The sequence below is a fragment of the Gouania willdenowi genome, chromosome 4 (genome assembly GCF_900634775.1).
Source record: "Gouania willdenowi chromosome 4, fGouWil2.1, whole genome shotgun sequence".
In the NCBI taxonomy this organism is placed as follows: domain Eukaryota; kingdom Metazoa; phylum Chordata; class Actinopteri; order Blenniiformes; family Gobiesocidae; genus Gouania; species Gouania willdenowi.
Genome location: NC_041047.1, coordinates 20,521,644 through 20,593,732, shown reverse-complemented (window position 1 = coordinate 20,593,732; position 72,089 = coordinate 20,521,644). Strand labels below are relative to the sequence as shown.

At 37.8% G+C, this 72,089-nt stretch overlaps 2 protein-coding genes across 7 annotated transcripts in view; one reads left to right on the top strand and one right to left on the bottom strand.

Annotated features, from left to right (window-relative positions):
• The window catches only part of LOC114462572 (guanine nucleotide-binding protein G(q) subunit alpha-like), a 26,321-nt gene extending 3,226 nt beyond the window's left edge, over positions 1-23,095 (bottom strand). The window contains exons 1-8 of one of the 5 annotated variants that reach the window (XM_028445503.1): positions 22,239-23,095; positions 22,049-22,195; positions 7,891-8,075; positions 7,003-7,157; positions 5,622-5,750; positions 2,768-2,897; positions 873-1,026; positions 532-722 (exon numbers count right to left, since the gene is read on the bottom strand). In XM_028445503.1, coding sequence (XP_028301304.1) covers positions 532-722; positions 873-1,026; positions 2,768-2,897; positions 5,622-5,750; positions 7,003-7,157; positions 7,891-8,075; positions 22,049-22,184 — 1,080 coding nt within the window. In that variant the 5' untranslated portion in view covers positions 22,185-22,195; positions 22,239-23,095. Of the gene's footprint in view, positions 723-872; positions 1,027-2,767; positions 2,898-5,621; positions 5,751-6,268; positions 6,398-7,002; positions 7,158-7,890; positions 8,076-22,048 lie in introns of all 5 variants that reach the window. The other 4 variants (XM_028445502.1, XM_028445504.1, XM_028445505.1 and 1 more) reach the window with 4 other exon arrangements.
• Positions 23,096-37,133: 14,038 nt separating this feature from the next.
• LOC114461450 (guanine nucleotide-binding protein subunit alpha-11-like) lies at positions 37,134-61,020 on the top strand. Of its 2 annotated transcripts, XM_028443523.1 has the most exons (8): positions 37,134-37,435; positions 38,731-38,888; positions 40,607-40,791; positions 47,043-47,197; positions 55,121-55,249; positions 56,627-56,756; positions 57,440-57,593; positions 60,270-61,020. In XM_028443523.1, the coding sequence occupies exons 2-8, from the start codon at positions 38,744-38,746 to the stop codon at positions 60,473-60,475; spliced, it is 1,104 nt and encodes a 367-aa protein (XP_028299324.1). In that variant the 5' UTR covers positions 37,134-37,435; positions 38,731-38,743; the 3' UTR covers positions 60,476-61,020. The 2 variants fall into 2 exon arrangements, with proteins under 2 accessions (XP_028299324.1, XP_028299325.1); XM_028443524.1 differs by lacking the exon at positions 38,731-38,888.
• Positions 61,021-72,089: the final 11,069 nt, after the last annotated feature.

The window sequence follows — 72,089 nt, the reverse complement described above, 5'->3', positions numbered from 1 at the left end:
ATTCAAGACCAGGTTACACCAAGTACCTCACTGCACCCCAGCACTGCCTCATTCACATAATTAGTTCCTCTTCGCAGATGAGCAGAGTCCACCATTTGGCAGCTTGGCCTCATTCCCTGCGGCTGTAGTGTACAACATGCATGGATTAAATAAAAACAGGAGAGAGCCCTTTTGTCTGTAAAAGCTTAAAAAGTTCATCCAGAAAAGGCCCCCAGCGTAGTGTAGAGAAAAAACATGAAGAGGAGCGCTAGAGCGGGCCAAACTCCTCAAAAAGGACGCCAACAAGGCTGGAGTTGATGTCCAAATCTAAGACTTGTGCAAGAAGAGCAATCAGAGAGCAAACATAGACCCCCAAAACAGTTTAATAATGTGGATGAAAAAAAGCAGGATGTGGATTATGTTGGTTTGGTTGACAAAGAAGTGATGCTCGACTCTTGAGCATCAGTGTATTTTAGAGCAGACGTGTGTTTCTTAACTCTGCATTGAAAGTGAGAGGGCTTTAGTTGTCGTGCTCCTTTTTGTCTTCATTCTTCACACCAAGTTGTACTCTTTGAGGTTGAGCTGCAGGATGGTGTCTTTGACTGCTGCAAACACAAAGCGGATGTTCTCCGTGTCGGTGGCGCACGTGAAATGGGAGTAGATGATCTTGTCACTGTCTGGGTTCAAGTCCACAAACATCTTCAAGATGAACTCTCTACCTGCTACGGCGTCCCGCTGAGGACCTAGAACAGGCACAGTGATGGAGGCATTACATGACTGGATTGCTTGCTTTTCTGTACTAGTGGCACATTTGACCTCCAGGTGTCAGTCATGCACCAGAAATGGACAATAAATAGTTTCTCATAATAATTATAATTGATTAGCAGTATTACCATCAAACTCTGGGAAGTAGTCGACCAGGTGAGAATGCATTATCTTCTCCTCCAGCAAATCCTTTTTGTTGAGGAAGAGGATGACTGAGGAGTTTTGGAACCAAGGATATGTGATGATAGTCCTGAATAGAGCTTTACTCTCCTCCATGCGGTTCTACCAGGGCAAACAGAAAAACAAACAAACAGTTCATGTAATGAGATTATTTCTATTTTCCCAAGCAATGAAAATACATAGCCAGAGAGGTTTCAAATTAACTATTGTAAACAACACTGTTTGTTCAGATAAAACAACATTATTACCAAGGATAATGTTTGGGCTCTGCTCCAAAGTATTGAGGCTAAATTATTGAGTCCTTCCACAAAACACTTCAGCATGAACCTGGCTTTTGTCTGACAACCTATCAGCATTTTTTACCCCAGAAGGTCCCCTTTTTTATTCCTCCATCTTAAAGATCCTGTTTTGTCCCAAATAAAATGAAAAAAATGGACCGCTTCAAAGGCATGGTTCCCACACTTTGAAACAATTTTTTCAAAACTTTTCCAAAATGTTTTACCAAAATTCCATGACTTAGTTCTGAACCACTAAGATCTATTCAAGATCATTAGAGCACAAAAATGAGCCGACCTTTCCAGTGTACTAGTGTAACAGAGTGCAACTCTGTTAGTGTGCCATGGTTAGTAGTAAAAACGTGTCCATCACTTATTTATCATATAGCATTGTACAATGGCGCAATTACCTTTGACACTCATTTTGCAATATTTTTTAAATAACGATGCACCAGCTATTAAATGTAACATTAAACTAGAAACTAAGTGCTACCATGTTTAATTATAACATTACAATTTCAAGTAGCAGACACATTTATTAAAAGCGATGTACAACACAAAGCGTTAGGGTTAAGGGACTTGCTTAATATCCAATAGTAATAGCAAAGGTAGCATTTTAAACATAGATATATTTCCAAAACTTTTCCAGGAATTTCATGACCGTGGGGACCCTGAATGGGGCCCAGTAATTAGTCAAACTTCTCTCCTCTCTTCCTAATAGGCAGGGCTGACCCTAGATGCTTCAGTGGAAGGACAATGAGGAAAATATTCCCTTTGCTTCACCAGTTTTGAGTGTGTAATCTGTGATGCCATCCCATAGGAAGTAACATCTTTACAAAAGCATCTGAACCAGAGCTTTAACAGATAGGAAGTGACTTCCAGTGTTCACTCATTGGTCTGGATCAACATCCTGTAGCCTCACCTTCAAACAGAATCATCTTTATTGTTCAAATATCTCATTGTGACAACCTCAGTCTTTCTGCACCATAGTCTATTAAAGATCTATATTTGCTAACAAGTGTGATATGAACATAACTAAGGGATATGGTATGCTTTCACTGGTGCAAGGGTGATAAAGGCCAACCATGGTTAGAATATAGTGGGCTTCAGGGTTGATGTATAAGCACCAGTATACAATACATACTAGGTGATAACTCAGGTACTCATTTATACAAATAAATACATTGAAACTTTCATTTTAAGAAACCCAAATCTTATCGTTTACTGTTAAAAGTGGCATGTAATTATGGTAGTATTTTGGAAAACTGGGAAAACTTAAGATTTTCATTTTAGAACAAATTTCAAACATTTTAAAAAGTCATTTTGTTTTACTTTGTGTAGACATTAATTATTCCATAAGGCTCTGACTGCTATAAAAATGTTGAATCTGACCCCGATACCTTAGGTGGCCTCAAAATTGCCATTTGTCATAAAACTGGAATTTTTTTTTTTTTTTTTTTTTACCACTGAACCTATAAACGCAGTCTCTTTGTGTTAAGCATCAAACTCGACACATGTGCATACAATGGATTAACTTTTCATCCAACAGGTTCTTGTCCATGTCTCACCTCATTGTCAGACTCCACCAGAACCTGGTCGTACTCACTGAGCGCCACCAGGAACATAATAGAGGTGACGTTCTCGAAGCAGTGGATCCATTTCCTCCTCTCTGACCTCTGACCTCCAACATCCACCATCCTGACAGGATCACGATGGGGTTTAAGAAGGAGTCACATAAAAGAAAGTCATTTAGATTTTAAAAGGTAAAGGGTTTACGATCAGAATAGTTCTGATTATACATTTGCATGTTTCACAGATTAGAAGGAGAAAAGGCTAGAGTGTAAAACCAAAGGATTCAATCAAAAACAACAATGTATCGAGTGGAACATTATGAGTGCAATGAAGTGTTTGACTTGAACTGTTAGCCTAAATCTTCAATTTTTAAGTTAGACTAAACTTTATCTGCTCAGTATATTTCAATCGTAGCAGAAGGACAGTTGGGACAGGTTTAAACATCTTATCCAATGAGTGCTGTAGTTCAAACCAAACACTACTTTTGCACTGTAAACAAAGATAGGATGAGTGATAGCAGAGGGGATAGAGCACACTTTCCCTTAAAAAAAACCAAGATAACTTTAAGAAGTGAAAATATGCCTCAAACAATATAATCTTTCACTACATGCTCTGCAAAACAAATGAAGGGGAACCCATGCATGAGTGGCGAAAAGGCACTTCCAAAGTGTAAAGTGATGGAGAAGAAGAAATCGAAGTTGGACAAATGGAATTGTTTTGAGTAAAAGGTGGGGTATTTTTTCCCTCTCACCTTTAATTAAATAGAAAATCAATAAAAGAGAAAATTGGACAAACTATCAAAACTTAATATATATATATAGATCTGATGCATAACCGCCAATTCATAACTTACAGTAGGGGTTATTTACTTATTTCCTCAGTTCAAAGAAATTAACCTCTGTTTAAAGGACAACTGCTCAGTGTATAGGTAGTCGGCTACAACCTCCTCAGTCCTGAATTTGGTTGCATGAGAAAGAAACACAGCCCCTCTAGAAGCCGGCCTTAAAAAATATGTTGTCCTATAGCAAAATGAGTGACCCACTTTCTTCCATGAGCTCCTCCACCCTTCATACACTGGGTTAACATTTCTGATTTGAAAGACCATACAGATAAGAGAAAAGCAAGTGTAATTGAGGCATTTGCCAATGAAAGCTTTCCTTGTTAGCCAACTGGAAGCTCAGGCACTGGTGCATGTTCTTCTTTATCAGAGAGGAAGTGTGCATAAGGTCTACCGACTAAGAACATGACTTCACCATCTTAAACCTTAGAAACAGAACACAATCAATGTCACTCCTGCACCTGAACGGCATTTATCGCCATGTTTTTCATGCTCACATTACAAAACTGATGTCACAGAGCATGAAATGATTCACCATCAGCAGCACAGCTGAGCAGAGTGGAGCCTATCAGCTAGCAGCAGCAGAGCTGTTGGGAACCTCTTCAACACAGCCTGATTGCAAGCAGTGTTATTTCGAGCCATGCCAAGCGTAGGAGGGGGCTGACTTGATGGCTTCCTATCGATTTGCACTCTTCTGTAATGGTTCTCGTTCCCTGGGTTTATCTGCAACGCATCTTTTTACTTTTTCAACAGAGTGAGGAAGCAGAGCTGCTTTGACCATTGGCTGCCAGTCCTGACTCAGTCCTGCAGGCCGCATTCCAGGTCTACAGACTAGTAAAAGCTGTGGTTTAAAATGTAGATCTTTATAAGCCATCTTTGTACACAACAGAAACCTAACCATGCTACATTCATCCGTGATTATAAACATAAATGGATTCACCAATGCTTTACTCTTCAAGGTAGCCTTTAATTATACCCCATGGGCTGCAGTTCGGTGTTACCAAGATTCATCAACTTCTTCAATCTTTATTTCATTACTTTTTGGCAAATGGTTTTAACATTTAAGAAGTGTCACAGGAACCAAGACGTGCACTTGTCTCCTTTCCTGCTGTCTCTGTCCAAACCAAGTGCAGCCTTAGACAGTCAAGCGTGACAAAAAGAAAAATATTTTCTATACATGACATGAAACAATTCCAAACAGGAAAAACTGATAGTTTACAACTTTAATTTTCACCTCTTCACTCTATTGAAGTTACTTGCAGATTCCTAAAAAGACAAACCACTAACCTAACCATGGCTTATCTGTTATATATAGGACAGCTTTTTAGTAACAAAGACCCATTTTTAGGCACTTAGGTTTAGCTAGCAAAGGGAATGGATTAGATGGATCAATAAACTGGAGGCAACAGGAGGTTGACCATCTCCATGTATACCATGTGCAGAAAAGGTGCTACAATAAGTTAAAAAAAAAAAAAAAAAAAAAAAAAAAAGTCAAACAATCAAAACTTTGTTTTTAACCAAGTGTGTAAAAACCCAGGGGCACAAAGTTTTTTCTGGTGTGGCCAGATGCAGCTCTACTTTTGAGACCAGAGGAGAAACTTTACTATTTGCACATACTTTGGGTTTATGCCAAAGCAGAGCATTATTCCACAGGTGGGACTGATCAGCTGTTCCCTGTAAGCTGCACATTGGAATCCTCTATATATTATTCAGTGTTGAGATAATTATTTGATCTAGAGTGAAAATATTATTACACAAAGAAAATGAAATTACAAGTTGTTTATTAACATGTCAAAGATGGAAAAGAAAAGTTTTTTGGGCCGACTCATTTGACTTAATAAAATCTTTAGTATTACTGCACAATGATCACAGCATCAGACCTCGAATGGATTCAAAGTGGAGCAGGATGTAGAGTTGATGAGGACAAAAAGGTTGTGAAGCACAATGACACAATTGAAAAGGATCGGGACACAAAATTGTGGTTAATCAAAATACTTCAGGTCGTCTTCTACCTGAAAATGATGCTTTGCAAGTCGAAAGGGTATTCTATGATACCAGTGGTTGGAATTCGAACCCTAAGCACATCCTGTTGAGTTGGCAGATAGCAGGACTCAGCGATTCGATCCAGATCACTCAGATAGCTGAAGACGAGAAGGAGAACAGAAGGACAGGAAGGAAGGACAGAAAAAGTGAAGCAAAATGGCAGATGAAGCACACCCCCACCAAAAGCACAGGCATCAGTTCAGATGTAAACCAAAGCACATTCCCAAGAGGTATGAGGGCAGTGACATTTCACACTGTTCCCCCAAAGTAATCCAGAAATTCAGCTGAATTTTGATGGCAGCTCCCAATGACTTAATAATTCACAGTAGTAACTCTTTGGTCTGGGAAAAGGCTGTGAACTTGATAACATAAGATAGATCAAATATCTTCACTATGAGAGGAAACTAATGGTACTGCCTGTGCGTGTGCAACCTTATCCTAATGGTGTTTAATGCATAGTCTTTGAGAGTGTGCCATCAGGGAAGTAAACAGGTCTAAAACCCTGCTTTGCAGCAGTGTGAATGCAGACAGCGGCTTCGACGGATTCTAATTGGCCTGCCACTTGTCCAGTAGCAAGCCAATCAATGACGTCATGGGCAGCACATGACACCAGTACCTGAAGACAATATTCTCCAGGTCAAATGGGTACTCAATGATGCCAGTGGTGGGAACTCGAACCCTCAGAACATCTTGCTGAGTGGGCACGAACCCTGGTGATGCTATTCTTTCTAAACTGTCAAGGTAACTGTGGAAGGGGAGGGGACGTGGCAGAGAAACACACAGGAAACCGACAAAGGGGTAGAGATGGACCTTTAGATTCTGTTAATGAGAGTAATTCATCAGTATGTCCATTATAGTATCAGTAATGTGACTATCGCATATTGACAACACTGTTCTCCTTAAAACTAAGATTTTATCAATGTAATATCAACCGAAATTTTGATTTGCTGATCAAAGATGCAATGATAAGAAGTTGGAAATGATCTGCACTTAACATATAAAAATAAATACCGATTTAACTCTAACAAGAGATTGCTAAACAACTTGATATCCAAGAATGTAATTTTTCTATGGCTTTCTTTTTCTTAAGAGCTATCTGAGTTAAGCACAAATAGATCGACTTAACCTGTTAAACCCCAGCCTCATTACTCCAAAAATCACATACCCTTAACAAATATTGAGATTTACATAAAATATAAAGCCAATTCTCAATAGGGAAGGCAAAATAGGCAGGACTTATTGAACTAATGTATGGACAACAACTGCAGCAAGTTCGGTGATAAACAATAGGCCAAAGATAATGTTTTTGTTAAAAAAAAAAAAATAAGGTTTCACAAATGTTTTACGTACTACTTGGTGGAGTCTGAGAGCTGATATTCTCTCCTGCGATCATATGCTTCCTGGATGCCGGGATCAGCCCACAGCATCTTTACTGCACCGATGTACGGCTGATCAAATGTAGAAACCATCTCCACGTCCACTTCGCGCACCAGTTGGGCATTGTTCTGAGAAAAACAAACAATGTTGTGAATATATCAAAGAGTCACCGTAATCTTTATTTTCATTGAAACTCATACTAAAAGTTAAATTGTAACCAATAAATGAGTATGACTGAAAGTCCAAAGAAAATATTGTTCTAAAGTTACAAGTTTTACCTTTAAAGTAACCCAAAGTGTAGCTGCCTACTGTAATCTTAACATCAGGCTGTATATTAAAGAGGATTCTAGTTTTAATTATTTATTCATTTATTACTGTAAAAATGCAGGACATTGAGGAGGGACATGCATTTGTAGATGCTCATAGAATCTCCGCAGAATACAGTGAACCTTCACCTGTCACAAGCTACCATTTGGAATCAGAGTCCTAGAGTTGCACTATGAGTAGCATTTGATTGGCACTTTCTTCAGCCAATGGCAGGAAAAAAGGCAGAAATGAACACAAACAAGCCAATTCGAAGCAGCCTAGCATCCAGGCATGCCATTAAAACAAACATTACAACAGATGTCGTGGAAAGCGACCAAATATACTGAAGCAACATATGATTCGGAATACAAAGAATCATTTCTTTTTGACCTCGTAACTGTTTCTAAATGATGAAAAAAGTAAACGGTATCCAGAGAAAGCACAGAAGGAGTGCTTGCTTCATTGATCGTTTAAATAAGAAGCAATAGGAAAGTCAATACCATTGGTTTACATTTACCGTTAAAGGGATGGAAGTTTATTTAAATGAAGGCACACCTTGTTCTGCTCAAATTTGAAGGGAATCTTGAGTGTCTCCGTTGCACGGATCATGGCCTGCATCGAGGTGAAGATATTCTGGTAGACGAGTTTGGTGAAGCCCTTCTTATCCTCATCAGTATAGCCTGAGCCATGAATTATTCTCATCTGCTTGATGAAGGTGCTCTTTCCACTCTCACCAGTCCCTAAATAAAAGCGACAAAGTAAAGACTTTAAGCTAGAAACATATGGAGCATAAACAATAGCATGATGATGATGATGATGATGAAGTTCATTTCATATTCAAACCACTTCAGGCAACAGTGATCAAAGGAACTATTTCTAGTAAATCAATTTTTGGAAGTTTGTAATTTTTGTGTGTTTTGTCATTACTCTCCAAACAGAATTTCAAATGTATATGAAGTAGTGAAGAACATAATTCTGAATTATTAACACCTTAGTGCTAATACATAAGGCTTTGGGTAATAAAAAAAATTAAACATGCTGTACACAACTCAGGTAATTAGATTTAATTTTACTTTTAAGTTTTACAACAAGGTCAAGATTAATTTGAGAAAAGAATATTTGGTCACATCTTTGTTTCTTGGTTCCTGTGTTGTGCCATGTGATGACTGATTTGGCGAAATAGGAACCGGTTCCTGACGTCCGATTCCGGAACCTTTACGTAAATGTTTGAATTTTTGGTTCCTAAATTCCTGCACTAGTTTGTTTCTGCGGTTTGTATTACCCCGCCCTGCTTGCTCAGTTTGCTTACGTGGGGCGTGTATAAAGGTGCGTTCACACCGAATGCAACTGTAGTTATTTCAATATAGTGGCGCTTTTTGGTCACTCCATCACTTCATTGCTCCAGTGACGTGACGACCAGGGAACAGACTGTGTGTGTGTGTGTGTGTGTGTGTGTGGACCCGCTGACAGGGAAAAAAAGAGTGCTGATCACTTCTTCTCTGGCCGTATCAGACAGCGTTGCTTTTACGGTTTAAATGATCAACTTACAGAGTTATCAAAGCATGAGTTCACACAGAATGTATGCTTATTTAAGAAGTTAACAGCTTTAATTTTTCTTTAAAAAATTAAAAACGCTCAAATTTTTCAACTTTGAACGACGAGGTCGCACAGGACCTAGTTGCCAGAATAATAATAATCTTCCTCAACAAGAACTGTTGATTGATTTGTCACATGACTGCTCCAGGGTTTGAGTTTGTTTTATTTTGTTTCACATCTACCTGGGCTGCAGCTCTGTTTTTTTTAGACTGCTGCCAACTTGTTTGTAGTGTTATTTCAGCAAATTTCAGTTTTACAGTTACAGTCGGGCACCCACAGTACAGCAACCAAATTAAACTGCATCAACTAAGTTCTGCTGCGAAATCTGCGACCTGTTGACGTGCACAACTCAAAGATTAGGAATCGAGATTTTTTTAGAACATGAATCAAAATTGAGAATCGGAATCATTAAAATCTAAACGATGCCCAACACTATCTGCAACCCATTTCCACAACTTATTTTTCCCTCAACAACTCTGTTCAAGCTTTCGATCTCACCTCTTCGAACACTCAAATCTTAGTCACTGTTGTTTCAGATACAGGTTTTCTCCATGAATTTGATTTGATTTTTTCATAAAATTTCACACAATAAAGCTTTGTTCTCCGCGCTTGAATGCCATTTCTCATAAAAACTAACAATTGATACATTTTTGTATTTGGAAAAAGAAAAACCCAAAATGTAATACCAACAAAAAAAATGAGCAATGATGAAGATAATAAAGTGGCAGTATTGCATTAGTCATGTACAAGGAAATTTTTTTGGCAAATTGGTCTGAATCTTAAGAAACTAGCATACAAAATGTGCAGATCTTTTAAAGGCTCTTTCAAAATTCCATGCCCTAAAGCAACAGTTAAGCTATTAGTTTCCCATGGACAAATACAAAAATTCAAAGTTTTTGCTTAAACTAAAATAAATGTTCTGCAGCCCAGCAGAAGAAGGTGAAGCAATTTAATAAAACAGCAAAAGTCTTTAAGCTTATGTTTGGATTTTGTTAGTTCTGTGAGATGTGCGATACAAAACAACCCTATGGGTGCCCATAGTGAAATTGTATTACCAACAAAAACAAATAATTAGCAAAAGGTCCTTTTTTGCACGATTTTATACCTTGTACCCTTGGTAACACTGAGTAAACTACATCTATTACAGCAAATTGACACTGAAAATGCTGTACTGAATTAAAACACCTCCCTAAGCTAAACGTTTACTTTATGCTTTTGTGTAGACGTGATTCGATGTTGGAAGTAATTAATGTTGTAAAGAATAGCTGTTCGGCACAAGCCAAGATGCCTTTAAATAATGAAAAATGATGAGTTTAACTGTGGACTTGGGATTTTATTAAAGAGTTCTAAAAAGACCAGACAGATTGTTTTCACAGAGGAACTTAGCTGAGGCAACATTGGGGACTGTTAAGAAATGGCATAATTGCAATTTGCCAAGACACTGCATTTATGAAATGACTTGTGGATGTTGTACATGATTAAAATCCTGTCTTTTGTGCTCCAAGTTACTGAAGTTTAAAAAGACAAATGTATAAGTGATATTCAGAGGAGAAAAAAAAACCCCTGTATAAACTTTGGGTTACTACTATATTAGTTGCATGTGGTGTGTGTGCACTCATGTTTGTTTGAAAGTACGGCAGAGAAGGGGCATGCCCTTTAGGCATGATCAGCCTAATTCAACAGGTCCTCCCACTATACTGGAAAACCCAGAAGAGCTTTTTCTCATGGACGAGCAACTATTCCCTCACTGCAGCTACTCCTGAGGGGTAGTGCTTGTTCCTATGGTAACTCCAGCACTGGACTTCTAAAAACTGAAGCTGAAAACACGGCAGCTGACAGGCTTCAGTGAAGGCCTGTAGAGCTCAGACAAACAGGCAACTATTTACAACAACATTTATCCAATTCCACAGAATCGTCAGCCAAGTGATCTCCTCTCAGCTAGTGGGAAGAACAAATGTTATGGAGGCTAATATTGGCATCCAGCTCAGTCTTTGCCTGCCTGTGTGAATTTAAAAACAATGCTATTTCCATGAATGGCTCAAAAATTATTTGCCACGCAGTGAACAAGCTTAGACTCAAATCGATTTGTGTGGTAAAGTAGTGATGCACGATATTAAATTTTTGGCTGATAAATATTTTTTCCCAGCACACCTAATTGCAGAAGCTGTGTGTGTGACAGGATTAAAGGCAAAAAACTCAATTTTGAGAAACTCACACATACATTTCCTTCTCAATGCCTGAAATACATATCAGATCTATTTGTGGGTCATTTGGACTGGTAGCATACCTCAATAGGCAGCATTTTGCTTGTATCGCTTTAAGTGATTGATTGGTTCTTAGTGCAAAACTGCTGAGAATTTACCCGCAGCAGACATGTTATTATGTAAACATTTAAGAGCTCTAAAACTTGTTATCGCTGTAAGTACACAAACCAGTTTGATCCAAAAGTGCACACACAAAATCTTACAACTGATAAACGACTGCTACTTACAAATATATCAGTCATATATTTGTGTCACGACATAATTCAGTCAGCAACTGTCTTCAGCTCTGTTTTGTAAAAAAAAAAAAAAAAAAAGAAACATGTTTACTGAAGAGACAAGTCGCGACAATAACGTAAAACAAAAAGGTTTTAGCCAAGCCATATGTGCTAGTACAAACAAGCCAGGCGGGCGGTGACATGAGAAAGAGTTCTCTCACAGGCCTGACTGCCATATAACTGCTGTAACTCTGGGTGTGTCAACATCAGTTTGCTCAACCAACAAAGCCGCCAGTCAAACAGTACAGGGATACAAACACCTACCTGTCTTGCCCTCGCATCTCACTGTGAAACTCAATTTTTCATCTGACAGGTATTAGCTCTCTTAGGGTTACATGTAGTCACCTGCTGCACAGCCAGAGTGGCTCCCAAGTAGACCAACATAATATAGTAAAACAGTGGGTCTACAATGGTTTCCTCGACACTTCATGGAAGACTTGTGATCAAATACTGGTTGGGGATTTTCCCCCGGTACTGGTTAATACTCTATGTTTTAAAACAGTTCTGGTGCTTAAAAGGTACTTGAACCGGATACCTAAAAACCTCCAGTAATACAAACTTGCAAAAACCAATGCTTTTTTTGTTTCTACAGCAAATTGTAACAATTTATGAACTATTATTAAATAAAATGCTCATGAAAATAGGTAATGAATGGTTTCCGCAACGAAACAAGCTGCTGACCAATGGGATTTATGCTCCATTATGGTAGGAAGGACAAGGAAAAAAGGTTTCAGATCAAGGAAGAGGAGTTTGTGAGTAATGGAGGCTAGAAAAAGTATAGTATTTATTTGGTGGTCACATGTTGCAGCATCCCAAATAAATGAAAAGCAAGTTTTTTGTGTCTGATCTGAAGGTGCAGAGGAGAGTCTTATAGCGCGGTCAGTCGTGTCTGCTACAGGTGAGGGCCAGTAAAACCTAAAGAACCGACACGGCAGTTTTACTTCAGTTAGAAGCTCTAAATGTCGGTTTTGATTATTTTTCAATAAATCGTCCAGCTATAATTGATTCTATGCACATGTTACGGTTCACGTACATGCATTCATTTTCAAGTCACCACTGGTGCCATCATTTCCTTAGGTTTACAAAATGTTTGTGCGCCAGTGTCGGAGTACACACTCAGACTACAGTTATTATACAGGAAACTTTAAAAAAAAAAAAAAGTCTTCAACAAATGTCAACCAGTTTCAGACCTGCACACTGCTATTTAACTAATCCATTGTACATACAAACATTAGCATTCGGAGTTTTGTATTTGAGTATCTGAAGTTCTCTTTCCAAATAAAGACAACAGATTTGACAGTTTTAACATTGAAAACCTTGTTGGATGTTAGTGTAAGTAATGCATTAGATAACAGATGTGAATTTATTGCCAAATTACAGAAAAAGACATGTCCCACTTAGGGATGGGCGATATTGACAAAAAAATGTATCCCAATAATTTCTAGAATTTATCACGATAACGATAAAAATCACAATAAATAAAAACTATAATAAAGAAATTCACAACTTAGTCTAAACAGGTTCCTTACAAACACAAATAAATCTGAATACATCAACACGAGACACATTTAAAAAGGCTACAATAACTGCTGACTCAAACAGCTCATGAGCTGATATTTTATGGAATATATTTGTGCATGTGGATTACTATTAGTGTTATTGTATGTAATTCATTTATTTCCTCACTTGAAATGAAATTATATATATATATATTAAAAGCACAAATAACTCCATTAGTGTTTTTACTGCTTGGGATGAATGAATAGTGACAGTTACGTTAATATTTATGTCAACGTGTGACATGTTTAGCTTTTATTCTTCCATACAAGTGTTAAATCTGACCATAAACAAATTGGTGGCTCTCTGTGGTTCCTTATATGCAGTGGTTAGCACTTAGCTCAGTGTGCCATGTGTTAGCTTAGCATAGTTGGCTTTAGTTGAGTTTCCAGTTCATAATCGTTGCTACAGGTTCATCTCTGTCCCTGTGTTTGTGGAACTTTGGGTGGATCTGACAGAGGAACTTGAATGGGTTCCCTTTGTTGGATGGTTAGCTGGTTTTAACCAAGTAGCGGTCCATGATGTATCGCAGCACGGCAGCCATGACAAAGACCTCACACACACACACAGACAGCGCACACCGTGCAGAGCTTCGTTAAACAACGTTCCGCTCCAGAGAATAAGTTGACGACAACAAACGGGGCAGTTTTGGCACGTGGAACGTGGTTTTTTTTGGGGCATTCTTGGCTAAATTGAGGGACAAATGGCTCGTGGTACACGCTAATTTCCAACATGGGAATTTATCATTTATATCGTGGGATGACAAATTCTTACCGGTGAGAACGTTTATGACGATAAATAATAAACGATAAAATATCGCACATTCCTAGTCCCACTGTCTGAACACTTATTTATAAACACTTAGACTTCAATATTGTAATCGGTATATCAAACACTATGTCAAAAAAATGAAAAAGGGATACCAGCAAAAAATAAATACAGGATGTCCAAAGGCAAAAACATTACCAATATTAATTTAAGACTAAATGTTAGTTGGGTGGGAACTTCAACTCAAACACTCATTTTTCCTTTAGGCGTCTGTGTTTATTTGCTCCATCTACAAACCAAACTAAAAATGCCAAGTTTTCCACACTGTACATTTCCTTTAAGGAGAGTTACCTTTCCTCTGTCTTCAGTCTTGTGATGTCAATGTGCATCAGCAAATCATTTTCAACTCTGCACAGACATCCCAAAAAGCAGCACAACTCAGTAACTGCTTTTCGAAGGGTCACAAAAGCTTTCTTAAAGTACTCGTCAGTTAATAATTTGAGGCACGATCCATTTGCGTTTTCCCAGTTTGTAATACTGACACACTGAGAAGCAGCCGTCTTACTTTACAGTAACTACAGCATGTTCCACAGCTGACGTTGCATAAAAAGCTTGCCTTAACGGATCCGCTTTGAATAAAAACAGTTGTTCTACGACACGCTCCCCCAGTTTGAAAGGTACGGGAAGGCAATATTGCCACCCACAGCCATGTAAGCAGCAAAAGAGAAGATGAAATATCTACAATTAGCTGTTGATACAAATAGTTACCTAAGGAACAGTCATCCTCAAATTCAATTGATTACAGTCCAAAACTAACTAATAGAATACAAAAATGTTGAGCTAATGTGATGAAACTTTGTATACATAAGCTTTTCACAAAGGGAGAATCATTACACAGAGCAAAGTGTATTTTGGGATAAAATAACTGGCACACTGTACCAGGTCACACTAAACAAGTTTTAATTTGAGATATTTGGGAAACAAGTTCGTTTAAGAGATGACTTTTACACTCATCTTAACAGTAAGTGCTGTTACAGTTAGAGGATTTGTGAAGGACCTGCAAACTCTGGTTTTAGTATTGTTAGAATGACTCAGAATTACAGAAAAACAGAAAGAATCCCAAAAATTGCCCCTAATGTTGAACGCAAACGCCAGATTCCGAGGTCATTTCATTGTACCTCGTGAGTGGATTAACAACCTGCACGCCACAATATTTAGTCACTTTAACCAAACCCTGCTGTGCTTGTTGTTGCCTTGGAAACAGTCAACAATGATCCAAATAAGAGTGGCAAAGGCTGGGCTTATCTGTTTGGCTTACATTAGGACTTACTGAGGGAGACCATAATAGGTGCAGTTGGGCTCCCTGAACAAGACATCCTTGGGTGTAGTCAAAAAACAAATACTCATTAACCCAAATATAACCAACCCATTTGAGTGCTGTGCACATTGAGAGTTGAAGTATGTGCTAAAAAGGTATATGTAAATATATTTATCCATACCCATCGCGCACACAGCTTAGACCAGGGGTCTGCAACCTTTACTCTCAAAGGAGCCATTTTGCCTAATCTCGCCAGGATTGAAGTCCTTCTGGAGCCGTAAAAAATACCTTGTCAAGGAAAACAATAGTGTATAAAATGCTATGCAGTTAAAATAATATCGAATAATTTTTAGAGTTAATGGATTTGAAGAGCTACAAAAAATAACTTGATCATGTCGTTCAACACATGCTAATTGCTAATTTCTTGCAGCATATCAAGCATACATAATAAACTGGCATGTTGGCAATGAAATAAATCTTTCCCCACACAAATACAATCTCTATTTTCTTTCAGAATAGTCTTTTTGTTAGTTTAGTTATCTTAAAAGGAATTTAAAACCTAGGTTAGCCACAGGAGCAATGAAAGTTGATGGTCTGTAGTGGATATAATTTTTTTTTTTAGGTTAATCAACTGTTTTATCAGAATTTTATTTTAAGTTAATGGTATTAATCATCAATACCCTCTGTAAGAAATACCAATTCATAATTTAATTTTTTTTTTTTTTTTTAAAGCTACAGGGAGCCATTGCAAAAGAGTTAAAGAGCCACATGAGGCTCCAGAGCCGCAGGTTGCAGACCCCTGGCTTAGACTCATCAATTGCAAAACTAAAAGGTAAATATCTAGTAGCCAGCAGCTACCACACAGTCAGGTGTACAAGCATTTTCATTTCGGTGCATCACCACCCAACATAAACAACAGACAAAAATATTAATGGATGACCAAAGGTTTTCAGGACAGGAGAAGAAGACCCATACAATGCAACTGGTGTGCTTTTTACATCTATCGAGTTAGTCATCATAATGAAGTTCCAGATCTACAGTACCCGGACATATACAAGTACATCATTGACTTTATATCGCCCTACTCTGGGTAATCTTTGAGAACCAACAACAAAAAAAAAAAAAAAAAAAAAAAGATGACATCTGGATTGGTAATGTACCTCAGGTTTTGTGTCTACATGCTAAAGCTAGCATCATCACTGCAGGGTAAATGAAAATTGTTCTGCAACTACCTACAGACACATGCCACGGCTTTGTAATTTGGCTCACACATAAGGGATATCTAGTTTTGCACTAAACTAGCAGTGGGCACAAATGACTTGGTTTCATTGATGTTCAGATTTCCAAGAAGAAAAAAGCAAACATGAAGTAAAGATCCATTAAAATTTAAAAAAAAAAAACCTAACATTTGTTGTTTTGCATCGCTTGACGCAACTAAGATAAAAATCAGAGTATGTCTCATAAATCAATGAATCCTAATATTCTGTTATTGATTATGCTTGTGTTTGCAAGTGATAAAATAAAGCCATACAAAAAACTTTTGTCACGGTACTATTGAATCGGTCATTCACACTTTCACCATCTGACAATTTGTGATTGCAGGCCTCGTGTATCCAGGATTTTAGTATTATTAAACTGTCCCGCAAACTTTTTATTCTATCTATATTAGTGTGCTGGGAGTTCTGATTGCCACAAAGAAATAATTGTATCAAGACAATGGTCTTTTTGGATCCTACATGTACTGTATTTTTACAAGTAAACAAAAATTCCCTTTCAGACTAACTGTTCCATACATGTTTGAAGCCAAACATTTTTTTTTTGTGTGTGTTACCGAGTTACACCAAAGATGCAGTCATTTTCAATACAAGAACAAAACTTTCCATCTCAGAATTTCAATCATCGGTACAATGATCACACACTGTTTATCCTTTTGCTTAACATATTTGAGGAAGTGTCTAACCAGTTAGATACAACTTAGCCCTCCCCAATGCCAAAGTGAACACCTACAAGTCATGTGATGAAAGAGCAAGCAGTTGAACAGACACACTATAAGCAAGCCTAAAAGCCCAAGAAGAATTTTCAAGCTACACAACAATGATTTCTTTACAATTTAGCAAAGATTACTGCATTACAATGTAAACCTCATGCATCAGTAGAACACAAGAACATTAATGCCACCAACCATAAGCATACATAAAACAGTGGTAAAGGGGGACTCCAGGTATTTATACAAATTCATTTTATGATGGAAACAAACAGCTTATTAGTAGAGCAATATCGCTGATGGAGCATATAAGAAAATGGAAAGCTGGGAAAAATTAGCTGCATTCATGAGACACTTCATCCCATTCTAAAATGGTACTTGTTAATAGAGAAACCTCAGAAATGGGTGCTGCACTCTGGCTGTAAACGTATAACAACTTGTGACTTTAATTTGCTACAGTACAGATCAAGCATGGGCCGAGTGCTCTTAAGTTCTTTGCGTTTCCACCACGAGGCAGCTCAGTACAATGCATAGGAGTGCCAATGTTTTTTCTGAGACACAGGCAACAATGTTTTCACTTAGAAAACCACAAAAACAACCAATCTGCTTTATAGGAGTCTTTCCCAAACTTTGGCTTGTGACACCCGGAATAATGGACAATTGGAATAATGGGCCAATACTAGCATTTGAGAATGTAAAGCAGATAAACTGGCAAACCCAATCAAAATAGGAGCACTGCACAGCAGACGGTCCATTAAACTTCTCCATCAACAAACGCAAAGTACCGTATTTTTCGGACTATAAGGCGCACTTAAAATCCTTTAATTTTCTCAAAAATCGACAGTGCGCCTTATAATCAGGTGCACCTTATGTATGAAATGAATAGGTCAAAATGTTTTAGTACAACTTTGGTAAACTATGAAGCTGCACCGCTTGATGGATTTTTGGCGCTTCAGGGCTACCGTAGTCAGACGCCTCGTGGAGTGATATGTACCAGTACTGTGCTTCAACATAATGTTCTGTATTTTATGTGTTAAACCTGAACAATGTTGAGTTATTGTTAATGAGTTGAATAAAGTTTTTACTCATTTAAATTACATTTTTCTTTAATTATAGTTTTCTTTTGTATTAGTATTTATTGTTTCCTCTCAGCACAACTTCTATATCTACCTTTTAATTGTATCTTACTTTATTTTTGACATACATTTTTGTTAAATTATTAGTATTTGTTTCCTCACATGAGTTAAAAACTAATATTTTTTGAAAAAACTGATTATTTCTTTAAAAAAAAGGGAATATTAAAAAATTAATGTGGAAAACAGAATTGGGAAAAAATTAAACTCATATGCATTTAAATGTATGAAATATTTCTAAAAATCATAAATCGAATCGCAATATCTGTCAGAAAAATAGCAATTAGGTTTTTTGTCAAAATTGTGCAGCCCCAGATCAAACATTTTCAGAAAACGTAATATAATTTCAATCTCAAAATTAGCCCAAATTAAATGACTTATCACTGTCGTTGCAGTGGCTTGCCATTCTTAAACACAAGAGCACTCCGCTAAGCCCCAAATATGGTCTTTGCCAGATACGCTACCGTGATTGTTCACACTCTAAAGAAATTTCTATCCCCATTAAAACAATACAGTAGGTCCAAATGTATGGGCACCCCAATTTTTTCGCAAAAATACACAGTGAAATTTTGGTTAAAAAATGCCTGGTAAGTACTTTTGATGTAATTCTACTAACAGACAAAAGCAGGTAAAAATATCATTTTTTAGGGTTTTTTATTTGCAAATAACATTTAGATTTATATAAACTTTCAGGTCAAAAAACTGAATGAGGTAAGAACTTTGTGCCAAGATTATTTAAAATCATTTTATTTGACGGGGGTTACAGAAGTAATTTCTCTTTTGGATAGAGCCCAAAACCATTTGAAATGTCTGGTTTTGGAGATAATCTACCATCAGACAAGTATAATGTGAAGTTAAAATGCAGCTGAATACAATTGGGTTTTTGTTTATATAAACAATAGTTAAAATTAGCAATTTAAATATCACATTATGGCATTGAATGAAGGCAGATATTGCAGCCTTGATAGATTGACACATTTTCTCTTTTAGTTGCCCTGTTTTCTTATGAGCCATTATTAAAAACTTCTTATTGGTCCAGTGTTGGGCCATGGCTCAGTGGTTGGTGACCGACAGGGTTTGATCAAAATTTAGAAGCAGTCCACCCTTCCTGCTCACAATTTTTTGTTCTCTAAAACTAAAGCCAACTTTGGGGGAGGGCTGTGTGATATTGACCTAAAATGTATGACGGTACATATTGAATCCCTTCACGGTATAAACTTAAAGGACACATATCATGCTTTTTAAATCCTTCCTTTTTACATATAAATCATACAGTTGTGGTCTATATAAAGCGGAACTGCAATGCTTGGGTCTGAATTCCTCATTATTATAGCTCCACAGGCCCCTTTTCTACCCCTTTTCTGATGTGCTTCTGAGAGCAACTCGTTTTGGTGCAGTCTCTTTAAATGCAAATGACACACTTCATACCCCGCCCCCTCTCCAGGTTGCAGAGGTGACACTTGGTTCAACTCCACCCTGTTCAGCCATTTGTGTAGTTTGATAGAAGAGATAAGATTATGTAGCGGCGCAGAAACTTTTTATTCACACGTTATTTACAAAATGTCAACAACGGAAGACTTGTCCATCCAGCGCACACAAAAATGACCTTACCCCCGGTTGTGAACATTTCTGTGAAAAATAAAACTCAACCAGGCACTTCGAAAAGGTTCTGATGCTGGGAGACGGTGTAATAAAGCGTGTGGATTACTACATCCAACAACTGAAGATTTGAACTTTACTTTCTGAAAATTAATATTTTCAGAAAAAAATTAATGCAGAAAACATGGAATTTGGAAAAAAAAAAAGATTTTATCGGGCCCTAAATGTTACACTCTTACAAACCTATCAATGGAGAGAAGGAACCTATGACCGACGCACTGCTGCCTTCAACACATTTGTGCTGCTGTCGGTGATAACGTAAGATCCCAAAACTCTAGCGCATCCTTAAATCTATCTGCCATCTCCTCACCCATAAGGTCATCAGAGAAATATGAAGTCTATAGCAGCCGGTTGGACAATTATGAGTTTACTCATTGATTATGAAATGGATCATGATGCTGATATAAAGTTCCACAGCGTGACTCGACAACAGGAAACGGACCACGTCTTTGCACAAGTGTATCTTCGTAATGGCTATTGTAAAGTCAGTTTAACGCTTAGTCTTTCCAGTACTCTTCAAAACGCTAATGCAACAGAGGTCTGCGGTTGAGTCGGAGGGCAAACTTGTTCCTTCACTCCTGTGGTCGAACACCAATTACGTTTAAGTCAAGCGCATCCTCTGCCGCTCAGAACATTTTGTTATAACGGGAGATCAAACTGCTAGTGTTACCTTTGCTTGCAGACGGTCACTCGACATCTTTCAATTGCATTTTTCTGCTCAATATGACTATTAAAATCCAATCCAAGTCCAAATCAGTGACGTAGCAACGTCTTTTTTTTTTAACTAGCAGAGGCAGACACGAGGACATCGTAAACAAGAATTATTGCGATTGGTCGGTAGACTCCAAATCTTGACCATAGGCTAAATTTTCATAATTTCTACCGTCTACCACATATGTGGCGCACACTTACCATTTCATTCAGGAGCAGTGGGGATGCACTTTCCAGGATTGGTTTTTCACATTACATTTGTTGCTCTTAATAAACATGCTCTAGAGATTGGCTTACTCTCTCCTTCATTTTCCACTTTGCCTTGTTTCACTTGTGGGTTACCAGCTCATCACATTTTGCAGAGTGTACAGAATGTCATCCTATAGTTACAGCAGAGAGGTAACAGAGGTGCACTGGCAAATATCAGCAAATTGGGCACACCTAAATACGAGTTGCAAGTATTAGTGCATCAACTGCACTAAGCAGAATGTATAAAATCACAAGGGCAGACTTCAAATTATTGTGACAGACTCCTCTCATGTGCTATAAGATCATCTGCTGTAAGCTTAATGTTGACAGTGTAATGTGGTTTTTGGTCCCCAAAATGAAACCAATATTCCGCAACATTCTCCTAGCTTTGCCATCTGAAGGCAAGGGATGAAAACTATTGCTAACCTGATAGTGCTCTATGATTGGGGTGGACAACATGTTTAGGAATAGGAGCTCTTTTGTTGTTTCTGTTTTACAAAATTTTCAAATAATGAACGCAAAAAAAAATAATAATACTTTGGAGCCAAAATCTTCAACAGTTTTCATTCTGTAAGATAACAAGACTTCAAGTGCTGTAAAATAGTAACGGTTTCAAGTGCTTGAAAATCTGCAATTTCATTTGGTTTTCAAATATTTGTACATTTAGTTTTCCGTCATTTCATTAGAAAGCTGCCTATTCTGTGAGGCTTCGAATAACAGATGTTCTGTTTCTATTTATGTTCAACTGAAAGTAAAGTAAAAATGTCACATTATCCATGCACTGCCTTTAACTGTTGACAATGTGAGCACCACAAAATAATTGATGACATTGGTTGATAATTATGAAATGCTTTTTTTCTGTTCCCATCAAGTACTCACATACAAACGAAAGCAAAATTAAATATACATAACAGTAAATCAACAACACATTGTGGTTGAGCTGGCCTAAATGCCTGGGTCAATGGGCCCAGCGCTGTGCTCAGCCATGCCACAGTTAGAAATATAAACACCACCTGAACCTCAGGTTAACTAGGATTTACATATGACTTCACAGGCAAATTCAGTGGTGATGTGGGTAATGAGGTTGAAACTATTGAGGGTACAGTACAATACAAATACACAAACCGATTCAGTGTGAGTGTAGTAAACGGAATCCACCCAGTTTTAGTGTGTTTGCTACACCCGAGATCCAGACTCACCAAGCAGCAGCAGCTTCAGCTCTCGCCTGGAATCCCTCTTGTCTCTCCGGAGCTGCTTCTCAATCTCGGAGTTGATCCGTTTGGACTCCTTTGCCTCTTCACTCAGGCAACAAGCCATCATGGGCTCCAAAGTCATCACCGCATGAGCTGAAAGAGCCCGTCTGATAAGGGGCGCTGGAGATAAACCCACCTCTGTGCAGCGGTTTTCAACAGGTTATATCCAGACAGAAAGTGCAGCTCACTGGTGCAGGATCAGGCCTCCTGCTGCTGGTTCAGCTGCAGTCAAGAGTTAAATATTTGACAGCCCAACGTTAGTCTCCAGACAACAACTGATTGGCTCTGATTAATGAAGATTAGCAATGCAACATGTAGTGAACACCGTAAACACAATACCAAACAGGAGATTTCTTGTGACACCTTCTTAAGAGCTGCACTGGATACTCAATTGTTAGCTTCCAAGCTAACTGTGGCTAACGTTATGTGACCAGTTTGTGAATATGAACTCCTGTTTTTAACACTAAATTAGTTACTTTGCTCTCAGAGTCATGAATGAGCACAGCTGTCTGAATTCACTGGCAGACCTTACCCGGCCAAACACAAGCTAGCCGCCCAGAAACAGCTGGAAGTAACGCCCGCAACAATGTGACAATGACCCCCGTCAGACTGTCCATCCGGGTGGGCTGGCCTCACCTCCCGGTGCTAACGAACCAACTCCCGTCCGCAGAGGGAGTCACGGGCAGATGTGCCACCGAGCAGGGCGGCCAGGCTAACTGTTAGCTAGCAGGGTTAGCTCATCCCTGGAATTACAGCCAAAAGGCTAAAACCAAGACAGCTCGCGCTGACACGGGAGCGCCATGTCACTGAGACACAAAACGCATGAGCAGCACAAATAAAATAAAAAACCAGATGTGAGCACTGACGTCTCACTGACACTCAGACGGACCGTGGTCGTCCATGCATTTTATCGCCCCTGCTGTTTTTTCGTGGTGGCGGGGAGCGCTGGCCGTCACCCACTCCTCTGCTCCGCTGTGCCACTGCTGCACACGTCACAGGGAGTGCACGTGATTGACAAATGCGTGGCGAATAAAAGCTCACTGTGTAGGTGGTTTGGGCGGGGCTTTAATCAAGTTTGCTTGAGAGGAAGTGGCCCATGTGGAGGCGTGTCTGCTGGAGGGACGACGCCTATGTGCTGTGCTGTCTGCAACACTGTTCACTCACTAATATGAGGAACATTTCCCTCCTGATACAGACCCTAATCATGCTGCCAAAATACCATATACATAAAATCTACATGAATCAAAATGGTCATAGACAAAACCAATCGGACATATTTTTTTTTAAACGAGGTACATCAATTCTTCAATACTATAAAATATGTTTGAAAAACAAAAAAGTTGTTTAACTGTACCATTCATTCTGTAAACACTTGAAACCTGAAAACCACGAAATGTTTTCCTGTTGTTTGTTATTTTCTTTTTTTATTCCTCGTTATTTTTCTTTTCTGTTCTTAGTTTTGTCGTTTTCTTAGTTCTCTTTCCTTCTATTCTTAGTTATTGTGTCTTATTTCTGTGATCTGTTATCTGTATAGATGTGCATTTTTGTATCAATAATTTCATTTTACATATGGTGCACTTTATTGTAATTGCTAATTTGAGTTCAATTAAAAAAACAACAGTAAAAAGAAAATAATAATTAAAGCAGGGAACCAGTGGCTGATATATATATATATATATATATATATATATATATATATATATATATATATATTTTTTTTTTTTTTTTTTTTTTTTTTTTTGCTTTTTTTTTTTAAATGAGTAAATTTACTTGTACTTCATGTTTTAAAAGATGTAAAGTAGTAATTTATTACATTTCTACACCCAACCATTACTGAGTAAATTATTATTATTAGTTTATATACAGATGCCTTTGTGGAAAATAAATGAAGTTCCAATTGTGCAATATTTTGCTATTTCCTTTTTAGTTTATACATGAGATATTTACTGTATGTAAGGGAACCGTAGCAAGAGTTCCAAAAATGAAAGTGGGGGGTGAAAGTAACTACATTTTACTTTGAGTACGAATTAATTGAGCTACAATTTTTACTTGTACTTAAGTATTTTATGTATGACTTAGAAGTACAATCAAGTAACAGTACTTCTAGTATATCGGTACACACGGTACTCTGATGGCAATAAAGAAACTGGTTTGGGATTTATTTTTAATAAGGGGTTGATTAATGAACATTAAATATGCATTAACTGAAGTAAAAACATAAATACATTTTTATTTCCAAAACCTTATTGTTAACCCCATTTCAGTACTACATCATCCCCACCTTTCAATCATAAAAGTTTAAAAGATAGTGTGCATCAAATAGTAAAAAATAATAAAAATACATTTTTATTTATTATTTATAAATAATAAAATAAAATAAATTAATTAAATCCTAAATTACGCACTAAACACAGCTGGCGAGTCTAGGTTTAAAAAGTTATTGTGATGGTTGGAGAATTCCATCACAACATGGCTAAACGTGAGTGCAGGTTCTTGCTTTTCCATCTTTGAAAGACATGTTTTGAGGTTAAAAGACAAATATTCTTAACCATGTGAAGATAGCGAATAATCTTACTTTTCCCTCTGCCTTCATGCGTTTAACTTCAGTTTCACTTAATTTTTGTTAAACAAACATTTGGTCTTCTCATGTTTGCTGCAGTAAACTTCTGGTTAAACAATGATAAACATGCGCTTTCCCTTCCCAACACAATTGCTTTTGGCACATACTGAGTTCAATTCTATAATTGACTTTATATGAATTATTGTAAATTATGTTGTGTGAATAATAAATATACTCGACTGAAGAGGGGCTGTTTTTACAATCTTTACCACGAGACCTGCGTGTCATTGAGTAAGAGAGAAAAAAAAGGAAAAACCCACTTTGTCAACACATTAAACAAATAAAACCGCTTTGTCAATATCTCAAGAGCCTGAATTCTTTCCTGCAGTTATGGATGACAGACGGAACAAGCAAGTTTTCTGGCTAAACTGATGTTACATAACATAAATTATTCTACTTACCTTTTACAGTGACACAAATGAGGCAAATCATATTTGTCTTCAAGACAAACATAATTAATTATTCATATTTTATTGAATTTGATCCACAACCAAAGTATTCAATCAGATATTAGCACCTATATTTAACATATGTATATAATCTCTGCATGGTCTACATCAGGGGTTCCCAACCTTTCTTGGGTGTTGTCCCCATTTTCATATCACAAATATCTCATGACCTGCAAGATACTTTTTTTCTTCTTTTTTCTAGAATTAGTTTTTGATGATTGTTATACTACGTTACAAATACAGATACGGCTCGGATTAGTGCACAAATTGACAAGATGCGTCAGCGCTTTACATTTATATTGGAAAGTAAAGAATACAGTTGGTTACAATTGTTTGGTGTTATAATTTGAAAAAGAATGATAATTTAAACTTTTTAATATTGTATTTTTATTAGTTGTTTTTTTTTTTTTTAATTATTACTTATTAGACATTTCAGGTGACCCCCGTTTGAATTCCAATCAACCCCAAAGTTTGAAAAACACTGGTCTACAGTCTCTACATGAACTTAACTGTTAGCATGTGTGTTTGATATAAGTTTTGCATTCTGGTCTTTATGTGATATAATACATGATTATTAAAAATGTGAACTGATTTGAAATGGATGACATGCTTTTTTGGGAAACAATTGAATATTATGAAAACAAGTCATTTATATTTCATTTCATAGACTACCTAATGTGAAGTTTATGTAGCAACTTTTATGAGTCAGCATTTGTGAACACCAAAATGCTTAATCATAATTCTGGAACTTGATGAACACATGCTGACTACATTTGACTAAAACACAAAATACAATCATTTGAATTTACGATGATGTTTTAGGAAAGGAACAGGAACGCATTTTATCAATTATTTATTATGATGTTAAATTATACTGAATGGGGTTCTGCTGGTTGGGTTTACACAATATTTGATTACTCAATTTTAATGTGATTAGTAAAAGAAACCTATAGTTCAAAAAGTCATAATTCATTCTAGGATATAGGGTATATAAAAACTACAGTGTGACATTAAGCTAAAAAGGTTTAGGAGATATGTAATTATGACAAACCATTATAACAGTATTATATACTGATATTGTAGTTTTTTTCCCATAAATATTTTTATTATGGGCTTTTTCAAAGTGATAGAATTTTTGATTATCCTCATACTTCCAGAGCAATTCAGTATGACTTGTTTTCTAGAAATCTAGAAAACAAATATAAAAATAAAGCAATAACAAAAATAAAAAAACCCCAAAAATACCCCATAAAATAAAATAAAATACTTTTGGCTTTACTACATTTATGATTATCTGGATAAAGAGCCATTATGAATAAATTGGAATTCAACATACAGTATGTTTTAGAATCATCTTTTCAATTACGTTTCTCAATTTCACCCAAAACGTTTTTATTTGACTGCTTTCCCACATACAATTATATTGTAGTTTTAAAGCAGAAATGTTCAGCCATTTTGATCTCAGAGCAGCCAAACCTTTTACAACAAGAGGTAAAACATTAACATTGAAAATAAGTAACCTTTGGAAGCCTGGTAAATATGTATATACTTTTCCTATTAGTTTTTTTTGCTAAACTCCACATACAACTTAATAAAAGCCAATGAGTGTATTTTTCTCCCCTTTAGGCCTAAATTTGAGCTCTGTACTTTAAGTTATTCAGGTGATTAGTTTTGAATATGATCATCTTGAATCATTTACAATTTTAAGGTTAGTTCCTCAGTTTATTTTTTCTTCTAATACTACTTAAATGAAACATCAGTCTGCTGTTGTGCTTTTAAAATGCACATGTTATTTGACTAAGGGACATCTGGTGGACAGGAAGGTTAGCTGCAGGCATGGGATGGGACTATAAAAATATATCATGTAGGATTACTTTATAAAGTATAAAGTACAAAGTCTAGATGGGGTGTGTGTGTGCGTTAAAACACAAGACAACTTTATTTGTAGAGCACACAGAGCACTTCACATTAAAAAAGATAAACAGAAATGTCATAAAATAAAACAAATACTTGATTAAATAAATATTATGAGGGCATGGGAGTGAATTCGCAGTCTTTTGGAAATGTATTCCAGATAAATATTCAACCTAAGCACATCCCTAATACATTTCTCATTTAACATGAAAAATATGATGAATAGTCAAAGGTTGGCAGGCCTTCACTGTGTACACATCCCTAATCCTGAGACATATTTCTTAATGGAAGTCAATACCCTCAAAGATATTAGAAAACACTAGAAATTCAAGATTCAGTGTTTATTATCATGTGCACAGTAAGGAAACATGTTTCCCTGAAAAATTACATTTGTATGTTGCTGTTCACACTGGATACCACAAAGGTTAAAAACAAAAAAGAAAAATAGTAATTTAAAAAGTAATTAAAAATATACATATATACATTAACTGTACTTGAGTTAATTGCATCTAAAGCAAGGCCTGTAGGATTAGATTGATACAAACATTAAATGAATTATTATAAGTGATAGAAGTACTATAATCAAATACCATCTATGACAGCACTAATGTCAAAACATGCTTTGATTGAAGATGAAAAATTATAAAGCAAACTGTTCAGTTATCCACAGATAAAGAAAAGTTCAGAAAGAGGCGATAAAAAGAAACAAACTGAGCTGTGTGGTAAATCAAATTGGTTTAATGAGGTGTTCTCATGTACCAAAAGATGATTTGAACCCCTTTGGCAAAGGACTTTGAGTGCAGAAGTTCCATGTTCTACACTAAAATCAAATGTAGAGTCTGTGATTCACAGCTCTACACGTGCATGACTAGCTGAGAACAAACAGCTACAGACAACTCCATAGATAAGCCCCTTACTTAAAACAGAGAGCACTTATACCCTATTGTTATGTTCCTTGTGGTGGTGTCAATGCGTAAGGGAAAGGAACAATAACAAAACCAGGATAAAAGCCAAAGAAACATAAATAATGCAGAAATATTTATGTTTATTTATTAAAAAAAAAAAATACTCCATTAAACCAAATATTAACTGTTGACCCAGAAGAAGAAGGTTTACAACAAACCTTCAATAAAACAGACCTCCAGACATAAACCCACCAAATAACTACCAACTTAAAGTTCCACAAATGTTTCCCAGACAAACACCTCACAGGACTAACAAGAGTACACACGCTCAACCATGCTGACCAGACAGACCATGAGTGCTCACCAGCCACTCTCTACTGTGGTCGCCAGCAGGCATTTGAAGGCCAGCTGATCAGTAGCTGATCAGTTGCACCTGCTTCAGCTAGGTGGGGAAAAGGGCGTGGCCTGCTGGGACACAAGTTTGGCAGACACACAGCAGAGGACGTAACACCTATAAACACTGTGCTGAGCAACATCCAGATAAAACTAAAACCCACAGTAGAGTAGTTAACCATAAAAATCTAATCAAAATTAAAACTACAAATAGAAAACAAAACAATGAAAAAACCTATTCGATGTGGACTATTAAATATCAAATCATTTTCATCTAAAGCTCTCTTAGTGAATGATCTTATAACTGACAATCAATTAGGTTTATTATGCCTCATGGAGACCTGGCTCAAAAATGCAGATTTTGTTGCTCTTAATAAAGCCAGTCCTCCCAGCTATGATAACCACCATATTACCTGTGAGGGCGGTCGGGGAGGGGTTGTGGCAGCAGTTTTTCACTCTAGCTTATCAGTCACCCCAAAAACCAAACTTAACCATAATTCATTTGAAAGCCTTGCTCTTGAAATTTGTAATTCAAAAAATAAAATAGAAAAACCCATCTTACTGGTGATAGTTTACCGTCCTCCTGGTCCATACTCAGAGTTTCTCTCTGAATTATCTTACTTTCTCACTGATCTTGTATTGAGCACCGATAAAGCTATCATAGTAGGTGACTTTAACATTCATGTTGATGATAAAAACAACAGCCTAAATAAATTATTTATCTAACTATTACATTCAATCGGCTTTACACATAATCTAAACAAACCAACTCATTATCTTAATCATGCCCTGGACCTTGTTCTAACATGTGTCTTAGATTTTGATCACATGACAATATATCCTCAAAATTATCCTTTGAATTCAGAATATCAGTTTGCTTAAACTCTGAGAGAAGTACACTATAGTAGATCACTGTCTGAAAAAGCTGTAGCTAGATTTTAAGATTTAGTTCCATCACTGCTTACCTCTGATACATATATCTCAACAGAGAGTAGCGATCAATGTCTTACGAAAGAGAAAATAGATGAATATTGTCAACATTGCAATGTTGTCACTGCACACAGCTCTGGATGCTGTTGCTCCGCTTAAATAGAAGACGTTATGTCATAAAAGGGTCACTCCCTGGTATAATTCTGATATGCATCTTTTAAAACAGGCATTGTGAAAATTGAAAAGGAAATGGCTCTCTTCAAACATAGTAGAAGTTTATATTGCCTGGAGAAAGAGTTTCTTAGCTTATAAAAAAAAGCTCTTCGCAAAGCTAGAACTTCCTAATAAACAAGAATAATTCTTGGTTTCTATTCAACACTGTTGTAGGCTCACCAAAAGCAATACCTCTGTTGAACCCTCTATTCCTGTCAAACTGAGCAGTGATGACTTCATCAACTTCTTTACTGATAAAATTCTAAATTCTAAATCTCTCCCCCCCCCTCCACCTTTCTCAATAATTTCTTAAACACAGCAGCTCCTAAAAATAACCCCAACATGTAGCTTTTATTTACAAAGTTTCACTCCAATTGGTCTATCTGAACTGACCTCAATAGTGCTTCTAAACCAACAACCTGTCTTTTGGATCCAATTCCAACTCCACTATTTAAATATGTTTTTTCACTGATTAGCACTAATATGATGAACTGGATTAATACATCTCTAGTAACAGGTTATGTGCCACAGGCCTTTAAAACCACTGTAATCAAACCTCTTCTTGAAAAACCTACCCTTGATTCCAGTGACTTGTCCAATTATATAGACCAAGATCCAATCCCCTTTTGTGTCCAAAATTCCCGAAAAAAATCATGGCAGGCCAACTATGTGATCATCTACATAGGAACAATTTATTTGAGAGCTTTCAGTCTGGCTTTAGAGCCCATCACAGCACAGAGAATGCTTTAATAAAAGTAACCAATTATCTCCTTTTAGCCTCAGACAGGGCTGGTCTCAGTTCTGGTGCTCTTAGATCTCAGTGCAGCCTTTGATACAGTATTGGCTTAATTTCATTGGCTTCCTGTAAAATATAGAATAGAGTTTAAAGTCCTCCGGTTAGCCTACAAAGCTTGACATGATTAAGCTCCTGTATAGCCTAAAGACCTGTTAGAGTCCTATCGTCCAGGCAGAACACTCCGTTCTTAGTTTGCTAATCTTCTGGAAGTTCCTAAAGTGTCTCGAAGTAGAACAGGAGGCAGAGCATTCAGCTACCAGGTGCCTCGCCTTTGGAACCAGTCTTAGTACGGGAGGCTGCTACTCTCTCCACTTTTAAGGCTAAACTCAATGCCTACTTATTTGTTAAAGCGTATACTGTATAATAGCGTTAACCTAGGAACAAAGCCATAAACCTAAAGATAGGAACTAAAAACTAAGACTATATAGCATAACACCAATATTATAATCAAAAACAATCCACTGTCTACACATACTGTTGCTCTAACGGGCTGGGTGAAGTCCAGTCAGACAAAGTTGTGCCGGGTTGTAGCCAATCCCCCACTTCTGAACCTCATTGTATGCCCATCAACATTGCTCACACTGCGCAGTGCTTACGCACCATTTACACTGATGTCCACCCCATATTCATTCTCATTCCACTGTATTCCTTTATCATGTTTTTCTACAGTCTGTGCCTTCTCCTGGCCCTTCTCTCTTTTTTCTGTTTCAGGGGTCTTGAAGCTGGAGTTGACAGTTCCTGAACTGTGGTTCACGGCTCAACTAGTCTGGGACTCTCTGATGTTCTATCTCTCTATCCTATTCTGTTCTTTTCCTTCTGTCCTTAACCCCAACCAGTCGAGGCAGATGGCTGCCACTTCTGAACCTGGTTCTGCTGGAGATTTCTTCCTGTGAAAAGGGAGTTGTTTCTTCCCACTGTCGCTAAATGCTTGCTAGTGTGGATCATGTTGAGTTTTTTCCTTCTTATTATTTTATATTTTGATAGCGCTTTGAGATGACTTTGTTGTAATTTGCGCTATATAAACAAAGTTGAATTGAATTTAATTGAATTCTCTCTGGGTATGAATGGGTTTACTTTTTTCCAATGCAAAGCCTCAATACACCAAGACCCTTTTCCCTTTGTTTAGTGTGAAAGTCTCTGAGCTCCTAAAGCTCATGTGTGAAAAGCACCTGGTGTCACCTGAAATAAAAATATGTGTCAAATGTCAGCTAACTAATACCTGGTATGTATGAAATGATGAGGAATAGCTTAGACGTGACTCATGACATTACAGCCAGACCTACCTGCCTGCATCTCAGCTCTGGCCACAAACAGCCACTTCTTCATAAAATCAACCATAATCAATCTCTTTGAAATCATTTAAGAAATTGTTAACTTTATATTCAAAAGAAAAACGTAAATACAACACATAAAATAAGAGTAATGACGGGTGTAGGTCACTACTTGTGTATATGCTTGACAAAGAACGTTTGGATTTTTTGCCAAAACCACGCTCTGTTTTTATTTTTTTCTGATAGTATGTGTGAACATAAATCAGTAACATCACCATTAACATGATAAATAACATCATGCAATGCTGCATTGCTTCCAGTGGGCTGCAGCATTGTCAGATGAATCATTCTCCATAGTTCCCCTGTACTCATACTAAGAGTAATTTAGGATCTGCAAACATTGCATGGACAGTATCAGATAGAACATATGTGACTTCCTGTAACTAAAGCTCAAGGCACAAGCTCACTTGTTATGCTCTGTCTCCTTCTGGCAGACAGCTTTTTTGCTCTTAGAGGTTTTTCAGCAGGTTAAATCTTTTTTGTATGCTCAGTTTTAGAAAATCAACAAAAACTAACATTAAAAAAACCCTAAAAAACATGTTTAACCCACATATGGCCTCTCTTGTCTTTTATAAAAATGCAATGAAAAGTTAGGTTTAAAATTGATTTAATATGTTAAGGTTTCATTTATTCAACTGTTCCTCAGGTAATCCACTTTGATATCCTGACATGTTTTTCGACTTTCAACTGCCAGTCTTCGTCAGAGGCATCTGCTGTTCGCTTTGATGTTTCCTTGACTTCCGTGTAATAATTCCAGCAAGATTATTTTTATGAAACCTCAAGATATTATTCAAAAATAAATAATTTGTCATTCTTTATAAACTCTGTCACGTGAACCGTGCCAGAACCGTCTTTCAAATTCTGCCAGGTTGCACATGTGAGGTGACATACTCCCCAAATAATTACCATGCTTCAAATTCTTCAGGTTGCTCAAAGCTTTAAACGTTGTGACAGTTAACTCATCGGTCATTCCATAACAAAGTAAGTAATTAGCAGTAGTTTTCCTTAAATTGGTTTCTGAAACTTGAATTTGCCTGGGCCAATTCACATATGAAAAGAGGGCAGGGCTGAGTTAAATAAAGCTTGAATAGATTCTTTATTATTGCATCACTTTAACAAATGACAGGGCTGGTAGGGCTGTACATAGGCATGTACATGGGTTTCATGAGAGGGGTTGAAATTGAGACAGCAACTGGAAAAGCACTCAGCTTCCTCTGCTGCTCTGGGCCGAACATGGATATCTATATAGGTCTAGGCCACCAAGCTGAGAAAGGGTGGGGGAGCAAACAGCTGATGAAGGCCTGAATAAAATAGTGATGTCATAAAAAGATATTTTTTAAATCATCTGAATGCAAATTGGATGTTTTATTAACATCAGTATTCAGAATTTGATTAATGAATTGATTAATTGACAGATATTTATGAAATTTGACTCAGTTATGTCGGGTTAGTTCCTCAATTACCCCAACAAGTTTTATCCATATTCGATCTGGATTGCACATTTCATTGCAATTTTTTCAACAAATGGGGTGCCCATACATTTAAAAACAATTAATTTAAAAAAACAAAAAAAAACAAAACTTTGCAATCAAAAAATAAATGAATAAATCACTTCAATCAAAAAACTTTTTCAATCAAAATGTTTTCACTTCAATCAAAAATAAATATTTCCAATCAAAGAAAAAGTGTTCAAATCCAAAAAAAAAAAATATTTGAGACCCAAATAATTGCATTTGAACATTTTTTGTCTTTGATTGAAAATATTTGTTTTTGAATGAAGTAAACTTTTTTTTTGATTGAAAATTTTTTATTGGATCGAATAATAAAGACACAAATCTACCTTCATACAACTCTTTCATATTAAAAGAGTTGTAAATAATAAAGAAATAAAAGATCTCATTAATATACATTTAATACATGTATTAAATTAGGTTTCAAACTCTTGCCAGTGCACAAACTGAAAGCATTATAGACTTCCCTCATTAGCTTAGAATAAACGTGACTCTAACAGAACCCCCTTTGTGCTTTAAACTAAACTTGTTCCCAGAGTAATGCAAGGCCCTGGTGAGTTCAGCATTTGAAACCACTGCAGTCTGGACAAACTGGTCCTGCTGGCTGCTGACACAAAAGATTCTGATCTAAATCACAGCCAAGAAGAAGGAGTGACTACATACCTGCAATTGCAGCTCACAACAACCTGCCAAAGTGAGAAAAATCACTCTGATATCGTGAGAATAAAGGGAATTAATGTTTTTTGGAGTGCTTTAGCTGTGCAAACACGCATATTGTATCAGATGTTATTACATGTAATCATTGTGTAAATGGCTATAAGTTTATCTTATGGTGTACAGGGTATATATATATATATATATATATGTTATGTGTAAAATGCATTAATAAAATGTATGGCTTTGTTTGATGAAAATACAAAAAAATCTATATTGTCATCTCATGTTTGCCCTAAATAAATAAATAGGCCAATACTTATAATAAAGACAAAAGTTGTATAACGAATGTAACAGAAAATAATGTTCAAAATGTGTCGTTATCTTAGGATATATGTGGATTGGTTGAACATGAGTGAGGCTGTGATTTGAAACCTGAATAAGGCGCTGTACAGCAACCTAATCTGTGGACCCAGCATACTCCCACAACCCACCATCAAAACACACCAGTTCAGAGTAGAGAAACCGTGTTTTCAAAATAAAAGTGTTTCCTCCAATCCCTTAGTTGAGATAGTTTGGTCAAACACACCGTGTGGAGTTTGCACCCACCAAACACCCAACATCATTTAGACTTTCTTTTTTGGGCAAAATCTGGTTGGTCCATCTTAGCCTCCATTTAGGCCAATCACATTGAAATTGGGGGTTTTTTTGGGCCTTCAAAATGGATCAAAATTTAACCCCAATATAGTCATTGATATTCTGTTATTATTGGACTGTTCAACATAGTACAATTTTAGCCGAAGTGGTAGTCATAGAAATTGAGTTGCTATTGGGCCGTCCAACTAGGTCCACATTTTTTCTCAATAGGGTTGTTGAAATTGAGTAGTTATCGCACGGTCCAACTTGGTCCAGATTTAGCACATTTGTTCCAAGTGTGGCCCAAAAATAGTCATTGGAAATAGGACTTCTCATTTAGAGAAAGTATCTCAACAATTTTAACCCTTTTATTTGTCCAAATTAGCCAAAAAAATATGAAGAAAAGGTGTTGTAACAACTTCAAACATAACAGCCCACAAACATAAACCAGAAATACAAATCTGATCCTGGTTTGTCATTTTCTTAACTTGGACTGTGCATTGACTATTATTGTCCCAACTTTTCAACGCGTTTAAACTAAAGAAAATGATGTCATCTTAAAATAATTTGTTGTGATCCTGATAAATGTATTGATAGATAGTTGAGTATTTCTAATTTAGTGTATATTGCAACATCATTGCCATGAGGAACAACTAGTTACTCATGGCACACCTGTTAATGTTCTCCTTGTTACCTGCAAATATACTGTACTTTGGAATAATAATACACCCAAGGAGTGGTCAGTATTTCAAATGAATCATGTCGGCCTATTATCATGCTACCTCAATATCTGAGTGTGCTGAACAAATAGACCCAAAGAGAAAAAGTGAGGAAAAACACACAAATTGTTTTACAGTAAACTGGTTGGTGAAAAAAATTAAAGAAAATGTGTAACCTATAGTGCTGCGGTGAAAATTCATGTAAATACCAGATATATACTTACCAAGGAGATTTCAAAACTAGTCAAGATTTAAAGTGAAATCAGACTGAATTTGCACAGTTTAACAATATCAAGGTTGTAGCATGTTACTTTGACAATTTGACTTAAAATAGAGAAAAGAAAAAGATAAAAATTTGAATTACTTAAAACATAAATGTGTCAATACATTAGAGATTGGATATGAATATACCAACATTTTTACTGGCTGGAGTGAGCAACTACTGCATCGTAAAAATCAGAAAAGGTAATTTAATAAAAACATTTAAAAACATTTTCTTAAGGAAGTGATATGGATGTATTTTATTTTATTTTATTTTATTTTAAGTTTAACATGCATTTTTCCTCATCTTTGGATCATCACAAATTTTAAATCACAAAACAGGTACTGTTAAATTATTAAAAGAGCAACAGTCAATTGAGAAATTTGCATTGTCTCATTTCATAGTCATGCCTATGGAAGTATTGTTAGCATTCTGAAAAAATGTTTCAAAGTTGTTGAATTTATTTATTTTTTAAATCCCTTTACCATGAGCTGCCCAGGTTTGTCTCTTTTATATTTATGTAAACTCTGAAACTCCTTCTGCTTCAGGAGGCAACATTCAGACTAGTTAAATTTGAAAAGCGTCAGAATAGAAGACTATTGGCATTTTTGGAGTGCTCTAGTTTCTTCTACATTTTCTTCTCTTTTCTTTTTTCTTTTCTTCATGTTTTTGTATTATTCTGTTTTATAATGTGTTGCACTGTTTTTTATTGTAAATTGTTCTTGGGTGGCCTGAAAGGCACTTTTAAATAAAATGATTTATAATAATAATAAGAATAATAATGATAATAATAATTATTATTATTATTATTATTATTATTATTATTATTAATAATAATATTATTATTAATTATATAATATATAATATTATATAATTATATAATATATATATATATATATAATATAATATTATTATTAATAATAATAATAGGCAGTGTAATTTACAAAAATTGGTCACAAAATAAAGGAAGATTCTGCAGGGACTGATACAGTACCTGTCACTTTTTGTCAGTGCCTTATTACTACTTTATATATCATTTATAGGTGGAAATGCACATTTGGGCACTATTGAAATTGCTCTTTTTTTCCAAACTGTATTTGGCAACTGAACTAAAATGAGTTAGACACCCGACAATAAACATTCAGTCACAAAATAGTGCAAAGAACTGAACACATTTAAAAACTCATTTGCAACAGGCTACTGTGCCCTGTATAGCCTGGATCAGTGTTTTTAAACCTTGGGGTCGTGACCCCATGTAGGGTCCCTTGAAATTTAAACGGGGTCACATGGAATGTGTTAAAGTAATTACTGATTGGAAAAATAAATCAATATAATTATTATTCCCTTTCAAATTCAAACACAACACACAATCTTAAACCATTATATGCTATACCTGCACTTTCTCAAATATAAATGTAGTTCAAATTAAATGCAGCATCAAGAGAAGAAAAAAGAGTGGGGGGTGGGGGGGGGGGGGGGAGAAATTGTTCAAGAACTAATTCTGGAAAAAAATATATATATATATGTGTAATGTAAATGTAATTGTAATTGGTATGTAAAAATTAGGTCACAATCCAAAATAGATTTTGAGCCACTGGCTTACATCGTGTAAATAGCATTCTGATGTCTGATTGGTGTGCGGTGTTTACAGTGAGTGACGTGTCATGCTCTTATTTTGTGCTCCTGCAGTATGAATGCAGTAGATCCGCCGTAGGGACGGACGCGTGGAGCCCCGGGCGCATTCCAGCCTCCCACGGTGCGTCGCGGTGCGCTCAGCTCTCAGTGGATCACGGAGGCGGTGCATTCCTCTGTAGGCGCGGTGGACTTCCCGGATTTCCAGGTTGTGTTACGTCTAAACAACCTGTTCCAACCTCAAGATTCATGCCGGTGTGAACCAGTAAGGTTGCGGACGACAGGTGGAGAGGAGGGAATGTAACGCTATGGACACAGAAGTTCAAGTGGAGCCCGGACCAGCTGAACCCCAGGGAGTGTGATCTGAGGTAAGGAGACCCCCTCCCCATACACAGGGCTTTAAATCAAGCAAACCATGACACACGGATCATTTCAGGGACTGAAATTGTGATTTCATTTCGGCTACTCTGATTATGATCTTCATAAACCACAATAACAAACGTTTCCACTATTACAAGAGACATCTATGAACAAAATAATGCAAAAGAAAGGGAGCATTTTATTAAGTGTTTTAGTTAAACTTCAATTTGATCATCAAGGGGGTGGGACAAAAGAAAAATGGAATTTTAGGGGGTATTCCAGACACATTTGATATTTAAAAACTATATTTTCAATCAATATTTTCTCCAAGTTTATTAAAATTTGGTGTACAATGGTGTAAACAAGTACAAGTTACTCATCAACGAATTGCTTTAACAATTTGTACATGGATTTAAATTGAATGGCTGGGACTTAAAATGTCCTCCAATTCTGGAATGACCCTTATAAAATGAAATGAAATCCCTCTGAGACAGAAGTTATATGCTTCCATTAAACAAACAAACAATCAAACATACAAACCAACAAACAAACAAACAAACAAACAAAAAACATCACTTTTTTTTGGTACTTTCATGGAGGACTGAGCTGAGCTCTCTTGAGGAGCAAAAGGGGGTAAAATAAAATAAATAAATAAAAGAATTGAATTACAGTTTCCAGTCCTGCTGAAGAAAGTTACCAGTTTTATCACATAACTGTGATGGCCTGTGGCTTTGTGGCACTGATTTCAATCAAATGGCATTTAGGGCATTTTAAAGCAAAGGGATTGCATTCAATGGATGCTGTGAACCTGAATATTATTTGAATGTATAGAAGAAGAATAAATGAACCTGTTGATAAAGATAAAATGTATCACAAAAATAAACATTTTCATTGGTATAAAGCTGTGATATCCTCATAGAATGGCATCTAGAGCTACTACTTTTAAATGATCTGTCATTCAGACTCTCTCCTGTTGTCATGTGTAGATTATTTGAGTGCTATATGAAACCATGCAATGACAGGTTGCCAATATTGCACAGGAAGAAACAGTCTCGACAGTACACACATTTACCGTTAAAGTTAATTTGGAAAACTGATAAAAGGAGGGAAAGTCCCTCACTTACACTTCTGTAATAAAAAAGGAAAAACCCTCACACAGAGACACAGCCATACAACCCATTTACACTATTCATCATGCACGATTCTGAATAAGATAAAAAAAAATGTTTTTTTGACATAATCCATGGCGTGACTATATCAAGCCATCTGTTTTTGTTGTTAACTGCCTTTGGTGTTATTTCAGAGGTTTTGGGGCCATGGGCCATTGGTGGTGTTACCGCACCTGTGTGTGCTGTTTGTCCGAAGAGGAGAAGAGAGCCATCGCTGTGCACAAAGAAATCAGCAGGAAACTTGTCCAGCTAAAAAACAGCCAGAAAAATGAGATCAAAATCCTCCTGCTGGGTCAGTATCGACACTCACAAGTGGGAAAAGGCTCTGACTCAGCAGACAAAGTGATGAAGTGATACAAATGGTCATAGGTGTCATCCTATAAGCAGTGTTTGTAACTGTTGCGTCTGTTTGGTAGCTTGCAGCCAAGTGACAGCACTATGTGAGGTATGTGTCACCATGTCAGTATGTGAAGAATGGTCCACATTGAGGATAGTTATGCCTCAGAGATCAGAGCAGAAACCTATGAGTTAATGTTGATCTGGTTCTGCAGCTCAGAAAATGATTGATGGCAGAGATGCTTTCAGAGCCACAGAGGAGGATAACAACAGGCTTGAAAGTGGCCTTGTGTGCAAATTATTGGCTAATCAATCCAACAAAATAAAAAAATATTATTAGATAGCCTTTTAATTCAGAGTTTTACAAGGAAATGTTCTAGTATTTGCTCTCTGTCTGTCTTCAAAACTGCTTTTTCTCTATTCCAGTTTGCTGTCACACAGCATCAACCAAATAGCTAAAGTAACTAATCCATGCCTGTATGGCTCATAGGTTGACTAAAGACAAGGTGTTGCTTGCCACAAATGTTGTTGCAAAGCATAAAAAGAGGAATATATTGTGCACAACTAACACAATTTGATGAATATCTTGCGTGGACAGATTAAATGTTAGTATTTTGGAGAAAATCACAGGCCGTGTTGCCAGATTGGGTTGTTTTCAGGGGTTGAATAATCCTATATTGAATTATTCCGTCTTGTTGCAGGATTGCATTTGTTATTAAATAGTATATTATGTATACGTAGTCGTTTCTGGCTATAGACTATTGACTAACTGCATTGAGTTAGGCGGCACTTCTGCTTTATCCAAAAATAATAAAATGTAATGTCTTCATGACTAATATGTTTAAAAAGTTAATGTAGGATAAACGAATAATTCAAACTATTATAATAAACTGTGGTTAGTGTTTTTAGGCATAATTAAGTCCGAATCGTTCCTCTATAGTCAGTTTGTGACGCCATGAGGCCGATATTAAAACGTCCCAAGATGTATTGTCGAGGGTACGACGAGTGATATTGCAAGTGAGGCAGAGATATGTGTTTATGTGCGGGGGTCAAATAAAAAATGTTTTCCACAAGATCTTCGTCAAACCATATTGTTATGGTTTGTTTTTATTTTTAATATTCCTAGTGAGTTGAAAAAGTGAATACCGCGAGTACTGAATACTGAAATACGTTTTTTATGTATCACTGTACTGCATAATCAAGCATGAGAAGCTTTCCTTAAACACACTTCTTCTATCATTTAGGAGGTTTCTTGAGCCCTGAAATGTAGCAGCCTTTGGGGAGAGAGTAAACATCCTCTGAGAACGGTTACACACATCAATTCCAGTGATTTTACTGTTTATCCTCGCGCTGAAGTGATGGAGAATCTATTGACCATATGTGAGCCTACAAAAACACTGCAATGTCCAACAAATCAGTGGAATAAAAGCATTACCTCCCCGAGCACTCAAGTGCACAGTGAAGGACTTTAAAACAGATTCAATTGAATGGAAATGTGAGTAGATAGTTTTAGGTTGCGAACAGGTCGGTTGGGTGTAGTAAAAGCATTACACAGCTGGACAGTGGTGCAAAGACTTGTTGTTTCATAGCATTTTATTTAAACATGCTGTGAATAAATGGATGTGAAAGTGATGCTTGAATAATGTTTAAAGTCTTTTTTCGTGTTTACCTTAGGAACCGGCGAGAGTGGGAAAACCACCTTTATCCGCCAAATGAGGATCATCCATGGAAAAGGTTATTCACAAGATGAGAGGAAGGATTTTGCCAAATGTATCTACCAGAACATCTTCACTGCCACCCAAGCCATGATAGCAGCCATGAATGTCCTCAAAATCCCCTACTCCAACCCCGACAATGAGGTAGACAAACTTATCTGCTACTATTCAATTCAAGTGAAATTCTTAAGAAAAAAAAAACATCCATCAAATCCACATGAACAAGCATCAGCGACAGTGGGAAGAAACAACTCCAAGGATAGAGAGATAGAACATCAGAAAGTCCCAGACTAGTTGAGCCGTGAACCACAGATCAGGAACTGTCAACTCCAGCTTCAAAACACCTGAAATAGTTGGCGCTTAGTAATAAAATGTCCATCTCCATTGGTGGCTGAGGAGCGGCATTTCCACTGTCTGTAGATGCGGCCATCTTGTTCGCCATTTGCCGATCACAGAGAATTCAGATGTATCAGATGCACAGGATGATCCCACACATGTAAGACCATCCTGTGCACATGTAAAACCTAATTTTAGGTTGGGGCTTTGTTCCTCATGGTTAGGTTAACGCTATTATACGGTATACGCTTTAACAAATTGTCGTGGGGTCCTCCCAAAAACACTCCAAAGAGTGGGCAAAACACAGGCGTAGTCAGAAGATTTTAGTGATGTTGAATTTATTTACAGCCGGCCTCCAAAGGTGTAACACAGTGATGAGAAAATACTATTTACAATAGATACAATGAAACAAAAACAAACAAAAAAAACAAGTTGAATAGAGTCCTTCTGTGACTCATCAGACCAACTCTGTCATCACCTGGTGTTACCTGCTCTGTAACCCAGAACCAACTCTCCCCACTAGGCCATAGCAGCCTGTATTTAAAGTAAAAGCCCCTCCTACTGGGCGTCATCAATCTCATGATCTATTTTTCCCAAAGAATAGTTTCTTCTAAATAAACCATTCCACACATTGTCATCCCCATCATTAATTCATAGGTTTTTTTAATTACCTATTTTAAATTCAATCAAAACCCCAAATAACACTTATTTTCCCCCAGGAATAATTAATATCTAAATTACCCACATCATGTGATCATTTAGTGGTATCAATAAACTATTAAAAAGGCGGAAGTAATGTGCCCCGTTTCCTCATCCCTACATGGGACGACTGCATGTAAGAGCGCTTTGAATGTATGCATTTTAACAACTAGCGCTTCCAAGTGTGCACCCTTGGTTGCGCTATGACTGGGGAAGGAAGGAGAGGTTATGTTATTTAACTATCTGCACCCAGAACCGCTGTCAGAAGGGAAATGTTTGGAGGATGATGTGTCTGCTTTAGAGCTGTCTCTGTTCCACGCTGCGGGTGTGTGTGTGTAAATGGTAAATGGTAAATGGACTTGATTTTATATAGCGCTTTATCACCACACTGAAGCAGTCTCAAAGCGCTTTACATATCAGCTCATTCACCCTATCACTCTCACATTCACACACCAGTGGGACAGGACTGCCATGCAAGGCGCTAGTCGACCACTGGGAGCAACTTAGGGTTCAGTGTCTTGCCCAAGGACACTTCGACACATAGTCAGGTGCTGGGATCGAACCCCCAACCTCTCGATCAGAAGACGAGCCACTACCACCTGAGCCACGGTCGCCACGGTCGCCCACGGTGTGTGTGTGTGTGTGCTGTTGCCCGCGGTCAGTGACGGACCTGCTCCGTCACACAAATAAGTAGATTTTGAATTTAGCCTTAAAGGTGGAGAGAGTAGCAGCAGGAGCAGCCTCCCGTACTAAGAATGTGACCTGGTTCCAAAGGCGAGAAACCTGGTAGCTGTGCCTCCTGTTCTACTTCTAGACACATTTGGAACTTTCAGTAGACCAGCAAACTGAGAGCAGAGTGTTCTGCCTTGGTGATAGGGCACTAACAGGTTTTTAAGATATACAGGATCTTGATCATGCATAACTTTCTAGGCTAACAGGAAGATTTTAAACTCTTCTAGATTTTACAGGAAGCCAATTAAGGGAAGCCAATACTGGAGAATGCTCTCTCCTGGTTGTACCTGTTAGTACACTGGCTACAGCATTCTGATTTAATTGGAGACTTTTTAGTGAGTTACTGGGACATCCTGACCGTAAAGTGTTACAATAATCCAATCGAAATGTAACAAAAGCAGGGGCTAGTGTTTTTTTAGCATCACTCTGGGCCAAGATATTAATGATTTTAGAGATATTATGGAGGAGGAAGAAGGATGTTTTTGAGATTTGCTTAATATGAGAATTAAAGGATAAGTCAGTATCAAAGACAATGCCCAAGTTTTTTACTGTGGTGCTGGGTGACAGAGTAATGCCATCCAGAGATACGATTTACTGTGATCATTTCTCTCTGAGGTGTTTTGGACCAAATAAAATCACTTCGGTTTCATCCTGGTTAAGAAGGAGAAAGTGACGGCTCATCCAGGATGTAATGTCTATAAGACAAGCCTGGAGTTTTAATAACTGATTAATTTCTCCATGATTAGCTCTGGTGTGCGTTGAGCAGAGATTATTAACATGAACAAAGTGGGTTCTGTCTGATAGGTAGGATTTAAACCAACCTAGCGCTATTTATTTAATCCCAAAAACACTTTCCAGTCTCTGCAGCAATAAATTATGATCCACTGTATCCAAGGCTGCACTGAGATCTAAGAGCACTAGAACTGTACGAAAACTGGGAGCTGGTTCCAAAGGCGAGGAGCCTGGTAGCTAAATGCTCATCCTCCTGTTCTACTTCTAGACACTATAGCAACCTCCAGAAGATTAGCAATCTAAGAACGGAGTGTTCTGCCTGGACGATAGGGCACTAACAGGTCTTTAGGATATACAGGAGCTTGATCATGTCGAGCTTTGTAGGCTAACAGGAGTATTTTAAACTGTATTCTAGATTTTTCAGGAAGCCAATGAAGGGAAGCCAATACTGTATCAAAGGCTGAACTGAGATCTAAGAGCACCAGAACTGAGACCAACCCTCTGTTTGAGACTAAAAGGAGATCATTGGTTACTTTTACTAATGCAGTCTCTGGGCTGAAAGCCAGACTGAAAGCTCTTGTATAAATTGTTCCTATGTAGAAGATCCCAATGTTGACCTGCAGTGATTTTTTAAAGAATTTAGGAAACAAAAAGGAGGTTGGATATTGGCTTGTATAATTGGACAAGTCACTTGGATCAAGGGTAGGCTTTTTAAGGAGAGGTTTGATTACAGCGGTTTTAAAAGCCTGTGGCACATAACCTGTTACTAGAGATGTGTTAATCCAGTTCATCATATTAGTGCCAATTAGTGTAAAACATCTTTAAATAGTGGAGTAGGGATCAGTTCTAAAAGACAGGTTGTTGGTTTAGAAGCACTAACTATTGAGATCAGCTCAGATAGACCAATAGGAGTGAAACTGTGTAAATAAAAGCTACATGTTGGAGTTATTTCAGGAGCTGCTTTGTTTAAGAGAATATTGAGCACTCCTGTTCGGGGGACATTAGCTTTGTTTCTAATTGTTAGAATTTTATCAATAAAGAAATTCATGAAGTCATCACTGCTCAGGTTCACAGGAATAGAGTATTCAACAGAGCTGTGACTTTTGGTAAACCTGGCTACAGTGTTGAATAAAAAACAATGATCATCTTTGTTTTCCTCTATTAAAGTTGAGTAATGGAGAGTTCTAGCTTCGCCAAGAGCTTTTCTTTAATAAGCTAACACTCTTTGTCCAGGTTATATGAACTTCTACCATGTTTGATAAGAACCACTTCTGCATTTCAGAATTATACCAAGGAGTGACTGTTTTATGACATAACGTCTTCAATTTAAGCGAAGCAACAGCATCCAGAGCTGTGTGCAGTGACAACATTGCAGTGTTGACAAGATCATCTATTTTCTCTGTCGTAAGACATTGATAGCTACTCTCTGTTGAGATATTATATGGATCAGAGGCAAGCATTGATGGAACTAAATATTTAAATCTATCTATAGCTTTTTCAGACAGTGATCTAGTATAATGTACTTTTCTCTCAGAGTTTAAGCAAACTGATATTCTGAATTCAAAGGAAAACAAAACGTTATCTGAAAGAATAGGATTTTGAGGATATATTGTCAGGTGATCAATATTTAATCCATTTGTTAGAACAAGGTCCAGGGCATGATTAAGATGATGAGTTGGTTTGTTTACATTTTGTGTAAAATCGATTATATCTAATAGTGAGGTAAATATTTTAATTAGGCTGTTGTTTTCATCATCACCATGAATATTAAAGTCACCTACTATGATAGCTTTATCGGTGCTCAACACCAGATCAGTAAGAAAGTCAGGGAATTCAGAGAGAAACTCTGAATATGGACCAGGAGGACGGTAAACTATAACCAGTAAGATAGGTTTTTGTGTTTAATTTTTTGGAGTACAAATTCTTAGAGAGAGGCTTTCAAATGAATTGTGATTAAGTTTAGTTGTGAAAAACTACAGCCCTTCCCCCTCCCCGACCACTCTCACATAGAACGTGGTGATTATCATAACTGGAAGGGCTTGCTTCATTAGGAGCAACAAAATCTTCATTTTTGAGCCAAGTCTCAGTGAGACATAATAAACCTAATTGATGGTCAGTTATAAGATCACTCACTAAGAAATATTAGATGAAGGGGATCTGATATTTAATAGTCCAAATTTATTAGTTTTTTCATTGTTTTGTGTTCTGTTTGTAGTTTTAATTTTGATTAGATTTTTATGTTTAACTCCTCTCCTGTGGGCTTCAGTTTGCACTGTGTGCTGCTTTACACTACTCAGCACAGTGTTTATAGAGTCTAAGTGCTCTGTGCTATGGATAAGAGGCTCATCTATGGAGGTGTCTGTAGCTGCCTGTTTATTTTCAGCTAGTCATGCACGTGTAGAGCTGTGAATCACAAACTGTAAGTTTGATTTTAGCATTTGCGCTCCATGTAAATTAGGATGGACACCAACTTTTTTGAATACATCAGCACGTTTCCAAAAAAGGTAGAAGTTATCAATAAACATGAAATTATGGAGTTTGCAGCTGGATTGTAAGAAGTCGTGCTGCTGTAGGAGACGGCTAAAGCGTTCTATACCTTGATTTAGTGTAGGAAGAAGACCAGAGATGAACACTGATTTCCCACGTCTTTAAAACGTTAAAGAGAAGGTTAAACTCGCTCATGGTCCACATCGATTCACTTCGGGTCCATGTAACACTATTTTAGTAACAGTGGCTGGCAGCGTGGGTAGCATTTGATTAAGTTTGTTTAAGATAGTGTAAACTGTAGCACCTGGAATACAGTGTGTGATGGCATTAAATAATCTGATGTTCTTAGTTATTGAATCACCAATAAGGAGTGAAGTTGGAGGAAAAAGAGGACTAGCAAGCATCTGACGGCGAACAAGGCGCAGTTGGCTGCGGTGGGGCCTCCGTCGTCAGGGTTGGCCGGCGTTGAAGCGGCTGTGTGGGAATGTCTGACGGCGAGTAAGTCGCTGATGGCTGCGGTGGACCCCCGTTGTTGGGGTTTCTGGCATTGAAGCATCTTCTCAACAGGTGGAGTAGAGCGGTGTTTGTTGGTGGCTGTAGAGCTGTATGTGGAACCAGAGTGGCTCTGTACTGCTGCTCTGAGAAGTTTTCGACGACGTTGAGTTTGTCTCCATTTTCATATGAGAGCTTCAAAACGATTATGGAAAGTAAGCAGAGGAGAGTTAATATGAGAGTTAAAAGATAAATCAGTATCAAAGACAAGGCCTAAGTTTTTTACTGTTGTTGCTGGGTGACAGAGTAATGCTAGCCAGAGACAATATTTGCTCTGATAATTTATCTCTGAGGTGTTTTGGACCAAAAAAAAAAACTTTGGTTTTATCCTGGTTAAGAAGGTGAAAGTTACTGCTCATCCAGGATGTGATATTTTTAAGACGAGTCTGGAGTTTTAATAACTGATGCGTTTTATCTGACTTCATTGACAAATAGAGCTGTGTGTCATCCGCAAAGCAATAGAAATTGATATTATGTTCTCTGATAATGTTACCTAGTGGAAACATGTATAATGTAGAGTATTGGTCCTAAAACTGAACCTTGTTGAACATGATTAACTCTGGCGTGCGCTGAGGATAGATTATTAACATGAACAAAGTGGGTTCTGTCTGATAAGTAGGATTTAAACCATTCTGAACTGAAAATACAAGGGTCAGTGTTGGTCCCACATCAGGAGGGAGATGACCGTAAATGATAAAAACTATAGAAATAATTATCTTGAGGAGACACTAAACACTGTTTCGTTCACTTATTTACAAAATGAGATTCTTTAAGTGTTGAATTTGAGCACCACTGCTTTACTGGTTCTTCTGTTGGTAAAATTCACTCACTAACACAGAACTTTTGTTGTGGTGCAGATGTATGCCAAGCGGGTGCAGGAAGTGGACACAGTGCAGGTCACCCAGTTTGAACGGAGATATGTGGATGCTATCCGCCGCCTCTGGGCAGACTCTGGAATACGGGTTTGTTACAGCCGTCGATGCGAGTACCAGCTGCTGGACTCCACAGAGTAGTGAGTACGCCCTTTTGTTTCCTCAGAGTTGAGACTGTATTGCACTTCCATTGTTTATTGCATGATTCATGGTGCAGATCAAAAAATGGGGAGAACTATCTTTCAGGATTATCTAAAATAGTGACCTGTTAACGGATCAAAAAATTAACCTGTTGCTTGATCTTCGTGTAGCCTGTGAGAACAGAGAACTTTGTCCCTTCCTATTGGTGGTCACAAGCAGGGTTGGGGTCAATTATGATTGTTATCATTGTCCCTAGTTGGGCTTTTACATAGGGTATAATAATCAATGCAGTAAAATGTAAACGTTAAGTTGCTAAAAAAAGAAAAGAAAAAAAGAGAGCATACACATACAATCATCATAACAGGCTTATAAATTACAAGCATTCATGGTACACCAAAATACAAACTAGATGAGATCATTAGTAAAGCACTTTTCACAACACTGGTCACAAGTCATTCTCCTTTTTTTCTTCTTATTTTACTAAGAACCACACATTCTGAAGAAAGCCATTTTTTTTTTTGATGCAGTACTTTAGCTCTGATAATCATATGTGAAGTTTCAACTGTTACATGATTTCTTTCCTGACAGTATTTATTCTATTGCACTATTTAATTGACATTGATCCAAAAACAAAAAAAAAACAAAAAAAAACTGTATAATATACATGTAAATATTGTATTATATGCAAATGCCATGAGAGGGTAGATTCTTTGAATGGAGGTAAATGCTAGTTGCTAAAACAGAATGAGTAAGATACACACAAATATAGCGACATCTGCTGGTCAATCTTTACCATAACATTTCTATTTCTTTTTGGAAAATAACCTGATATATACATGTTTTTTTGGATTATGGAAGAAAGCCAAAGAGAACCACATACAAGCAATTGGAGAACATGCAATGTACACACAAAAAGGCATCTGTAAGGGAACAAATAGCATATATTTGTGCTCATTGCTATTCAATTTCTATATCCAACTCTATATCGCAATAGTTTTGAGGCACCGGTAAAAAAAGAAAGAAATGAAATTAATTTTATTTTTTCTTGATTTTCTTTTACTTTCTTTGTAAAGTCAATCTGAAAGTCTTTAAATACATATTATATTATCATTCTAATTATTTTTACATCAAAATTAAGGCACTGTGCTGCACTATTTTAGGTTTGACGACAAATACTACATTTTCAATGATTAAAAAAACATTAAAGTTATAACTATTGAAACTAAAAAAAAGAAAAGAAATGTACGTGGTTTTTGCTTAGAAATACATTAACAGTTAAATGTCCTTTAAATTACAACAACTGATCAAGTGTTTTTCTCTATAAATGAACCTCTTTATCTCAAATCTGGTGCTATAGGGTTGAGTATTATATCTTCTGACATTCGGAGAATTACCTTGGCTATGAAATGTTGTGGACGTTCCATTGTAGTTCAGTGTTTAGTGTGACAGACAGGGTCTCTTTGATTACTAAAGTATTATTTACATAGGGAACATTTTGACCTTCTCAGAATAACTTTGAGGCTTTAGCAGTAACCACACTCGTATTGTCACAGTCTTGGTTTTGTTCCAGTTTCTAAACCTTGTGACTCGCTATCACCTTTGTTTGTTTTATCACCAGAGTGGCCTAGTTCTTACCTGCTCGGTAATTACTTTTTGTTTTTTTTTCCCCCTTCAGTTTTGTGTAAACCTTTATTTGATAAAGAAAAAAACCCCAGCAACAGCCAAATCCTTTGTGAGTATACCCACAAAGTCATGGTGCAACATTACAGCAGCTATTTTTACTCTGCCTGAGAACATTTGAGAGCAGTAGGTGGGAGTCTCACAGTGTCTCAGGTGTCACGGCACAAAGGGCGTGGGCTCAGTCTGCCTCACTGTTCTCTCTTGCGTTCTTCTGACCATTGGTGGGAGTATGGGATTGGCCCTGCTGAGTTAATTTGTTTAATGTGTTGTTAATTAGCATCATTACCCCACAGGTAGTGGTGGCTTAATGGTTAAGGAAGCAGACTTGTAACCAGACGGTTGCTGGTTTGAATCCATCAACCTTAACTGCTGACTGGGACCTAAACTGTAGCTGCTCCTCAAGGACGGCTTAAAAAAAGAGAACACATTTTGTGTATGTAGTACATGTATGACAATGTCAGTGACTATATTCAAAATCACTGAGATATCAAACCAAGAAGTGGCCAAAAATTAAATTAAAAGATTCCAAAGCACTCGATGCATTTGGTCTAAATACTAACTTGTTAAGGACGTTTAAAGATCCTCTTGTACGGCCAATCACACATATTCTTAATTTATTATTTAAATATTGTGAAGTCCCAACCAACTGGAAAGTGTCCGCAGTGACACCAGTTTATAAATCCGGTATTAAAACTGACATGGCTAACTATCAGCCCATAAGCATAGTTCCGGTGGTATTTAAAATAGTAGAAAAGTCGGTGGTCAAGCTTCTCACAGACCATCTTGAAGACACCCACCCCTCACAACACCCTCTACAATTCCAGTTTCGCAAGAATCACACTGATACTGCTCTGTGTGTGCTTACAGAAAACTTAAAAAAATCTACTTGACAGAAGTCCCTGTGTTGGAGCTTTTGTCTCTGTGAACCACCACATTTTATTGTCCAGGCTGACTCAATTTAACATCTCTAGTCAAGCACTTCAGTGGTTCACATCATATCTGTTCCACAGAAAACAGTATGTGGTGGTTGATAGAGTAAAATTGTTACCTGTAGATTGCAACGTTGGTGTCCCGTTGGGGTCGATCCTTGGGCCAGTTTTGTTTTCCTTTTTATTAATAACTCGCCAAATCTCTGCACAGGTGTCTTTTCATAGATGTACGCAGACGATGCAATTATATACACTCAGGCTAATGGCATTCAACAAGCGGCTGATGATCTGACACCTGCTTTGTCTTGTGTACATAACTGGCTTAGGGATTCATGTCTCCTGTTGAACACCAAAAAAAGGGTTTGCATGTATTTCTCAAAATGTTACACCAAACAAAGTCGATCAAATGTTTTTCTTAATGACGTGGAACTGGATGGTGTCCAGGAACTCAAGTATCTAGGGGTTATCCTTGATCCAACATTGTTGTTCAAAAGTCACTTGAAAAAAGATGCTCGCGTTATTCAATATAATAATCGGAATTTCCGTCACATTTGGAACAACCTGAATTTGAACGCTACGAAAACATATTTTTATTTCGTGATAATTTCTCATATTGATTACTGCCTAACTAGCTGATTACTTGCGTGCCCCACAACACTTAAAACCATAGAAAACCTCTACAAAAGAGCTCTTAAAATGCTTGATAAAAAACCCATATCCCACCATTACTGTCATGTTCTGAAAAACACAGACTGCTAGATATTAACAACATGATTAAACTTAAAAGAGCATGTGTAGTTTACAAGGTCCTGCATTCCCTCGAGTTTATTAAACATAAAGAACATTCTGAAAGGTCAACACGAGCCACCACCAGAGAGGACCTGGTGATACCTCATAGACGTACTACCTTTGGCCAAACTGTACTATCTGTCCAAAGCGGAAACCTGTGGAATAGTCTACCGATAACACTGAGAGAATGCCCAACATTTGGCTCTTTTAAAGCTCAAATGAAAAACTGGTTATGGTCATATTAAACCTGTTCTCACTCATAGCCAGTGACGTTCAGTCAGGGTAGGCAAGGTAAGCAGTGCCTACCCAAGGGTGAATTGATATTTTGATTATTTGTTTTAATTATAATATAATTATAAATTATTTATTTTTCCATTTCCAATAGCCTACAGTACCTATAAGTTTGAAAGTGTCCGCAGTTTGTGCGTTCCATAGCCCATATTACTAAACAGCGCTATTTCCTGGGACGGCTGCCATCTCACTCCGCTGTAAGGCAGGAGGAGGCCACCCCCCCTCCCAAAAGCACATGACTGCTCTGCCTCTGGCCCCATAGTGTGTTTTTATGTGTTTGTGCATGCGTAGTCAGTTCCCCAAGATGAAAACCATTTACGTCCAAAGGCAGCTCTCTACGCTGCCTTTGGACGTAACCGCGCTATGCTAAATGCTATACGTAAGTTCACAGTGCATTAGTGAATTGATCCCATGTAACCGCTGCTGCTACGTTTTCTCTCGCTCTAGCGAGTGGGCGGGATTATACTACAGGCAGAATGACATTGCTAGAGATGATAGTGAAACTTTTTTTTGAGGAAAAATGACAGCTTTTAAAAGATCTGAGTTACCAGACCTTCAGCAAAGGTAAGGTCAGAAAATGTTTCATATTTTTCACAGTGAATTGTACAATTGGATGCTCCTCACTGAGGCTGTTCTGAGTTGTTGTTGTTGTTGTTGTCATTTTCTCCATGTTTCTGTGTTTCCAACACAAACAACGGATGTGCTGCTGTGTCATGAGATATATCTTGTTGGGAGAGTATGGAGGCTATATTAAATAATTGTTTATGTTTCTTTAATGGTGTTTTACAATGTTGATTTTATTAGATGGCTAAATGCTTGTTCATGTGGATCTTGTTGGGTTTTTTTCTTTCTTATTATGAATTTTATATTTTGATAAGCGCATTGAGATGACTTTGTTGTAAATTTCTTTATACAAATAAAGTTGATTTGAATTGAATTAACACTTGCCAGCAGAAACATATGAAATTGTCATTGGTGGTCTCAATTTGCCACGTGCCTACCCAACCCTAGTGGTCACCGCACGTCACTGCTCATAGCAACACTGAGTTGAGTGCAATAGTAGAGCGATATGTGCAATAATGGAGGGTTGAGTGCAATAGTAGAGCGATATGTGCAATAATGGAGGGTTGAGTGCAATAGTAGAGAGATATGTTTGTGAATGTGTTTTTTATGTATGTATAAAATGAATTAACCTTGTGTGTGGCATTATGAACTTTTGGTATTTGTGTATGGTTTAGTGTCTTATTTTGTATATAGCCCCATGTGACACCAGCCCCTTGTAACCCAGCACCATTTGGGACAATAGATGGAAATTAGCCACTGGCTACAGTCTGGCGTGTTTACATTCATATATTTTTTATTCATGTATGTCCATTAACATGCACTGTCCCAATCAAATAAATAAAATATAATATGACAAGAAAAGTGACTTAGTTGCAGAGATTGTGGGTTCAAGATCTTTTGTGGCCCACTAACTTCTCCGTGTCTGTGATGGTGGGTGTCAGTGCCTGATCCTTTCACAGGCCTGATTGTTTGCATGCTCGTTGACTACGTCACTCCCTTTACTCGCAGTCTTTTTGACAAAGCTCCTGGGACATGATATTTGAATGAAGGAAAAAGGAAAAACCACCGCAGGACAATATATACAAAAACGGATCAAAACACAATACACAACATTGACAATCAAAAACCAAACAGAAAAATAAAATGAAACCAAAATGATCGGGATTCACTCAAAACATACATTTCTAATTATTTTTAAATAGCAGGGTTTCAAACTTTAAAAAAATTTATACAAATTTCTTGTATGTTTATTGAACAAGTACAGATACAAACAAAAAGGCTCATTTTCACATTAATACAGATTATGGACAAAGTTAAAAATTTGAAATAGTACATGAACTGCCGTAAAATAGGTCGACGGGATGTAGATCATTGATGTCGGTGACTCGGGTGATTTAATGCTGAGTCTTGGGGGTAGTGAATTTTGGGTTATAGATGAAATGTCTTGTTGTAAGTCCAGTTGGCCTATAATTAAGCTACTATAATAAGTTAATAAAATATCATCACCTGCGCAGGTCCCCACAGAAACTTTGTGCTGGCTCTGCATCCAATGCAGGGATGAAGCAAAAGAAACTTGATATGTGGGGAGTGTTCTGATGCATCAAAACAATGTCATACAAGTTTGCAGTTTTCACATAGTGGTTGTCACAGTTTAGCCAGTAATTAAAATAATTTTAATTGACTTTTTTGTGGCTTAAGTTGACATCAAGAAATACATTGGGATAATTTGTTCACCATATTCAACAGCGTGTGTCTATATTTCAACTTATTAATGTTAACTTTCAGTGGGAAATACAACACACTGCTCGCCTATCACCTGAAGCACATACATTAGTGGCCTTCACTTCCAAACATCAGTCTGTGCACTCATGTGAGAAACTCTCTCTGTAGTTTCTCACATGCTTTAAAGGCGCAGTATTATGAAAAATCACTTTATAATGGTTTTGTTGCAGTGATATGCATCCCTTTAGCCTCATTCAGATTGCCAAAGTTGAAAATGTTTTGTTTCCTCCCTCCCTTGTTATTCCACATTTTGTAAAAAGTCAGCTCCAAATGAGCGAGTTTAGTTTTTCTCACCACTTGACATCACGTAGCGGAAACTCCTCCTGACAATCCTGGCTCCTCCTACCCTATATAAGAATGTGAGCTCCTCCCTCTCAAACTAGCTCAAACACTGCGGTTTAATATAGAACATACATTATACTTTATTGACAAGCTACATACACAAAATGTGATCTCTGCAGTTCCAATATTAGTATCCGTTACATTGTCTCGTATCACCTTTGACTTCATCTGACGTGTTTGTGACACAATGCTACCCCTCGGTTGGAAAAAACAAATGACCATTCCTGTAGTTAATAGAGATGTGGAGGAAAAGAAAGTGACTTAGCATCTGTTTCAAACACTCAGCTGTTTGAAACAGCTGATTGACTCCACTGCTGTGATAAACACACAGCCTAAAGCACTGAGATGGACTCACAATCACATTAACCGCTTAAATAGCCATGTGTTTTACCGTAATGTGCAGTTTTTTGGCTGAAAACAATAAAAGTGTTTGGATAGCAAATATAAAATCGCTTTGGTCATCACTCGCAAGAGCAAGGTATGAAGTCTGCGTCTACAGACACACCACTCATGAATATGTATGAAGGCCCCAAAACAGCCTGTTTTTAGAATTGCTCAGAAAGTCACTTTTCAGAGGGCTAAAAACAGGCAAGTTTGGGAAAATAAACCTAAAATACTATGTTGTTGGGGTTCTTAGAACAAATGGAACCTAACAACTATTCCCCACTCATTCCATATCCTATCTTGTATCCCTCTTCCCTGTTAACTTCCCCACCCCCCTCCAACCCCTCACCTTGGTGTAAACACTGCCCTCTCTTTTTTTTACATCCTCCCTTTAATAAAGTATTTCTTACCCTTCCCTAGGGAGGGCTGGTGATGGTCACAATTATGCAATGAAATAAATAAATTTATTTAATTGCAATAATAAAATATGCATTGCTGTTAAAAGATTGCACTTCTTGTAGTGTTAACCTTCGACAGCATGTGCAGACAAGGTAAAAAAAAAAAAAAAAAAAAAAAAAAAAAAAAAAAAAAAAAAAAAAAAAAGAACAAATGGAGAAGGGTGAAAAATAGCATAATACCGCTCCTTTAAGTCCAGCTGCTCCCTCTGGTTTAATTCACTGATCTGTGTATTGCTCATCTGTTGTGTTGAAACAACAAAACTGAAAAACAGTCAATCCCCACAGATAAAATGATTTTTATTAATCACATTCAACTTATTCTGAACGCTGCGTTTCAGTGCATGCGCTACCATCACATTTTTATTACCATTGGGAAAAGTAGGGGGATACATTAATGTGTGACATCGCTAATTCAATTAGGGGGGCATGAGAATGCTAACCTTGTGCATTCCTGCGAGAGGCACTCTGACTGCTATCTGCACTTTTGCAATCCATGGTGTTTAAAATAAAATTGCGAATATAGACAAAATAAAGTTATTTTGTAGTGGTACATTTCACAGAAACATACACTCTACAGTTCAGTGATTTCAGTGATTGTTTTTAGAATGGCATAGAAGGTCTACTACTGATAGGAACAGTGACATTATGTGTGACTAAATCATTATTGTAAAGCTGTCTGTCTTCTCTTCTTCTTCTCTTTCAGCTACATGAATAATTTGGACCGCATATCATCCCAGGACTACATCCCTACTGAACAGGATGTGCTGCGAGTTCGATTCCCGACCACGGGCATCCACGACTACGGGTTCACTATCAAGAAAATCACACTAAGGTAGCTGTAAATGGCTTTGTCTAATGCTGCGTTCGAGGCGGATTGGAAAACACTATTTCCCCTCCTACTTGAAAAAGTGACTTGGAACACCACCTGATGTCGAAGCTTTTTCAAGAATCTGTTTTTTAAATCCAAAAATCCATAATATACAATATTCACTATGTTTACAGTTTACTTACCAGAAAAAGGTATTGTGTTTTTTTCCTTTGGATTTTAAATTAGCTGTTTTCATGATTTTAAGATTAATTTAAAAAGCGTATTTTTTCCCCCTATTTTTTAATTACTTTATTATTATTATTATTATTATTATTATTATTATTATTATTATTATTATTATTACTACTACTATGTCTTGTTTTAATGCATTATGTGAATCACTATGAATGTCTTGTTGCTAAAATGTGCTATATAATGTTGCCTTGCCTTGTTGGGCCAATTAAAAATGTGCTATTCTGAATAATCATAGTTTTAATCACACATAGATTGCCTTAACTGTAAATACTATTCCGGTCAGCCATGTTTGTGAGATTTTTCAATATGCTGCAGAATACTTTGAAGTCGATATTTCTGCTGTTGTTCATTATCAACTTTCTTCAATTTCATTAGCTACTGGATAGTCGCTCCAAATATGGCTCCCAGGAAACCTCACAAACGATGTGTATAGAATGATTTTTTTAAATTTTTAATTTAAGCAGCTTTATCCAAGCCTTACATCTGCAACATGCAATGCAAAGCTTCTGTTGCTGTTAAGGTACATTCAGCCACCGAAGTGTTGAGTGGTATTGAGAGCCAGCTTCTTTAGCTAGACATATTTAGGATTATTCATTGTTTGGTGGCTACCAGGATGATGGTTATTTCCACACCACATCGTGTCAAGTGTAGTTTCCATGGTGATTATGGTGTCGGGGTTGTTTTTCTGGGGCTCAGCTTTGCCTGGTTGCTAGTCGAATGAAGTCTTTGTGCTTCAGCATACCAAGATAGGCTAGACTATTACATAACCCCAATTTTTGAGGTGTCTGATTTGGTTTTATTGTCCCTATGTTCCAACACGACTGTGCACTGATTTTGTCAAGCTCCGCACATACAAACATCGGAGGAACTTAAACTGAGAGTTTAAATCTACTAAACTTTGAGTTGGGCCTTCACTTCCAAACATCAGTCTGTGCACTCAAAAACAACAACCTTTTTATGACGCTTAGCTGTTTCACTTAAATGTTTGTGGCATTGTTATTGTTATCTATACAAGTGAGCTCTGTATGAAATAGATTACTGCTTGTCATTGTCATATTTAGAAAAACGAAAGTGTCTTCATTGTTCTTTTAAAATCAACAAACGTGATGGATTTGTTAACCTTTTCTTTCCTTGGCTCTCTGACAGGATTGTGGATGTTGGTGGGCAAAAGTCAGAGCGTCGGAAGTGGATCAACTGCTTTGAAAATGTCACTTCACTCATTTTTCTGGCCTCCCTAAGCGAGTATGACCAGACCTTAGAAGAAAGGCAAAACATTGTAAGAGGAGCTCATAATCTCAGTTACAGTTTCACCTAATTCTTCTAAAATTGTTATTTATACTGCATTGTATTACCAGGTAATTGTTGTTGCTGCATTGAGAAGAAGGAGCTTAATGCCAATATTGGATAACAGAGAGAATTTTGATGAGCACATAGTGGATTTTTTTGTTGTTGTTGTCTGTCTGGACTCGATGTGTCGCTTTTTCTTTTTCCTCTATGGGATCTTTAAAAGTTTCAAATAATTCAATAGCAATTCCACAATACCTTAGTATAATAATTTGAATTGCAGACTCCAGTCATTGCACTTTTTCACCAGAAGGTTTCACTGTTGTACAACAAAACTGTTATCATTCTTTTTCTGCTAGATTCTGCAGTCCTCAGTCACATTTTATCTTTCCGCTCACTGAATGGCTTTGCAAAGCCCTTTTTCCCTCTCATCCGGTTCATGGTCAGCCTTAAAATTAAAATTAAATTAAAATTAGCCTCCTTCCTACACTGTAGGCTACCTTTCTTCCTATCCCTTAGAAATGGTTTTCCCTTCTCTTTTTTTAGTTTTTTTTTTTTTTTTTTTTTTTTTTTTTTTTTAATAATTCTACAACGTTAAGTTTACTTTGTGTTGTTCATGTCCAGCTAAAGCACAGAGTGCTATATATTCCACGTTAACATATCTCTCCTTCCTAGAACCGCATGCAGGAAAGTCTTGCTTTGTTCTACACCACCATCCATTCACCATGGTTCTTCAAGACCTCCATTATCCTATTCCTCAACAAGACTGACATCTTAGCAGACAAAATCCAAACCTCAGACCTACAGAAGTACTTTCCTGCCTTCACAGGTTAGTTGCTCCCTGACTAATTGAAAGGACTGGGTGATATAATCGTGCACCATACTGCTTCCATTAACACATGACATGCTTCATTGAGGCAGGCTCACCACAGGTTGTGGTTAGTCATTCAGATTTGCAACTTTACTCTTCAGACAGAACCAGTTTTCAACTTCCGTTTCCCATTTCAATGAGTTTTTTTTAGTTGAACTGGCATCATTTTATATTTAACCTCACAGCCTGGCTTCTTTTACTGGAATACTTTATTGACTGAATTGGACTGTTATCGTGCCAATTAAAGCATACTGTACCACCAGGACTAGATCCAGGGCCAATTAATAGTGTTGTTCTTTGTTTGGTTGAATGATCAGGGTTTTTAAACTCTGCTCAAAATACAATATGCAGTAACTATGACTAGAGTCATGCACAGGGGCCAAGTTGGTTCCTCTAAAAGCCAGAGACTGACTTAACCTGTTTGGTTTTATGCTCCAGAGCTCATTCCATACAACCTTGTTGGTCTAGTGACACAACTTTGGCACATCGGATTAATTCTTTCTATCGCTGTGTCTTCTCTAATACAACAGCTCTCCATCTCTCAATGTCATAAGGAATGTAATGTAACCTTTGATGGAAGTTAAAGATGATTTATTTGTGGTGATTGTTTCCTTTTTTGTGAAATATAAAAAACATTCAGATGTTAAACTGTAGCAAACTGGTCAGCAGTCAATTTTGATTTAGTTTTAGTCATCTTTTGACTAAACTGCAACTTAGTTTTAGTCAAAAATGTAGTCATCAGTACTAATTAAGTTACAGTCTACATATTTTATGTCTTTTAGCAAATTAAACCTAGTCGACTAAATTTGTTACAGATATAGTCAAAACACTATCAGCTTACGTCCTGTTGGATCACTTATTGGCTTGTCCCGCTTCAACCCAACAAAAGTAGTTTTGATTGGATACCTTACAAAAAAGAAGCTTAGTTCTGATTGGATTTCTTTGCATTTTTCTTAGTTGACGAAAATATCAATATTTTGATATAGTTTTAATTCACATGTATTTTTTAAAATTGGTCATAGTCTAGTTCAGTGGTTCTCAAACTTGTTTGACTCAAGTACCCCCATTCTCTTATTTCTGAATCAAAGTACCCTCAAGAACATTTTGTTCAGAATACTACTGAAAAAAATAACTATAGAGCATAATGATGGAATGAATGAGTGATAACACACCATTTAAGGATTTTCACTTTGTAAATGACCGTTGTATTTTCAGTTCATGTTCGAATCAAAATAATTTTTGCTGACTATTGTTCTTTGTTTGAGTAACATCACATGATCAAGCCTTTTCTAACATTCCACACTACAAAATGAGTAATTATTATTTTTATTAAAGAAAAGAGAGAGAGAGAAAAAATAAAGTATGTATGATTCATGCTGATATCGGATCAATATTGGTATCGGCCGATACACAAGGCTGCAATATTGGTATCATATCAGAAATGAAAAAGTTGTATCGGGACATCCCTAATTTTCATCATCATTATTATAATGCTCATTTTTAACCAAAAATACAAATTTTTAAAATCCCCATATTTTTCATGCTTTTATTTGCTAATTTTCCTCTCTCCCACTTTTAAGTACCCCCGTAGTGCCATTGCGTACCCCTAGGGGTACATTTACCCCCATTTGAGAAACACTGGTCTAGTTATTGTCACATTGAACATTTTTAGTTAAAGTTAACACTGCTACTGAGCTCAACTACAGCTGGTTGTTTACTTTCCTGGACAGTTCCCTGAAGTTCTGTGTTGGTACCTTGTCTCAGCCAATACGGTTTGTTTTGGTTTTCACCTCCACTACATATCATGTCTCCGTTGTTTGACCTGCATTCAGTTTTTCTCTATTCCTGTCATCAAAATATTTTCTTTCACTTTTAATAGCAACTAAGCCACTCAAGGTACTCGCTGTCCCTAAAGTCCCACCCCCTCCTCCGCCACCTTTACCTCCTTCTTCCTCTGTTACCCATGGCAACTACAGAAAGATAATGTCCTTCCCGTTAGCCATGCACCCCAGTTAAATACCCTCATGTGTGTTTGGGCGTGCACGTGAGTGTGCATGTTTCTGTGTGTGCGGGATAAGAATTCGAATGAATAAATTGCAAGTGTTTTATAAGCAGGATTAACAATTGTCTCTCGCGGTCATTGATATTCGTGTGACCCTGCAGACTGGAGCTGTGTGATAATCTTTAGCAGGTTCTTTTTTTTTCTTTGTGCAGACATACTAGTACAAAGGCAGGCGAATAACCTAATTCACTACGGTGATGAATAAAGGTTACTTTATAAATATATCAGCTTAAACTGGAGAAATGCTGCAAAATTTCAGTTTAGCAATGGGTCAAGAACAAAAACTGTCTGTCAGGAAACCTACTCGGATTGGCTGCACAACTAAAAATGAGCAGTTTTAGACAAACTGATTAATTCCCTTACACAATGACACGCACACACCAATAGAGAAACAGGGGAAGTAATGTGAGCATGGAGGCAGACAGTGTGTCATCTTTATTCTTTTGAGATGCTTTTGTAAGCGTATTCCTTTTATCGCCATCGCACCGACTTCTGCTCTCTAATTGTTATGGTCATATTAAAGCCAAATTAATCCTTTACCTTTGTCTCTTGTGTCTTCCACCCCTTCACAGGCAGAAGGCACAACGTAGATGACGCCATGGCCTTCATCAGAAAGATGTACGAGCATGAGGCCCTTAACAGGGATGACAAGAAACAGTGGAAGACTTTGTACCCACACTTTACCTGTGCCACAGACACCAACAACATCCGCAAGGTTTTCGAGGACATCAAGGAAACGGTGTTAATGGAGTCCCTGAAGAACTATGGAGTCATCTGAGCCTTTGGTGAACAGTGAAAAGCCAGAGGATAATGATTTGAGGAAAGCTACCGTATACAAAAGGATGGCCTGAATGACCATTACAGTGCTCCTCTCCTTCCTTAGTCTTTCTTCTGAATTTTATAATTCCACAGGTGGAAAAGCACCGATCTATCACCTCCATTCTTTTCCTCTCAAGCAGAAAACCTGAAAACTATTTTGAGAGCACGACAAATGCCAGAGTCACTTCTGACCACGAAGCGAGGAACTAGTAATCTTCTCTGCCATTCATCTATAAGGTTTTCATTTTTTTTTTAAATAAGTGTTTCTGTCATTTAGAGACTGAATTGTTCTATAATTGAAGCTGCAGCAGAGATGCTGTGTGAAGTGTCTTGCTGCCATTAGTGAAGTAATGACTTTTACAGGTGGAGTGGGGGGCCTTTATTCAGGCGGGCCACCTTTGTTTCATATTATTGCTTTGAAGGAAGTTGATACCCTCTCTTGCACTGTAGAGAAGGGGAAAAAACAAACAGCAATAAATGAGTTTCAAACTCTTCTAATCTTTATTACTGATCCAAAGTCTGTAATTTTTTACTTTTTTTTTTATCACCCCCAAATCCAATAATGTTCCTCAAACAATATTTGCCAACATGCAAAATCTGCTTTCTGTTGTCTCATCTGCTAATAATTAACCCTTATCTTCATTCAGCAATGCCTTTATTATTTATTGCACAGGAAGTCCCTGCAGTTTATTGATTTCCCCTCACAGTGTCATACCAACCTTACGTCTGCCTCTGCTAAAGGCTGAAGTTCACACCCACTGACTTCCTTTCTCTGTCCTAATAGTTTTTATTGTGCAGCTGTGTGTGTGACGTGTAAACTGTGTGTTCACTAAGGGACAACAACAGGACATGTTGAAGTTGTCAATAGTTTCTCGGTTACAAGCAGTGAAAAGTCAAAAACAGTGTCAAACAGAATGTGGTAAAGCAGCTCTAAATGTTTTGTGCTGCCATCAGTGGGATGAAGTAGCCCAAATTGGACTTTTCTGACCACCATCTTTTAAAAAAAATAAAGTCCAATCCAAGTTAGGATTGGTGCACTTGATCTTTAATTTCTGTTTAAAATACAATAAAAATGCTAGGACGGCATTTCATTAGAAGCACAGCTGTTTTAAATTGAATTTCTTTATATATTAATGCAAATGAAATTATCTTTTGTGTGATTATTAAGACAACCCAGGTACTGTACAGTAAAAAAGACCACCAGCAGTTTTAGTTCAATTCTCATTGTTGTTTTCCATACTATTAATTTCCCGTCTTTTTGTTATTTTTTTTTTAACTTGGGTTGAACAACAGCACATGACCTCTGAGTGCAGTGTTTCCTGATCTCTTCTATGTTCTGGCACTTGAAATTCTCCTCTCACAGAAACACTGGATTTAGTTTTTTACTCTTGAGTTAATGGGCATATACTTAACTTTATTAGTAGAATTAAAGACAAACCTGTCACCACATTGACATCTTCGCTTTGTTTTGTTTATCTCTGTTACATGTGGGTAGGAGTCATTTCTGTGTGATGTGCTCGCGGCCAGGCTTCGTCACCATGTGGTCCGATGTGATGTTACCCACAGTTTGTAAATATACAGCTCAACTGGCACTGAATGTACCCATATTGTAACTGACAGAAGACAGCAAGTGTTAGGTGTGATAAAACCCCTTTAAAAGAGCTGTCACGCTTGCAGAAAAACCAAGCTCACACCTTCATCACACCAGCAGTTCTGACAAGTGGATGGCAAATCAGTCTTTACAAAGTCACATGACCTCCAATGGATGTAGTTATCAGCCAGATGCTGCAAAATAAACATGGTTATTAAAAGCATTCAGGTCAGCCATGGTGTTTTGTATTCAATTGATGATAATTGTGTTTACAAAAAATGTATTCCCTACAGTATCTTACCACAACCAATCTGAGCCATTAATAAGTTAAGCTGTTTCAGCAAAAATGATGACTGAAAACTTAAACTATCCGCCTGAGGTAGAACTCTAAGTATGGCGTCTGGGCGAGAGAAGGAGGCAGGTGGAGAGTCTGCTGTCTCTCTGGTGAAAACAAAACCTGAGATTTATACCACCACTGGTGGTGGGATTGTCGTGGAAGATGATTTATTGAATTTTCTTGTTGTTAAAATGAAAACAAAGGCACAAGATGAGATTGTGCTATTAGTCACAAGTCATTTCCCATCGGAATGGATTGCGAGTTCAAAGTCAGTTCTGTATGATCTCTGCCCTGGGACTACACATCGCAATATTCAACACAGAGGAGAGCATAAAGACACAAATAATGTCAAAAGTTGTTTGGCGCTACTAAATGAGCTTGGTGACAAAATCCCTCGCTTTGTGTCACATCATCCTGATGAACTGTTGCCTGTGTCAATTAACAACATTGATGTCTCATGTTTACTTGCTAAAATCGAGAAAATGAGCGCAGATTTGACTGCTTTAAAGCAGGGTATGAACATGCAGGCGAAAGCTTCGGCTGATCTGTGTGCCACGTCAGAGAATCTACAACGGCGGCTGACCACAGTGGAGCAGCGCAGCTTGAGCAAGGCAAGAGCTTCATCGGTACCGCAGGCTTCTAACGCGGTGACAGAAGAGGAGGGCACGGGGAGCGTATCTGATGCACCGCCTCAGTGGCTGCCAAGCGGGAGCAGGTCTATGCGCACTGCGCCCACAGCGGAAAATACGGCGGAGGGGGATGCTAATGTATCGGCTGCAGCAGCTACGTGGAGCACCGTGGCTAAACGCTACCTTGGAGAGACCCAAGCCCCGGTCAAACAGGCCACTGCAGCGGGAGAAGAGAAGTGGCATTGTTGGAACGATTAATTGTTGATGAATTGTTTGAAAACACGGACATTCTATGTATACAGGAAACTTTACTTTTGAAACAAGACCTGGACAAACTTAACTCTATTAATTTTGACTTCCACGCGGCAGGGGAGTCCTCAACAGACTTGAGTTTGGGGACAGTGCATGGTAGAATATCTGGAGGTGTGGCCATAATGTGGCACAAAAAATATGATCCAGTTATCAGTGTGATCAGACTGAATGTTGATTGGTGTATAGGTGTTAAAGTTACCAGGGACAATAAAGTTTTTATTATTCTGAATGTTTACACACCATTTGAATGTCATGATAATGAAGCTGAATTTCTACAAAAACTTGCCTTTATTGGCTCTTTTATTGAGGAAAGTGAATGTACTTGTATTTATGTAATGGGTGACTTTAATGCCGACATCTCTGATGTGAAGTCCATGATTTGGCAGCATTTAATTCAATTTTGTGAGGACAATAAGCTGATGGGAAAGTAGAGTGGGCAAAGCTCACAGAGTGTGATCTACAGTACTATTATTATCGGACAGAAAGGAATCTTGGGAATATTCCCATTCCTTACAATGGTTTAACGTGTGCCAATATTAATTGTGATAACCTGAATCACAGGGCGGATGTGCGTAAGATGTATGATTTAGTTGTGGCGGGACTAAAAGACTCAAGCACACCATTTTGTAAAAGAAGTGTCAAACAAAATGCTCGACCCGGATGGAATGAGCATGTGAGGAAACACCACCAGCAGGCTAAAGTGGCCTTTACAAGCTGGGGAGCTGCAGCTACGACAAGCGACAAGCTATGATAAGGCTTATGGACTCACATAATGAAATCCTAAATGCTCTTATACGGACTGACCAGAGCAGTATCAGGTACAGCTCAGAGCTCTGGAGGCACTGGAGAAAGTGCTTATATGGACTATAATAGTCATATTCTCTGTTACGTTTGTCTGTCTGTATTTTAAATGTTCTCTATGGACCTTTGTGAGTCTGAAATAAAGATTGATTGATTGATATATCAGTGATATCATCCATAGTTAAAGGCACACCGTGAGCTTTTTGACCTAAAGAGTTGACCCATATGAGTTATTTTAAATGATTCCTCAGGCCAATAAAGAGTGCTTGACAGTATCAATGCTCTGAGTGGGGCTTCCCTCTTGAAATACTGACTACGTAAGTTTGGAGAGACGGACCTTCTTTCACCAGATCATGTGACCTGGAGAATGCCTGGAGAACGTTTCACTTCACGGCAGTCACATGACCACAGGCTCGGATATACAGTACATAGTTCCCACGTGACGTCACAACATACGGGCATTTCCCGACCCGGCGCCATTGCTATGGGCAGCTGAAACGAGTTAGCCTCTGTTTACAGCCAAAAGAGCACAATATGGTAGTTTCGTATTGGGTTGATGGTGCACTAATCGCCTCAATAGTTCAGTTAAACGTGGATTCTTTAGAAAGGAAAGTCGGCAAGTCAGATCCGTAACTTCGGGATAAGGATTGACTCTCAGGGCTGGGGTGTGAAGCCGGGCAGCTGCAGTCTATGGGCTGGAGGAGCAGCCGCCACCGCCGCACTCTTCTCCCCACCGCCAGAGAAGCGGCCCACCTCACCGCGTCAGTGGTGCTCCCCCCCACTCCCTGGCCAATCCGCCGTTGTCGACCCCCTTTGTTAGGGGTTGGAGGGGACGGGCGACCCGGCATGCGCTGAGTCTGCCCCGACCCCGGTCGCCGCGCTGACCCTCGGCAAAGGGGGTTGACGACTGCTGCGAGGCCAGGGAGTGGGGGGGAGCGCCACCGTTGCGGCGAGGAAGACCGAGCACCAGGACTCCAGCGGAGGGGAGAGGAGGGCGGTGGCGAGGGCTGCTCCTCCAGCTCATAGACTGTAGCCACGGTGCGAGCCCAGCCCTTAAGAGCCAATCCTTATCCCGAAGTTACAGGTCAACTACTGTCTGCATACACAATCAAAAGACAAGGGAGGCTGACCCAACTGTTGATTTTTGTGCTAGTGAAGCATAAAGTGCCACTAGTACAGCAAGCAAGCATTATATGCAATTAAGGGACAGGAAAATTTAGCATTACCATTGGCTTTCCAGAATGTTACAACCAATCAGGGTGCTGGAATTGGTTATAATCTCCCCTACTTCATCTGTATTAGCTCTACTGGTACTACAAGTGAATCTTTTAGTTTTATTGTATTACTAGTAGAATAAAAACAGTATGCTACTGAGATGTTGTGTACTAGTAGTACTAGTAAACAATTTTGTTTTATTTGTAAAGACTACCAACAATATTTTTGTTTAATAGTACTCATCCTGTCCTCACTAAGACGTATTTTCTTAGTCTGAGCTTGACAGCGAGCTAAACTCAGCCTGAATTGATGATGCAAGACATGTCCTCATGGTCATCAGCTTTAAAGGGGACATATCATGCTAAATCCACTTTTTTACCCCCTAAATGCATTTTGTTGTATATTTAGTGTGTTTAGAAGTACAGAAAAGTTCAAAGTAGTCTCTTCGGGTGCTCCGTTGATATCTTTATATTCTGTTTTGGTCATATTTTTCAATCTGTTTCAATTTTTCGATTCTCTATTACGTTTTTTGAACAATAACGTCACAGTATTTGCAGCGGAACTGCCAAATAGGACATCGACTCCAGGCCCAACAATCCGCCATTGTTATTTCTCGCTGCGATTTTGTAGTCCAAGCTCAAGGATGCCGAAGTTACGAGAGGATAAGTCAAAATGTTCGGTTGTTGGATGTAGTAACCCACACGCTTATTACACGTCTCCCAGCATCAGAACCTTTTCAAAGTGCCTGTTTGAGTTTTATTTTTCACGGAAATGTACCCACATCTGTGGGTAAGGTCATTTTTGTGTGCGCGAAGCACTTCAAGGATGACTGCTTCAGCAACCTCCGCCAGTATAAAGAAGGATTTGCCGAAAGACGTTGTCTGATTGAGGGTTCAATTCCTTCTATCTTTGGAGACGACAAACAGAGCACTTCGGTAAGCTGTAAATAACGCTAAAAAGTGTGATGATAAGACGTCCCTGTCATTGTTTTGTTAGCATTAGCAGTTGCACCGTCTTCATATGTTAGCGCTGTGTGCTCGTTTTAGATCCTTGATGATATGGCCTACGTGATTTAATTTAAGTCTAAAGTTTTCATTAGTCATTTCATTTTGCTGTTTTTGTCTTTGAAAAGACTGTATTAAAATGCATTTCGTGACGTTAGCTCGGTGCTTGTGTTAGCTCGGTGCTTGTGTTAGCTCACTTGTTAACATCCATATGAAGACGTTGTTCTGCAGGTTCATCTTCTTCATTTTCATCTCGCTCCGCCGGGTCCGACTCTGGCTCAAACATGTAAGGCTGGATGGACAAGTCTTCTGTTGTTGACATTTTGTAAATAACCTCTGAATAAAAAGTTTATGCGCCGCTACATAATCGTATCTCTTTTATCAAACTACAAAAATGGCCGAGCGGGGTGGAGTTGAACCGAGTGTCACCTGAAAAGGGGGCGGGGTATGAAGTGTCTCATTTGCATTTAAAGAGACCGCACCAAAACGAGTTGCTCTTAGAACCACATCAGAAAAGGGGTAGAAAAGGGGCCTGTGAAGCTATAATAATGAGGAATTCAGACCCAAGCATTGCAGTTCAGCTTTATATAGACCACAACTGTATGATTTATATGTAAAAATGAAGGACTTTAACTTTAAGGCATGATATGTCTCCTTTAATGTACACGCTTGACATCATTGTAGAAACAGACAGAGTGAAACTGAAATAAAGACAAATAAACTTTCATCAGCTATTTCTCAAAACAACATAAAGCAAGGCTAAATATATTTAGAAACGTGAATTAGCTAAGCATCACCAAATACAATGTTCTAAATAGTATAACTCTATAAACTTATCTTCAACCACACATCCTACATACAGTCACCCAGCAAAGCTTGAAACAATACATAAAGGCGTTGCTTCTGCAGGAGTTGCACAAAGTTTCATATGAAAGCTGTTGGAGCCTCGTTTTACTTTCTTCTCTCACTCCATTCACCGTTTACATGTAGCTGCAGCACATCCTATCATGCGCCACTAGTGGAGTGTCAAATAAAGAGTATGGGTTTCAAAATAAAAGTCTATGTCTAAACCAAAGTAAAGCTTGCCTGAAAGGCAGAACAGTACTATTAGTACACTTAAAATGTAACAAAGTAGGAGGGATTTTGATTATAATCAAATCTAGCACCCTGATTGGTTGTAATAATTTTGAAAGCTGATGGTACCCCTGGATTTTCTTTTGCCCGCCCCCTATTAGCATATATTGTTTACTAGTAGTAAGAGTGACACTTTTTACTTCACTAGTAAAGTTTATTTGTGCATATACTGTTCAAATGTCTTTTCAGACAAGATCAAGCCACTGACATGCAGAAAAGTGGAAAACTGTAGGTGATGTTGGAGAATATCCATTTTAATCAGATTCAGTTATTTAATCAGCCAAAAATGAAACCTGAGGCAAATAAACCCACAGAGAAGTGCAGCAAACTGAGGAGTACAGGAGTAAATCAGACAGTAAAAAGCAGGGTATTACCAACAAATCTGACAGGTACACAGTGACCAAAACACACCTTGGATAGTTGCTAAAGTTGAAGAGTAATTAGGAAGATGCGTTTCACCTGTGAGAGACAAGAGGAAGGGCAGAAAAACTACTTGAACTCAACGCGCACACACACACGCACGCGGAAGGTGTTAAAGTCCATACATACATACTTCACAAGAACAGGAGTTTCTTCATGTTGTCGAGGTGCAAAGAACAAGAACAAAGTCGCTTGAAAATACTTTAGTTAAACCAAGGCTTTTTTGTTTGACTTGTGAGGTCACAATACCGTACCAATATAGTTTAGACGACAGCACATGCATTTCTTTTCAGTGTTTTAGAACAGCTCTTGATGGCGAGCTGGAACATCTCTCTGATATTCCAGCTCAGACAACAGACCAAAACAACAGCAAAACTTAAAACCCAATCTCAATTATTACTTAACAAAGACATAATAAAAACATATTAGGACCAATAGAAACTTAAGTCAAACTGTGTTGTGTTGCTAGTCTCTATAACATTTGCAACACCATGTCAACACGTACTGCTCCACCGAGTAACCAAATACTGCTCCATGAAAATAAACTATCCACAAAATACTAAGGGTACGGTTCATTGCCTAAACACATTTTAAACCAACACCGACGATGAGCGAAGGTGTCCAAACCAAATCCAAATCCATTAGGTTACATCATCAATCTAATGAAGTGTTACCAAGCTGTAGAAAGTCTAATAATGAGCTTTTCTGCTGCGTTGGAAAAGTGAAACATGTAAAACCTGCTGGTTTTCACATCCTTTCAGAGTCATCAGCTAGTCTAACACTGCATTTCAAAAAAAGAAGTGAGTGGCTTTCATGCTAAATAATAGCAATTTTAGAAATCCAATGATACGGTTGAGCTCATTCTGTTACACAGGTTGGCAGATGCCCTGGAAAGCCCTGCAGAATCACTAAAAACAAAACTGAGATAAACTGTTGAGCCTCGGATTATGATCCAAGTGGACCATTCATTGTCTCCTACCAGTGTTGGGGTCATTTACATTTTTCAGTTACAATTACGTTTTCGATAATCCATGTTAAATTACAATTCAATTACAATGAAATTTTTTTTCAAATGCAATTAACTTACAATTATTTTTTATCGTCAGAAAGTAAATTACAATTACGCTCTCAATTACTAAAGTTCAAAATCTACCATCTAATTTCTTTCCTATCTTATTGTTGGTTTCCTTGTTAGGCTTCCTAATCAATGAAAATATAGGTTTTAATATTTTTGATGTGGGCTTCTGAGCCTTTTTTGTGTCAGTGTACCCCAAGGTTTAATTTTTTATAAATTTTTTTAATGGTAAAATGTGGGAAAGCTCGACATGAAACATATTTTAGTAATTGTTAGCTACATACATGTAGTAGAACTGTAACATGGTTCCCTAGTTTTGCGTTAAATCATAATTGACCATTTTTATAGAATTTTCGGGGCAATTACAATTACAAAGTCAATTATCTAAACTCTATTACAATTTAAGTACAATAACAACATCAACAGATTTTTAAAATTACAATTACAATTAAAATTACTCCATAATTTTTTGTTCATGAATTACGCGATTACATTTATAATGGACCCCTGACTCCTACCATCAAAGGCAAAGCTGATGACGAAACTTAAAAAATCCACTTTTCATCAACATTCTCTGTTTTGTTAGATCTGAATCAAATTAAAATCAAAATCTTTTTGTATCTATAAGATTGATCATTTCTCATGTCATGTGCAGTCTGATGTTCTGTTACCATGTCGATTAGGGGTTATATTTATTTCTTCCAGAAAGAAGCAGCCATGGCTGACATTAAAAAATATTGATTCCACTGGGACTCTGCATGCATGAGTCTCCTATATTATGAAAAAAAGTCTGCTCTGCTGGGAATGGGAGGCTCTAACAACAGGTAGGAGCCAGTCCTCCATTCCCTTTGATTGTAATGAGGGATTTGTTTATGTAAATCACAGATGGCATTCCTGTTTGTTTCTGCTCTGATCACAGGACATAAGCTCATCTCCCATGGGTGCCGAGGGATGAAGGGAGAAGTTCAGCAGATCCCAGTTCAGGTGATCATGTCTGCGGTGCTCGTTTGGTTGCAGGAAAAGCTTTTTTCCCTGCCTGGTTTGTTGCTATGGACTGCTCGTCACTGATAAGAGGCGGTCAAAGCTTTCTCATTCCTACCAACAGCCATCAAAGCAGCAGCACACCTGCTGTGCACTTATCAAACGCATGTTCCCCCTCTATAGATGCACACAGTGATTCGTACGCAGCTCCAATCACCACAATAACTCCACTAGATTAGTGTATAAAAATAGCTGCACTAATGTTACCACCTGTGGAGTACAATAAAGCTCAGCTCAAAGCCGGTACAGCACAGAGAAGTTTATAACTCCTCAGTAAAGCTGCTGGCTGTCAGCTGTGTCGATGAAATGAAATGAAAGGTGCAGATTTAGATGTTTTTTTTTATTTTTTATTTCAGTTTCTTTTTAAAGCAAGTGTTGCGTAAGGCAAAAAAGAAAAAGTACTTATCTGCAAAAGAAAATCAATTTCCCAACATGATTTCCCACTCGATTTTCCAAGAGAGCTTCAGCATTCACACGCACGCTCGCACGCACAAACTTTTTATGCAATTCTAGTAATGTTTTTCTTGACCAAGATTCTCCAAATAGCATTTTTATTTAAATGCTAAAAGTCAGTCTGCAAAGATTGAAGTGAAAATAAGTGGCAAAAACAATATGGAGAAAAACAAGATCCTCCTAATCAAACTGAAGCCATAAGGTCACACAGGAGCCAAAGCCCCACCCCTCTCTGACCAAAACATTTTTACTAAACATTACCATAGCATGAATATAACTACGTGGATAAGTATTAAAATTCTATTTTACCTAAACCCAAATGACGGATAAATTACAACCAAAGATTTATTGTCAAGCAAACTACATTGCAGCGTTGCAGGCCAACAGCAAAAACGAAGTAACACACCCGAGCACACAAAAAAATCTAACCATTAGTGTCTTTTTTGGACACATGATTTCTTACTGTTACTTTAGCTAACAATTCAGCACCATTTGTTCAACTCTTTTAAAGTCTAAAAACCTTCCACTGTTTCTTCTAGATTTTAAGTTTTATCCTCCCTCAAAGAGATTAACAATGTAAGAGTTTTGTGATAGCACTGAATGGTGTTAATATAAACGTGTGCGGACAGACGTGTAATGCCCAGGGTTCTGTCTGACCAACCAGTGCTCAGTGTGGACAAAATGCTCAAGCCAGGTTGTTGTTTAAAAGGTTCAATTTTATTACAAAGTTTAAAAAGTTAAAAAGGTAGTCTAAAATGGGGGATATATCCAAAAGTGCTGGTGTGCTAATAGTCAGGCAGGGGAAAGTCAGTGGAGGAGGTTGGGTCGATTTCTTTCCAGTTCGAGTGGCAGGGCCGTGCAGCGATGGCGCAGTGCGGCGCTTGGGCTGAGTTCTTTATCAGACCTTTTTGACTAAGACCAACTTGCTTCCTCCTCCATGGACCATGCCCGTAGATCCCCCTCCAGCACACATGAACAGCAAGAACCAGAGACACAGAGAGCAAGTAACATAAAACACAAGCATTTCTGTACCAAGTATAGTAAAGGGAGAATGAGAGAAGGTACATGTGCAGTTTTAGGTTTTCAAGAGTGTAGGCTGTTATTATTGTGTGCTAGACACAGAGACACAGAGAGACAGAGCAGTGAGAGTCTGCTGCTTAAGTAGACAGTGTTTCCCAGATGATTCCCTGCACCTGTGTCACCACACTCACAAGACACGCCCACAGCACACTATAATGGTCGTTTTCCCAATGACCACTCGGCACACAGCACTAGACATTTCTGTAATGTCGAGGTGGTAGTGTTCTGGTCACCCTGGTTCTGCAGCCTCTGGATGGACCCTGGTTTCATTTGTTGGCCAAGAACTCCCTTTAGTGTCTGAACTTGTAGGGACCCAAAACCCAAACCATGGAGGACCTAGGTGGGCTGGGGTCCTCCTTGCTGAATTGTGGGCACAGGGTCATGGCTACTTTCTTTGGTTGGCCCCCGGCATAGGAATTAACAGGTTTCCATGCACAACTTTCTGAAGGCCACTTCTGCCTTGTCCAATCACATAAACAGG

Excerpts from the sequence above, each read along its gene's own strand:
- LOC114461450 (XM_028443523.1), top strand. The coding sequence starts at position 38,744 with ATGGGCCATTGGTGGTGTTACCGCACCTGTGTGTGCTGTTTGTCCGAA. Across the intron at positions 40,792-47,042 it reads ACTCCAACCCCGACAATGAG|ATGTATGCCAAGCGGGTGCA; the intron begins GTAGACAAACTT and ends GTTGTGGTGCAG. Across the intron at positions 47,198-55,120 it reads CTGCTGGACTCCACAGAGTA|CTACATGAATAATTTGGACC; the intron begins GTGAGTACGCCC and ends CTTCTCTTTCAG.